The sequence below is a fragment of the Neovison vison genome, chromosome 8 (genome assembly GCF_020171115.1).
Source record: "Neovison vison isolate M4711 chromosome 8, ASM_NN_V1, whole genome shotgun sequence".
Lineage (NCBI taxonomy): Eukaryota > Metazoa > Chordata > Mammalia > Carnivora > Mustelidae > Neogale > Neogale vison.
The window spans coordinates 14,191,416-14,248,462 of NC_058098.1; the positions used below are offsets into that span (position 1 = coordinate 14,191,416).

Consider the following 57,047-nt stretch of genomic DNA (forward strand, 5'->3'; position numbering starts at 1 on the left):
ATGTAGGCATAAGGAATGCATCACTGGAAGAAAAAAAAAAAAAAAACACCAAGGCCAAGTCTCTACACTGAAGGAACTGGCAGTCTCCTGGAACAAGGCAGACAGGAAACAAATGAGAAAGAATTGTAAGGAATCCTGGTATTTGTGTGGAAAATACGTGTGTTTGCACGTGCATGCGTTTATCTGTTTGCACATAGAATCTCTGGAAGGACACGCAGGAAGAGTAGCTACCTCCAGGGAGGACTGAGTGGCCGAGGAACAGGGTAAAAGGAGACTGGTCACCCTAGGTTTCATTGTGCCTCGTGTCCCACGAGCTTGTCTCACCCATTTTTTTAAAGTTAAACGTAAAAATTAATCAGGCACGTGTTGAAGGGTGTTCCAAGCAGGAGAGCTGGAGGCAAGAGAACCAACAACGTGTTGAAGGTTGGGGCCTGTGCGAAGGAGTCTGGGTTTCATCCTAAATGCACAGGGAGCCATGAAGCGTTATACATCGGGAGCGCCAGGATCCGAAATTCACTGCAGAAAGCTCACTATGGCAAGAGGGTGGGCGGGAGAGAGCAGAGGCAGGGAGGCCGGTGGGAAGTAAAGGCACTGTACAGACCACAGCGATGACCGTGAAGGTAAGAAGAAGGAATCCCGAAACAGGACCTGGTGACTGATTTGGGAGGGACCGTGGGACAAGTACCCAGACCCGTGGGAGTATCTTTCCAGAGGATAAAAGGGCAAGCAAGCGAGCCCATTTGGCACCTGTGGGTCACCTGCATGGAGCTGGACCCCCCAGTGATGGCATATGACTGTCTGGAACCCAGGAGACAGATCTGGACAGGAGATATGGTTTGGGAACCATGGACACAGATGAGACGCTCAGGCAAGGCAGGCAAAGTGACTGGGGAGTAGAGCCTAGAACAAAGGCCAAGGAAACCAGGTAGGAGGGGTAGAAGGAAAGCAAGAAAGGTGTCATGGTGCCCCTAAGAAGCGAGTTTCATGAACACTGAGAGATCAGCAGCATCTGCTACCACCGAGACAGCGGGCAAAAAAATGCTGAGAAGTGACCTTTTGGTCAGCCACGAGGATGTTCTAGTATTCTCTAACTGCGAAAGTGTGTGGACATGGGGAGCAGCAGCTGAAGGACAGGTAGTCAGAGAGAATGGATGTGGTCCCACACCCCTCTTAGGGCCGGAAACCCAAGAGATGGATCCTTGTACCTTGTCCAAGGGTGACACTTTTCCAAAGCAGATGACACATTGGAGAAGAAGCCGACGGGGCAGGGATCGCAGATGGTATCAGAAACCTCTGTAGCTGGAAGGGAGGAGGCGGCACTCATCATCACAGTGGACCACCTGTCCAGCTCGCAAAGGAACTGGTGGAATGGCAGGGCAGGACAAACTGCCTGTGTCAAGGGCTGTCCCCCAGCCCAGAGCTTCCCCGGTAGAAGCCTCCTCCCACCGTCCACCCCAGGCAGATGCCCAGGGCTGGAGGCAAGATGAGAAACATTCTGTTTTCTGCTCACCAAGCAGAGATCCCAAGGCAGGGGGATCAAGACTGAGTGCCCAGTGCCCAACCCCTCACCTGGAGCCTCAGCTCCCATCTCCTGCCTGCAGAGCAGACTCCCAGACAGGCCACGTACCGATCTGCTTGACTCCCAGGCCAGGGGGGCACAGGCTGTGCGCGGTGCAGCTTTCACAGGCCTCGCTGGTACAGTGGAGACCTTCATGGCACATGCAAGTGGTGTCTGTTTCTGAGGTGCCCTCTCTCTGGACCCGGAGCCCTAGGTCTGAACAGAGATGGTAGGAGGGATAGAGACACCTTACCAGCCGTGATCGGGCAATCTGCTCCTCACATGTCCCGCTTTTCTTTTCTCTTCTTTTTTAAAAAATATTTTTCTTATTTACTTATTAGACAGAGAAAGCATGAGAGGAGGGTCAGCGAGAGAAGCAGACTCCCTGCTGGGCAGGGATCCCGATGTGGGATTCGATCCCGGGACTCCGGGATCATGACCTGAGCCGAAGGCAGTCACCCAACCAACTGAACCACCCAGGCACCCCCGCCTTTATTTTCTTAAACGATCTTCCAAGTAGGGATAAGTATCAAATTATTTAACAACCCAGATATCCCAGACGGCAGCCAATCAGAGCAGACTCTGGCTATGAAAAAAAGTAAGGGCTCCGTTGTCAGGAATGAGCTAGACTGTCAGCCTAGCTCGGGCACACCCCTTCCCCAGCAGCCCACGCACTGGGGTCGCAGTATTTGTGCTGGTGACAGTGTCTCTCTGAGTTCCAAGTGCCTAGGAATTCGCCTTCTTTGCAACGAGTGCATTCTGTGTTGATGGTCTGCGTGCAGTCGCTCACCAGTTTCTGTCCTGGAAAACATTGGGAGATGAGATGGTTCCAGCCAGCTCAATTAGTCAGACACTTATCCAAAACTGAGCAGGCTAGGGTGTGTGTGGGGGGTGCTTAAAGATGACTGTCTTGGACCCTTCCAGACTTCATAGTCTGGTGGAGGCCATAGGAGAGATAGGAACCCTAGGGCTGGATAGACAGAGAGGGAACCCAGAACATTCTGACAGCAGGGAAGGGATGGGAAGAATCTCCAGGGGTCATTTAAGACTGAAGTGGACAGTGGACACATGGAGTCTGTGTCTGCCAGCGAACCAGGAAGGGTCCGGTCCCACTATAGGGCCAGGGGGTTGGCGGCTCACCTGGAGGACACAAATCACAGCACTGGGTGTTTACTGGGTATTGCTTTTCTCTGCATGCAGTGTATTCTGCGTGAACCTAAAAACAGAATGGGGTGATTGGCGGGGATCTTGCAATCTGCCTCTGCTGGAAGAGAGGTGGAAATCAGCCAGGACAGAGGTTAGAACTGAAGTCTGGAGCAGAAAAATGGAGCCTGCATATTACTTGGTGTGTTTGTTTTTAACTAAACTGCCAACTGATGTGATTATAAAAGGACCCAAGAGGATCGGTCTGGCATTTCACAAAGTGATTGCACTGGAACATCACAATATTCCCTGAACCAAACAGATCTGCCTTTTGGCTCGACTCCTGAGTTGTTCCTCTTCCCAAAGACCCAGAAACACAGGAGGACTCCAGAACCTCCTCTGGAGTCATGAAGCTAGCTGGCTTCAGCTGGTCCTAGTTCTGGCTGGGGCTATATTTAGCACTTGGCCCCTTCCTTCTCTTCATCTGCTCCCCACCCTTTTCTCCTCTCCAAACACTCATCATCTGCTGATCCAACCCCTTCCTCATGAAATGCCAAGACTGTGAAGCTGGAAGGATTCCAATCCAATGCTTTTGCTTTATAGGTGACTAGCCTAAGGACCAGAGAGGTGGGGCACTTGCCCAGGATCACGCAAAGATAGAATCTGCGGGGGCTCAGGTCTCAATACTGCCCCTTCTCCAACAACTTGGGTCTTGCCCGTGCTATTTTTACTCCATCCAGGTACCACCCATGCTATTAATTACTTCTCATTAATTTAAATACATCGGGTTTAAATGTAAACTTTATATCATTGACATGAGAGAAGAGCCAGTATCACTTCTCATAAATAAACGGTAACCCTAAAAATAAATTCAACAGAAATGCAACAATGTTATTAAAAACCCAGCAGAGCCCCTCCTCTCCAGGTCTGCCCTTGGCTTGGGTTTTGTTTTATTTTTTAAAGTATTACAGGGGCGCCTGTGTGGCTCAGTGGGTTAAAGCGAGCCTGCTTCCTTCTCTCTCTCTCTGCCTGCCTCTCTGCTACTTGTGATCTCTGTCTGGCAAATAAATAAATAAAATCTTTAAAAAAAAAAAAAAAGGACAAGTAGCAAGTGCCGCAGAGGTTTTAACTGTATTCAAGCTCCAGAGAGTTCCTCCTTCAAAAAAAAAAAAGAGAGAGAGAGAGAGGATTGTAATAGAAGTATAGAAGTGTAAAGGGAATTTCTGTTGTTTAGTTCTATATCTGTGTGTTCCCTAAAATCATGCCACACTTCAGGAAGAGCCAGTGAAAAGAGCACAGGCTTGAGAGTCAAACCGCTTAAGGCTCCAATCTTGCCTTTGTAACACTTACTAGTTTGGTTTCTCTTAGCCTCAGTTTCCACATCTCTAAAATGGGAGTCGCACCTGCTCCACAGATAAGGTTGTAAAAATCAGAATGAATATCCATAGACAGTCCGGCACAGTAGCTAGCACATAGTAGGGCTCATTTCAATGGCAGTTTTAATTATCACACGTATATGGATATCTGCTGGGGATGACGAACACCCTGGATTCTGCCTAACTGGTGGCTCTCATTCAGCTTGGGTGAGACGATTACTTGCAGAGAAGCTTCTTGTTCCAAATGGGGAAGGAAATATACAGGTCTGTTGATTCCTCTACCACATCCTGTGAATGTTCTTCCTGCAACCCTGTGGACCTTCCCACCAGACTCCCAGAGCAGCGGATATCCTTTGTCATTTTCAAACCCATGGGAAATACAGCTCCTTCTCTGAAAGTTTGTCAATCTCCAGCTCCCACTCCATAGCCCCTGTCCTTCTGACACAAAGCAGCTCAGGACCAAGGCTCGGAGAAGAAGGCTCTGGAATCAGGCAGATGTAGATTTATATCCAGGTTCCACCTAGCTATGAGAACTCTGGCAAGCTATTTTCTCTCTCTGAGCCTCAGTGGGCTTAACTGTGTGATGGGGGAGTTGAAAAAAATCCGACCATGAATGCCTATAAAGGATTTTGCTCAGAGCCTGACACATGGGAAGTGCTTACAAGTAGTCCCTGCTCTTTTTGTCACCACCCAGTCTCTACCTGGAGCCCAGACTGGCAGTATGTTCTTAAGAAGCCTAGATCACCCGACACGCTACCTCGCCTGGCTCTTCCTCCAGTAACCTCCTACAACCTCCTCCTCCTCCTCTCTCCAGCTCCACCTTCTTCCTGCATCTTTTCTCCCTAAGAACCATTGCTTAGAGTGAAAATGAAAGTTCTGGGACCAAAGCAGCTTCCCCACTGACTCTCTTCCCCTGCTGCTGACTCCCCAAACCCTCCATGGGTCTTTCCTACTCAGACTTCATGCCAGAAACTACAGCCCTTGAAAGTAGGGGGAGGCCAGAGGGTTTGGGATGAGAGGGTCAGGTACTTGGGGGATTCCCAGCCTCCAGAATGAGGAACTACCAAAATAGATTTAAACAAAAAGTGAGTCAAGTGTGGGCTTCTGAAAATCCCGGAGACATGCTTGGTTGGGCATAAACTGAGACTTCCTGGTGCCTGGAGAAACCCCTGCTGGTCTCCTAACCCCTTCTTGGGTCCCATGAACTACGCAACGCATCTCCCCCAGCAAAGGTCTTCTGTATCATCTTAAATTCGGGAGGTAGAGACACAACCTTGGGTATGCCTCCTAGGTTGGATCACCCAGGATCGGGGGTGGGCATGGGAGAGTGAAAAGCTCCTTGCCTTCTCAGAGCAGTACCTGGCCCTCTGCACCCACCCTTATTCCCACAAGAAGGCAGGCCCAGGTGGCCAGGATATGATAACCCCGCATAGAGGCTGGCATCTGTCCACAATGGAAAAGGGACAGGAAACCGACCAGACCCGCCTCTTCCCTTGCCCAGCCTCCCTTCTGGCTTCTGAAACCCCTCGCCAGTCTCTGCGCAGCCAGCCTCTGAAGCAACAAAACTAGACTGCAGCCTTTTGACCAAATAAAGGCTTGAGGCTCCCCAAATCCCATCCCCATCTCCGCCATAGGTGCACGTTTTTTGCAGTGCCCCCACTACACGCCCTCTGTGGACTACCTAGGACCCCAACCTGGAAGAAGACAGAGGCAGCCTACCTCGTACGGCCAGGACCCCGGGCTACCTCCCCCGGCTTCTCTACCCACCTGTCTGTCCTCCCAAAATCAGCTAGGAAGGTCCCTTCCCCGAAATACTGCTTTTCTTCCCCTTCCCCCCTCTCCTGTCCCTTGTCGGGTCGGAGCAGAAATTCAACTCACGGCGGTCAACAAGGAGCCCCAGAAGACACAGCGCAAAGGCAGAAGAACCATGGCGAGGTGAATGCCAGGCGACGGAGTAGGGGCGCGGGCACTGGGCCTCTAGTAACTCCCCTAGCCCGTGCCCCTCCACCCCTCCCAGGAAATGGGCGGGGACTCCGGGGACCAATCGCGGTCAGCTTCGTTGGGGGGGCGGAGCTCCTGACAACTACTCGTACCGGGATTTCCCCTGGACATTCCTAGGAGTCTAATTCTCCCCGGAGTTTAGCGACGCGCTTTTGGCGCCGGGAAGGGCGCGTAGTCCCAGGAACAGCACTGCCTCCTCTCCTCGCCCCTGGGGCTCAGAGGCCAAGCTGAAGGGCGCAGGGAGCTAGCAGTCTTCCCCGAGAGCCAAAGGAGAGAAGAGCGATCCCCACGTGCTGCGAAGACGCCCCAGGGACACCACCCCCAAATGTTCTCCCCGGCAGCCTCCGGGAATTCCGGCAGAACCGAAAGTGTCCCCACCGCGGATGGAGAGGCCTGAGGAAGTTCCCCCCATCCCTGAAAGCGGGAAGGCCGCAGCTGGGGCGTGGGGAAGAGGAGGGCTCGGGTGGCGTTTCAAGGAAAAGAGTTTTCCAGTTTAAAGTTTCGCTCTCTTTCAGAGGAAATTCCCTCGAGTGGGCGCAGCGTCCCAGCCTCCCCAGCCATCCATCCGTGCATCCATGCGTCCCCGCGTCCCCACCCGGCGGCTGGAGACAGGCAATTAGAGTTGAACATCAGCCTTTTGGGGGAGCGGGGATCCCCAAGAGTATCTCAGGGGACTGCGCACCCTCTCGTTCTACAGAAACCCCCGCACGCTTGTGCCTACATTTCCCGCATTCTGGCCCTCCAAGCCATTCTTCAACCAACGTTAACGCTCCCTATTCAGCATGGAACCCCTGAATTCTGTTCTAGGCTCCGCCTCTGATGGGTTGCGTTCCGTTGAACCTTGGTTGTCCCAGATGGAACCTGAGGAGCTTGAACTAGACAGCTGTTAGGGTGATGGCCCAACAAGTTTTGCATTTCTGGGCCAGCCCAAAAGGCCAGGCTGCATAGATCAGGGAAGATGGGAGAGGAAGTGACTGCTAACCCCACCTTCCTGGCTTCTGCTAAAAAGGGCATCCTCTTTTCCAACACGTGCCACTAATTCAGAACCCCATCATCTCTCACCTAGGCTGGCCTCAGTCATTCACTAGGCACCTGTTGAGCCCCTACTATGAGCCACGCAACACCCAACAACCTCCTCCCCAATTGTTCATCCTGTTGCAGTTTTCCTTGCAAACCCCAGATCTGATCCGATCAGGACGCTTCCCTGTTGAAAAACCTCTTTGGGCTCCCCATCCTCAGGATGGTCCAAACTCCTTCTCAGGACACAGAAAGCCCTTCTGCACTCTAGCCCACCTGTCTGCCCACGTTCACTCCCTGCCATGCCCTCCCATGCACACTGGCTTCCATAGTACTTTCCTCCCCATTTTCAAACACTCTTTTCTTCTTACTGTGTCTTGCTGTTTCCTTCTTTCCCCTCTCCTTTCCTAACCAGTTTAAATTTCGCTTCCTCTCCAGTTAAGCCTCAGCTTAACTCCCCAAGACAGAGGTAGCTGCTCTACCTTAGCCCCTCCCCCTGTTTTCTTGCAGCATTAGTGTGCTGGACTAGAACTCCACCGGTCTGGCCCCTCTGGACTGGAAGCATCTTGAGGGCAGGACTGCATTCATCCCAGTCCTGGTCATAGGATAGGACACCAATATGCACTGGCTGAAAGAATGAATCAGTAAGTGGGTTCTGTTGCTTCTCATTCCCAGCACACCCTCCATCAAGAAAGATGTGGGGACAGGAGGTGCCAAGCAGGTTAGTCACAACACACCTCGAGCTGGTGGTCAGACACCAATAAGCCAGGAACCCTTGAAATCAGAGTCCAGAGGACTTCACAAAAGCCACCCAAACATGCCTGGGAGGAAGAGAATATTAAACTATCTTTTCCCTTTTTAATCCACCTCATAAAGCAAGTAGAGTTTTAATTCCTTTGGGAGGGGGGAGGGCGTTGCTATAATAACTTCAGCCATTACTTATTTTTTATTTGCTTGATTCCAAAATTGGGCCCTTCACAAAACTGCCTTGGGAAGCCAGTACACAGAATTAAAACATTAATTATATTATATAAAACGTATCATAGCCGCAATTAAAGCAGCTTAAATTAATGTGTGAAAGAATAAATAGTAGCCTTCGGGTTGCCCCATGGGGCGAAGACCAGATAAGATAAAGGGAAGATATTTTAGTATATGCATATCCAAAGCAGACGTGTGCTGGCGGGGATAGGCCAAGAGAAGGCATAGAATCTCCCTGGACTGAACAGAGTACGCTGGAAAAGGAAGGAGAAAAGATCATTTATGGGAAGGGTGGGTTCAATGATAGGAATAGGGCAAGAGTGGGGACCCAGGATCCTGGAAAAACAGGAAATGGCCTTTGCAGGAGAGGGCGGGGGCGTGTCCCAGGGCCACATGGATGGGTAAGAAGCAGGCCTGGAGGTCAAGTCCACAACACAACCAGAATCTGGTGAGCAGATGATTCTAATACACAAACCCCATTGTGTTTGAAACAACTCCCCAAAGAACCTCGTTCCTTAAGCTCATGGAGCCTCAAGGCCATGGGTTCACTGACCTGCATCTCTTACTGTCCTCCTGTCTTCAGATGTCTGCTCCAAGCTGTGCTGTGACCTCTGCCAGAAAGCCCTTCTCGGGTCTCCTTTCTTCAGATCCACCCTTTCTCATCTTTCAACTCAGGTGCCCTTCCCTGGAAACCTTCTGGAACAAGCCACCTGGAATGTGCCCACCTACCTCCCTGTGCCCTCTAAGAATCCTGTGGCTGCTTACCTAAGCAGGACTCCAGCCCTACCACGCTGTATTTCAATTATTCTGTTTACTTACAGAACCAGTGTGCTGAGGCGACTCAACTTGATGGGGCATAATAATGAAGCTTTTCCGTCTAATCTCTACCTTCAGCCATGCTGTGCTGAATTTCCCTTTTCCATCCCTTAATGACATCTTGGGCAGATTGCATTACTTTTGGATCACTTTCTGTTGTTAAACCTCCATCCTTGAAAGCTTTATTCTCAAACTCAATTTAAATCTCATTTTGTCTTCTCCCTTATTCATCCAAGGGTTGACTTGAGCCAGCATCCTTCCTGCTTGAATAAAAGGTGGGGAGATTTGCGGGAGGGAGGGTGGATATAGGTTGGTTGGGAAACATGCATCCTGCATCCTCCCCCTTACTGAAACTGGGAGGAAGGAACGGGAATAGTTCTGCGATAGACCCCTCCCTCTTGGTTGACCCTGCTTCTCTAGCTAACCCAGAACACAAGTGTTCATAAATGGTTCCTCATGGGCCACATGAGTCTATTTCTTGTGGACTTCTCCACTGCACAGTTTTCTGACAGTGGCCATCCAGCTCAGGCTTGAGCTTCCCTACCTTGCCCTACCACCGAGGCTTCTACCTCTGGTGGGATCCTGTTGCTCAGCAACGAGCCCAGCTGGGTGAGAATGTCAGCTTAGGGAACTACTACAGGGTTTACCTGACTCAGAGAAACTCACACGTCCTGGCCAGCTGCTCCACAGTAACTCCTTTCTCCACCTCTCTTTTCCCCTGCTCAGATAGGGACAAGAGAACATCAGCAAGTCCATTGCCAAGTAGACTCCCATTGGGGAACAGCATTCCAGTATTCCCTTCTTACATTCCCCTTTCAATCTCCAGAAGGGACTCCCAATTGAAGAGGGGAAGAGAAGGGAACTACCTTTCACCATAAAAATTATACTCTTCAATAAAGCCTAAGAACTCCTCCCTCCCTGGTATTATGGGGCAAGGAAAAGGAAGTGAGCTTTTAGCTAGGGGATATAGGGCCAGTTCTGCCCCCTTTAGTAAACCTTGCAGGGAATGCATCTGGCTTCATTTAGAATGCAGGGTACACGGGGCCTGTTTGCTTTGGTTGCGGGACATAGTACCAAATCTTAAGTAACTAGGAGTTTCCACTCAATAACCTTTGGATTGAGCCATCCTTCCTACCTAACTTGGTTCTTGGAGAGGAAGATCTTTGTAGCCTGATGCCCACATAGAGCCCAGGCACATGCTGGATGCCGAGCAAGTGTTTGTTGAGTGAATGTGAGACTATAAACTGATGAGACTGTAGGGATCTGTCAGGATCTACTTGCTCATTCTCACACTGTCTGGGGAGTTCTTAGCTCCACCAGATGACCAGGCTCTCTAGCCAGGATTCCCAGGCACAAGTGTAAACAAAAAATCTCTGCTTTCAGCTCAGCAGAATTGGGTCGGGATTTATCAAAGGGAACTAAGAAACTCAGAAAAGAACCCAACTATAGATTAAGAAAACCCAAGAGCTTGCAAAACAGATGAGTGAGTTAACAAAAATATAGACGTTCGTTATCACGATCTGGTGAAATCCATTTACTGACTTGGCTGTTGCTGATTCTTAGACCTCGGGTCTGGTCCTCAAGTCTTCTCGGGCTCTGATGTCTGGAGTACGAGATGCTTTGGTTGGGGGAGGGGATCAGATTTCTTTACCATGGTCTCAAGATCTTGCGTGATCTGGCTTCTGCCAACCACTCCTTCCATTCACCTACTTGCTGGCTACACCCCAGTCATCTAGACCTCTCAGTTCCCACCTTGGAGCGTTTGTCTGTGCTGCTCCTTCTGCCCAAGAGGCCCCTCCCCACACTGTTCCTCTGCTGACTCTTTCTCATCATTTAGGTCTCCGGTCACATGGCACCTCTTCAGTGAGGCCTTCTCTGATAACCTTATCTAAAGTGAGTTCCTCTGCTCCAACCCACCTTCCCCACTGCTGTCCTCTCTCCTGGCACCTGTTCAAGTCGGGGTCGTCAAGAGAAGACAGAGCTGATGAACTTAAGAAGAGAACATCTTTGGAGGGTGTCAGGTGGCTCATAGAACTGATGGGAAGGCTGAAGGACCCAACTCCAGCAGCAGCCACAGGAAGCAGGACATAGTCAAGACTCTGCTACAGAACAGGTCTTACAAACCAGCTCTGTGTTAGCCAACCCCCCAAGACAGCCCCCAGAGACCCCACCTCCTGGCCTATGTACCTTCCGTTGCCCCCACCACCACCACCACCACTCACTGTACCAGGGCTTGTCACATAACCAATAAAATCCTGGAGAAGTGATGGCATGTCACTTCCAAGATCAGGTCATAAAACTGAGATTTCAAGGCCTACATGCGCTGTAGAATAGTCTCTCTCTCCCTCACCTTTCTCCTTTCTTGCTTCCCTCCCCCTTTCTCTCCTCTTCCCCTCTCTCCTTCCTTCTCTTGTCAGGCCCACTGGGGAAGCCAGTTGTCCTTTCAGGAGAACACTTGGGTGTCTATAGAGAAGCCCACCTAGTGAGGATCTGAAGCTTCTGGCCATCAGCCAGGTAAGAGGAGCGGCCCCTCCCGAGTCCCAGTCAAGCCTCAGCTAAGTGAAGCCCAGCCTTGACTGCCTGGACTGCCAGCTTGACTGCAGTCTTGTGAGCTCATAAATGTTTTGTTATTTCAAGTCACTAAGTTTTTTTAAGATTTTATTTATTTGACAGAGAGAGGGAACACAACAGGGGGAGTGGGAGATGGAGAAACAGGCTTCCTATTAAGCAGGGAGCCTGATGCAGGGCTCGATTCCAGAATCCTGGGATCATGACCCGAGCCAAAGGCAGATGGTTAATGACGGAGCGACACAAGTCACTAAGTTTTAAGGGACTCTCTTACACAGCAATAGATAATACAATCAGTAAGTGACCCTGAACTTGAGCATCATCCCCTCTAGGTTCAATGTATTGGGAAGGGACCTCGGAGTGGCTATGCTTAGCTCACACCCCATACCCTGGTTGCCAGGGCGGGTAAGAAGAACTATCTGTGCCTTCCTGGCCCCTGGTGGGTCCTGCCCCCCACCGTTCCCATCAAGTAGGAGGGATGCTCATATGCTAAACAGCCAAAGCAATGTCTATACTGCAATGTTCCATCACAACATTACCACTAGTTATCATTCTCTGCACAGGATAGCCTTTTTCTCCTTTCTCCTCCTCCTCCTAATTTTGGGCACACAGCAAGGCCCCAGAATTAAAGAAAACAGATACTCTCTTGGCCCAATAGTATAGGGGAACTATTCTCAAAAGTCAAAAGTCTGAGTGCCTTAAGAATGCCAAACCCTGGGGAAACCTCAGGGCAACCTCCTCTTGGTGGATTAATGGGGGGAAAGAAGAGAAAATTTGGGAATCTGGATCAAAAGATACAGTTCTGCAACTTTTTGTAGAGCCAAAGGCCAATGAATAATCAAACCTTCCCCACTCAAAATATATGTATGAAACAGATACTTTAAAACAGACCAAAAATTCAGCCATGGTCCCAACCCCAAAATAAATCAATGTTTTATTTGTGCATGTCTCCTTGTTGACCTTGTCAATGTGTACCTTCAGATTTTTCTTTCCTGAGGATACCCTAGATAGATTTCTTGTTTTATGTTATGCTGTAACATTAGATCGTAAGTATTATTTCCACTTCTGTAAATATCCATTTTTTTCTTTCTGCTTACACTCCCCTCCCAATCACAGCTTTGTTGGGATCCTTCTACGTATTTAAGAATATGTTTGTTCAGGGGCACCTGGGTAGCTCATTTGATTCAGCATCTGCCTTTACCTCAGGTCATGATCTCAGGGTCCTTGGATTGAGCCCTATGTCCTGTCAACAGGGAGCCTGCTTCTCCCACTCCCTTTGCCCCTGCCCCTCCTTGCACTATCTTTTTTTTTAAGATTTTATTTATTCATTTGACAGACAGAGATCACAGGTAGGCAGAGAGGCAGGCAGAGAGAGAGAAGGAAGCAGGCTGCCTGCTGAGCAGAGAGCCCGATGTGGGGCTCGATCCCAGGACCCTGGGATCATGACCTGAGCTGAAGGCAGAGGCCTTAACCCACTGAGCCACCCAGGTGCCCCATCCTTGTGCTATCTTTAAAAAAATATATATGTTCCTTCATACCATAAGAAAAGGAATCTTTGCCAATTTTCCACCCTTTTCTCATTTAACTCTATCGTGGAAATCATGCCGGTTAGCAGATACAGATCTAACACATTCCTTTTGTAGCAGCTGCATAATATTCTAGGTTGTGGGCTTGTCACGACTGATTCAGTGGTTCTTCTGTTGATAAACATTCAGGCTACATCCAGGTTTTACCACTGAACAGCATGCTATAACGACACATACTTGTACCCCTTTGCTTGGGCATTTATGTTTCTATTCCTACAGAAGAGACTTCTAGAAGTGGAATTTGCAGATATGTATATTGTAAACGGGAACGGTATTTACAAAACACTTGGGAAATTCACATGTATGAAGGGACCTTTACTTTGCATTCTACCACTAGATGTTATCATCCATTTCAATATCTGACAGTTAATGCGTGAAGAGAGATAGCTCATTGCTTGAATTTATATTTTCCGAATTAATTGAGCATCGTCCCAAATGTTTATTAACCATTTGGATTTCCTCTTTCATGAGCTAACTGTATATATCCCTCGCCCACTATTCTACCAAATGTCTTCTTCCTATCAATTTCACATATCCATGTATTCATTCAACAAATACTCATCAAGGATTTCACTATATGTCACATGTTAGGATTATGGTATTGAACCAGGCAAGTCCCAACCTTAATGAAGAGCCCTTTGTATGGTTTCAGTAGTAACCCTTTACTATGTCACCCACCTTGAAAATCAGCTCAGATGTCTAATTGTATTTTCAAGCTCTTCCCATACCCATGCTCTAGGAGACTGCTAATCTTTATAGTTTCGAGTTTTATGATGTAAAATACCTAATACCAATACCACCAGCTATTAATTTGTTAGAACAGAAAGAGCACCTTGCTGGTACCCCCTTTTATGCCCTCCACATTCACTGTTTCCGTCCCTCCTTCAAGCACCTGTGACCTTCTCCTGAAGGGCCTTTTATGGCCACAAGTTCATATTTAGCCCTGAGGGGAGCAGGACAGAAGTGCCTGGGGGAATGTCCCGGGAGCAGCCTTTTACCAATGACAGACAAAGAGCTGGTGAATGAATACCCCAGTTCCCTCCTCCCTTAGGTGGGATAACTCAGAGGTGTGTGTTCTCCACGATCTCCACCATCAAGAGGAAGCCTCAGTTGTCCGTGATGTAACCAGCATATGAACCCACTCCACAAGGGCTTCCTTCCCTCTCTATTTCACTTCCCCACCGGTGCTTCATGGAGTCATCTTCCAAATTAACTACTTGCCCTCAAATCCTTGTCTCAATTTCTGTTTCTGCAAGACTTCAACTAAGTCCCCTTGTTTTGCAGATGAGAAACTAGCTTGATGGGTAAGAATGTGGCCTCTGAAGTCAGAGGTCTGGGTCCAAAGCCTGGTTCTGCTCCCGATTGCGGCCTTGAGTACATTCTAAATCTCTGGTTCCTCCTCTGTAAAATGGGCCTGAAAGCTCCCATGGTTATGATAAGGATGAAACTAATTTTGTCATTTCCTCATAATATCCAGTGGAAGTGATATTAATCATTAGTATTCGGAATATAAGAAAACTGCATCCTAGAGAGTACAAGTAGCTCACCTAAGGTCACACAGGAACGTGGGACTCATGTGCCATTTCGAAAGACCCTAATCCTCTGTCTTCCCGGGGCCCAGGGATGTTACAGTCATAGGGTACCACTTGCCTTGGACTTTGAATGCCCCTAGACTCACAGGAGGAATTGGGTATTTACCAAAGCTGTCCAACAGAACTTTCTGTGCTGATGGAAACTCTCTATATCTGCATCCAACGTGAGGACCACTAGCCAAACCACAGGGGCCAATTAAGTACTTGGAATATGACCAGTGCAACCAAGGAACTAGGTTTTTTATTTCATTAACTCTTAATACACATAAATAGTCACACACAGCTAATCACACAGCTCAGGTCTAGAGAATGGGGGTTGGGCAACGATGAGAAGAATCTCTTAGGTTCTTTTCTTCTCCCCTCTTCTCCTCCCTTGGCTCCTGTCCTGTCTCCCAGCTAGTCGGCACCAGCTTTCCCTCCTTTGAACATGCTGGGTTCGATGGCAGGAAGCACAGAGACTGTGACAGCGGCTGTATTTTCATACACCCAGCAAGGTGAAACACACTCCTTTGTGGTCCTGGTATTGAAAGACAAGACGAATACCTACTATAAATAAAGTTGAATAGAGATCCTTTTCTAGATGGCTTCCATTGTTCCCCGTTCCCTTCAAGTGTTCACGCTGAGATAATTTCCAGCTTCTCAGACCCTCAATAGTTATAAAACATACCATTACCTCATTTTCATTTCATTAGATTCACAGGTCACAAGACCACGCTGATCCTTACCAACTTCATCTTTAATGGTTTCAAAATAATGGTTCTTTCCGCTTTAGTGTGAGCCTGATACAGAACTTCCTACTCGTGTATTGTTACATCTCCTGCTTCCCCTTTCACTCTCTGTCTAGACAATAGCGGCTAATGGAGTTTTCCAAATGCTGGTGTGCATTTCACATTCACGAAGATGCGCCCCACACTGCTCTGTAACCCCATAGCTGGAGTAGGAAAAGCAGTCATTTCTCTCCAAACCATCTAACGCTGATGGATGGCATGGAAAGGTCTGCCCAAGCCATGTGTCTGATAAACAGTCAGCTCATCCAAGCTACATTTCCATGGCACCTTTAGTTAACTCTGCAGGGCACGGTGGATGCGGTGCCTCTGGAGCCTGACAGATGTGGGTTTGACAGACTGTGTTGCTTAACTGTGAGGAAGAGTAACTTACCCTATTTGAGACACAGTTTCCACACTTGCAAAAGGGAGGGATGGGATAATTACTTTGCAGAATAGTGAAGGACTAGATTTATGTGGAAAGCAGGATGTTGGCCTTAAAAGCACGAACTTTACCACTGGGATACTGCCCTGTGACATTGGGTAACTTCCCAACCTCTCTGAGCTTCAATTTTATTGCCTATATACAGGGGATCATAATAATGCCTACCTTTTTTTTTTTAAGATTTTTTTATTATTTATTTATTTATTTGACAGACGGAGATCACAAGTATGCAGACAGGCAGGCAGAGAGAGAGGAGGAAGCAGGCTCCCTGCCGAGCAGAGAGCTCCATGTGGGGCTTGATCCCAGAATCCTGGGATCATGACCTGAGTCAAAGGCAGAGACTTTAACCCACTGAGTCACCCAGGCGCCCCTAATGCCTACCTTTTAAGGTGTTGGGAGGATTAAATAAGGATGTATATATAAAGTCCTCGGAGAGGGACTGACTCAAAGAAAGCATTCACCTTTTATTTTGTCCTAAGGAGAGCTTCTCATCCCAGACATTAACTTCTTTCTTTAGAGCAGGATTCTTAAGTGTGTGTGTGTGTGTGTGTGTGTGTGTTTTGCAGAATCCTCTGACCATACATAGAAGCCTTTGGACCTTTCTTAGAAAAACATTTGTGAATGCATAAAATATGATAGCGGTACAAAGAAAACCAATTATATTGAAATACAGTCATCAAAATGGTAAAAAGACAAATGTGTCCTGTAGTCCTGTATGAGCTTCTTCGTTAATGGATTACATAATAAGATCTAGCGGCAAGTCTAAGCTTTCCATAATTTCAAAGTAATGATGAGTGCAAACAATAATTTAAGACATCTGCAATAACTGTACTGTGATATGAAATATCTGTGAATTCCACTGGAGACAATGTAGCGGGCTCTGCTAATATCTCTGTTGCTTACATTCATAATGGAAAGAATTGCTTGATTTCAGTTAGAGGTAAATGAGAACAAAGAAGCAGGTTTTTCCCATTCAAGTTCACGAACCCTGGACTAAAGCCTCCTGCTTAAGAAAATACTTAGCGCCCCTTTATTCTCAACTGTGGGTCCAAAGTCACAGATTAGGAGGTACCCCCAGGATTCCCCCTCACATCTCATTAAATGGCTTCTGATTGGAAGAGTAATTTCAAGATGGGAGAGCATAGTCCTACAAGAGCGTGTGTCAGGTTGACAAACCACTACCGGCTAGCTAATGCTTACTGTGCGGTACACGGCAGGCACTAAGTGTTCTAAGTGTTTTACAGATGTTAACTCAGCAACATTCATAATGATCCTTTCAGGGAGGTCCCAGGACTATCCCTGTTTTACAGAGGAGAAAACCGAGGCACAGAGAGGTTAGGTGACATGCCCGAAAGTCACACTGTGACTAAATAGTGGAGCCAGAATTTGTACTCAAGTAGTCTGAATCACTGGTCTATGGTCCTAGCTACCAGGCTACGCTATCTTTCTATTTTGAGTGGGGATTGGGATTCAGATAGAAAAGAACATCTTGTCAACCTTAAACGTAAAATACTCAGGTATTTACCAGCAAAATGACTTTATTTGGAAATTGTGGAAGAATTGCAATCTGAGGGCGCCTGGGTGGCTCAGTGGGTTAAGCCGCTGCCTTCGGCTCAGGTCATGATCTCAGGGTCCTGGGATCGAGTCCCGCATTGGGCTCTCTGCTCAGCAGGGAGCCTGCTTCCTCCTCTCTCTCTCTCTGCCTACCTCTCTGCCTACTTGTGATCTCTCTCTGTCAAATAAATAAATAAAATCTTTTTAAAAAAAAGAATTGCAATCTGAGACATGCAGGCTATGGCAAACCACACAAAACAGAGGAACTTTACTCTATGGAGAAAAAGGAGGAAGCTGGAAGGGGCTGCTCTGAACAAAAGCCCCTTGGAGGAAAGCAGGAGCTCAGGATGATGATGACTCCTCGTTGGCAGAATCATGGGCATTTCTCATGGGCTGGGCTGTTGCTGGGCGAGGAGAAAATCTTCCTTCCTCCTGCTGGATAGTCTTCCTGTCTAGGAATGTGAAACAATCTGCCCTAGTAAGTTTGTGGGTGAGAACTTCCCCTTCGGGGCTTCCCAACTCCACTCTGCATGAGGTTTCCCTTTATTGACTTTCACAACCTTAAGGGTGAATAGGAATTCACTAAAGAGGTGACAGAGAAAGGAGGAGGGAAGATGGAAATGTAGGAAAAGGGTTAGGAGAGTACTTAAGCAGAGGGAACAGGAGGTATAATGGCCCTGAGGCAGAAAGGACGTGGTGAATGTAGGGCCCAAAGTGATACCCGTGGGTTTGCAGGCTGGAAAGCAAGAGGGATAGTGGCAAAATCTTAAGTCTGGATGGCAAAGTTCCAGATCTCACAGGGCCTTGAAGGCAGCTTTATCATTGTCCCAAGGACTGTGGGAAGTGATAATCAGATCTGTTATATAAAAAATCATTCTGTAGAAGAAAAAGAAAGGGAAAGAAGAAAGGGTGAAAGCCAGGAGCCAAGTCTGGAGACAAGGAAAGCAGTATAAGCTAGGGGTGACAACAGCTTGGACTCGGTGGTGGCCTGGGGGGACCAATTTGAGAAACATTAGGGGGAAGGATCTGGTGTACCAACTATAAGGATGAGGGAGAACTCTGTGGCCCACTGTATTCCCCAAAGGTGGCCACAGCTTTGTCTCCCTCCCACAGTCTCTGCTCAGAGTGAGAGCCCTCGCCACTCCTCCCGTTGAGAGGGGTCCGTGAATCTGGCCAGCCCTAGGAGGCATACGACTTCCACGACTATGTCAGAGAGGGCAACACATCTCCTCTCCGGTTCTTTCAGCCACTCTCCCAGGGCACTGAGCTCCACGGAAGCAGCACAACTACGCTGAAGCCACCATGTTGTGAGGAAGCCCAGGCTGGCCCATGCAGAGGCCATGTGAGGAGAGAAAGAGGTCCCGCTGGCCTCCAGCTGCTCCAGCCCCCTGCTGTTCCAGCTGCGGCCACACGGTCTGACGAACCTGGAGCCAGCACTGCCCAACTAAGCCCTTCCCGAATTCCTGGTTCCCAGAAACTATGAACAAGAATGAAACACTTGCTTCAATATCACTAAGCTTTGAATCTGGAATATTCATCCTTCAGACTCTGCCTCTACTCACTTGGCCAGTTATCCGGTTCCAACTCTCATAAAGGAGACTTAACAGTCTCAGTCTGGGTAATTTGTGAGAGACCCTGAAACATGGTAAATGGTTTCTAGGTATGTTATCTCTGTAATCACCAAGCCCAGCGGTTTGTAAACCTGGAAAGAGACTTGGTTTTTTTGTTTGTTTGTTTGTTTGCGTAATATTCTCAAGTTTTACCCTAAACTCACTGAACCAGAATCACCAGGAAACAGTGACCCAGGACTTGGTTCATCTGTCCTACTCTCTGACATCATCCTTCACCATTTTTATGATTATTATACTTATACTCTATTTCTATAACCTAACATATATAGGCCAATTTGGAGAGGGATCCTTTGAGAATTTCAAGGGAAGGGAGGCATTAATCAGATTGCCCTGCGGATCCGAGTAGCACAAAAAAAGATTTACTTACCTGCATCAGAGATAATTCTCTTTAAACATTTCCATAAGTATGTTTCACATGGCTCTGGAAATAAAACAACTAAATATGTGCCATCTAGGGTAATAATAATTAAAACAATGTGAACTGCCCCCAAAAGAAAGGGATATTATAGAATCAATAAAGAGTAGTGCATCTGGCTGGCTCAGGGGCTCGGGGTCATGAGTTCAAGCCCCACGTTGGGTTTTTATTTTCTGAAAAAAAAAAAAAGGAAATGATACAAAAGCAATGAAAACCCCTAAATTTAATCCTCCTATTAAAAAGAATATCATAAACGATACAAAAATGGTTTGGGGGTGTAATTTTGTGTTGAAATAGCTTGGAAGAAGAGGGAATCTAATTGTACCTACCTGTGACATCATACTTCAAAATCAATATTAATTGGATTAAATAATCAGGTATTAAAAGGGGAAAAGTAAATCACGGCAACATTAGAAAAGGAAAATGCTTATTTACCAAGTTTTCAGGAGGATGAAAAGTCAGAAGTTAAAAATGTGTCAGCTGGGGCGCCTGGATGGCTCAGTGGGTTGGGGCCTCTGCCTTCAGCTTGGGTCATGGTCTCAGGGTCATGGTCTCAGGGTCCTGGGATCGAGCCCCGCATCGGGCTTCTCTGTTCAGCGGGGAGCCTGCTTTCCTTCCTCTCTCTCTGCCTACTTGTGATCTCTGTCTGTCAAAAGAATAGATAGAACCTTTAAAAAAAAATGTGTCAGCAAAGCTGTGTTCCTTCTAGAGGCTCTGGGGGGAATCTGTTTTCCCGCTTTTTCCAGCTTCTAGAGGCCTCCTGTGTTCCTTGGCTCATGGCCCCATTCTCCACCTGCAAATCCAGCAGTGTAGTAACATCTCCCACTATCTCCCTCTCCCTCTCCCTGTCTTTCTCCCACCTCCACACCCTCCCCCCAGCCCCCACTTCTATCATCACATCTCCTTCTCTGACTCCCCTTCCCACTCCCCACCCATAAGGACCCTTGTGATTACATTACATTGGGCCCACTTGGACAACCCAAGATTATCTCCCCATCTTGAGATCCTTAACCTAATGACACATCCAAAGCCCCCATTACCATGTAAGGTGATGTATTCACAGGTTCCAGAGACTAGGATATGGATATCTTTAGGAGGTCATTACCTGGATTCCCACAGTTGTACAGAGCTATACTAACATTGATGGGTGTGTCATAGAGGCTGGTCTCCCTGATGGCAGGGAGGGACCTCCGTGTGGCTATTCTGCAGTTCCCTGAGCCACTCCTTTCAACATGCAACAGACCTTGCCAAGTTGGGGCTGTCCCATTCTGACCCACTTTGTTGGCAGAATCTTACTCTGAGGAGCTATTAGTTCATTTGGGGTTCACCAGGAACTCAATATCACAACAAAGTCCCTTCCACCCCCACCCCAACGTCCTGGGGAACCAGGACTCATTCATTCATTCATTCAACTCCCAGTGACATTTATTCTATTTATTCCACTTGTGAACAGAGTAGCCCATGAAAACCCAAGGGCCTTTGTCTTCTAAGGATTTCTCTTTTTTCAAAAAAAAGATTTTATTTATTTATTTATTTGACAGAGAGAGAGAGGGAGGGATCACAAGTAGGCAGAGAGGCAGGCAGAGGGGGAGGAGGAATCAGGCTCCTTGCTGAGCAGAGAGCCTGATGCAGGGCTCGATACCAGGACCCTGAGATCATGACCTGAGCCGAAGGCAGAGGCTTAACCCACCGAGCCACCCAGGCGCCCCGTCTTCTAAGGATTTCTAACAAACTGCAAATACAAATAAATCTATAGAAAGACACAAACCATGGCATCATAAGACATCTATGACCCATTGAGCCTGCACGAATCAGGCATAATTTTAAGAGTTTTATGCGTGGTACATACTACCTCATTTAACATACTTCATATTGACCTTATGAGGCACATACTATCATCATTCCCATTTTAAAGATGAAGAAGAGGAGTCATGGGACATTAAAGAACACGTCCAAGTCTGCCAGCTAGGTAGTAGAAGATTAGAGTTGTGAACATAGGCCAGTCTGATTCTACAGCCTATGTACTAATTTACCGAGACTTCATAAATGGTAAATTCCTTCAATAGGTTTGAGCCAAGAAAGCTGGAGCGTCAGAGGTCTGTGTTCGTGGTAGATGGCTAGGGCCGCACAGGCAGGTCCCAGCTAAGCTGGCAGTCGCCTCCACTCCCAATGCCTCTCTCCTCCACTATCTCCTATTGGCAAGGAATCCCTTCAAGACCAGCATGGAGAAATGAGTTTCTTGGCCTCTGTTAGGTCGTGTGAACCCTTTGGGAATTGGAAAGAAGAGATAGTAATCACTTTGCCTGGAAAATGCATTTTATGCACATAATATCACAGAGGGTTCTACTCAAAAGAAAATTGCTAGCTGAGAAGGACACAGCCTCGCTTCTGTGCCTTCCTGCCAAAAATGTAGAACCTGGATCTCACAATGGAGAAACATCAGACAAGCCTCAGTGAGGGCTGTTCTATAAAATAAGTAGCCTGTACTCTTTAGAAATGTCAAGGTCATGAAGGACACATGGACCGAAGAACTGTCACAGATCAAAGGAAACCCAAGAGATGAAAATAAAAGCAACATGTAACCCAAAACTGGGTCCTGGACCAGAAACAAATTGTTTCTCTTGCTCTCAAGAACATTAGTGGAACAACTGGTGAAATTCAAATTAGGCTGTGGATTAGATGACACAGAGATAACACAGAGGAAGAGAAACAAACAGAGAGACAGCTACAGAGCAAACAAGGTAAAACGTTCAATATTTGGGGAATCTGGGAAAAGGACATTCAGAAACTCTTTGTACTATTTTTTGCAACTTTTCTGTAAATCTGAAATTATTTGAACATTTTAAAACATATTTTTAGAGATTTTGACATCTAGAGCTACAGTGCTTCATTATGTAGTGAATGAGAATTGCCTTAACCGGCAGCACATCTGAGCTCTGCACACCCTATGTGTCTACAGAAAAGGCTGAGAAGTGTTCTCATGAGACAATTAGCAGAGCAAGACGGCAAGAAATTCCTAAACCAGGGAATGTAATGCAGCTCAGAGGTCAGGAGCCCAAGCTGTTCACCTCCAGCATTCTGTGACCTTAGGCAAGCTATATAATATAGAAGCTCTCTGTGCCTCAACTGGCTCACCTGTAAAACTGACATAATAACAGTACTTACCAAGGAGACCATCTATATGACATTAGCAAAGGAAAGGAATTCTTTCGTTTTTTAAGATTTTATTTATTTGACAGGGAGAGAGACAGCAGGAGAGGGAACACAAGCAGGGGGAGTGGGAGAGGGAGAAGCAGGCTTCCCACTGAGCTGGGAGCCCAATGCGGGGCTTGATCCCAGGACCCTGGGATCATGACCTGAGCCAAAGGCAGATGTTTAACTGACTGAGCCACCTGGGTGCCCCAAGGGAAGGAATTCGTAAACAAGACATAGAACACCACAAATTATAAAGGGGAAGGTTGAAACACGTGACTATATTAAACTGTAAAACTTGTGAATGACAAGATACCATTAACAAAGTAAGATGACAAATCACAGAGAGAAGACCTAACCCTAACATGAGATCGGTATCCAGAATAGATGAACAACTCCTATGGATCAATAAGAAAAACAGAAATAAACCCAATGGGAAATGGTCTAGAAATACCGACAGGCAGTTCATAAAGGAAGAAACTCGGGAAAAACTTGGATAAGAAAATACACTAAATTCAGGAGAATTCAAACTAAAACAACAAAAATATTGTTGCATACCTATAGTCATAAGTAAATAAGTAAATAAATAAAAGTAAATAAGTAAATGAATAAAATCCAAAAATATCCAAAGTTGATAAGGGTATCTAGAAATGGTACTTATACATTGCAGGCAGAACCATGCATTAATACACCACACATACTTCTCTGAAGAGCAGTCCTAAATTTCGAGATGTGATATATACTACAGAGTCAGCAAATCTACTCCTAAGTGTGTGTCCTTGATGTACCCAAAGAGATACATACTAATGTGTATAGGGCAGCACACTTTTAGCCGAAAGAAAATCTAACCATTCCTTAGTACAGATACACAAACTGCGGCAGGTTCATACAAAATAATACTACACAGAAAATAAAATGAATACATTACAGCAGTAGTTCTCAGACTTTAGGATGCATCAGAATCACCAAGGAGGGCTTGGGAAAGGACAAATGGCTGGGTCCTACCCTCAGAGTTTCTAATTCAATGAGTCTTGTGTAGGACTGAAATTCTGCATTTCTAACAAGTTCTCAGGTGTTACTGATGCTGCTTGCTGGTCTAAGGACCACAGAAGTAGTTGTAAGTCTCAACACAGTTAAACTTTGTAAACCTAGCAGAGTTAAAAAGATAAAAATTTGAAATGTTGGGGCACCTGGGTGGCTCAGTGGGTTAAAGCCTCTGCCTTCGGCTCAGGTCATGATCTCGGGGTCCTGGGATCGAGCCCTGCATCAGGCTCTCTGCTCCGCAGGGAGCCTGCTTCCTCCTCTCTCTCTGCCTGCCTCTCTGCCTGCTTGTAATCTCTGCCTGTCAAATAAACAAATAAAATCTTTAAAAAAAAATTTGAAATGTTAAGGAATTGTTGAAGTTCAAATTATATAGCATCTATCTTGTGGATGGGCATGAATAACAACTGATATAATGTGAAATGTTCTGGGTGGGAAAAGATAGGAAGATGAAGTTGGGCCACAAAATCTCTGTCCCTGTATATCTCAACAGAAAAATAATAATAATAAAAATAAGTTATAGGATATCAGAAAATTAAAAGAATTAATCAATTCAACCAAAAATTGTTTGAAAAAGCATACAATTTTATGGCATAAACATCAAAAATGGCTGACACAAGAAAGAAACAGAAGATTCTGAACTGAGTCCAGTGTGGTTCTTAACCTACCCACAAAAGGATACCAGGGAAGCAGGTGAATCCACAAAACCTGGGAGACTTCTCACCTAGAGTGAGTGAACAACCTAGGAAAAGTAGAGGAAAAAAAAAAGATATTCCCTGGACGTAGACGTCCCTATCTGCTCTGGGATCTCTCAGCAGAGCAGCTCTCCCAGGTGCCATGATGAATTATGAATTATTAAGGACGGGAAGATGACGTATATCTGTCCAAAGTCATCAAGCACACTCTGCACTCATCACAGGTGAGACTAACGGGACAATACTCTGTGTCTCTGTTTCTTTCCTTCAAATATTTACCTGTTTGTCATTACACACTCAGGTGTGATTATTCCCTAATTCTCTCTCTCCACTAGAAAGTAATCTCGAAGACAGCAGAGATGGGTCTGCATTTGCTCATGACAGTGTTTCAAAAGTAGTTGTCTAATAAATCATAGGGCCACCTAGTAGGTGTGTAATAAACATTCAGTGAGCAAATGAGGGAAGGGGTGAGCAAATGAATGGTTGTCAAAGAAATCTGACTTCCCATAGCATTCCAGTTCCACAGCCACCATTTTTCCTTGGCATGCACTATTCACAAAGAGAAAAACTAGACTCCCGCGGGGTCTGAGACAATTCCTAACTAGTAAAAAAGCCTACCTTATTCATATAACGATAGCTGTGATTAATGAAGTGTATTTACAATTGTGTGAACAAATTCCATCCCCTCTGACAAATTATTCTAGAGAAAAAATGAACAATACAGCATTTTGCATGCTTCATAGTCAACAATTACATTCTGCGGTATTTATTTTTGACACTGAATAAATATTCCAGGAAGAAATAACTCAAAAAGAACCTGTAACTATATCAACAGAAGCCTTTTGCCCCTTGTCAGCAAAACTAATAGGGTACACAGCCTATTTAAATGTAAATTTAAATAAAGCGTTTTTTCTACCTCTCTGCTTTCTTTGTTCCTTGGGATTCGGAGGTTACAGGAATACATATACTATTCTCCAACACACACATCCAAAGGTGTTTTGTGTTTTGTTGTGTTTTATGAAAAACGAAATCAAAGTGTTTTAGGATTTAAATGATCTATTTCCACAGTTAGAATGGAAGAAAAGGCGCTCCGAATATCAGAAGAAAGGCGAAGCGTTTGGGGTCTGGGGACCAAGCCTGGACCCATCCTTAGCCTCGGAGCCGTTACTAGGCAACCCCTAGCGTTCTCAACGGCCGCCGGGAGCCACTTCCCCGCCCTGATTGCTAAGGAGATCGACGCCCAACTCAGCCCTGCCGTAAACCCACGCGTTCTTGCGACATTGCCGCGCCTGCCGCTGCGTGCGCGCCCTCTGCCCCCACTCTCCGCCCCGGCCGCCATTGCCTCGTGCCCGCGCTGGTCGGTTGGTGGCGCCTTTGTCCTACGGCGGGCAGGTGGGCTGAGGTGGAGGCGGCAGGGGCGGGCCTGAGGCGAAGGAGCGGCCGGGAGCCCGCCGCGCTGGTAGCGGTGAGTGCCGGGAAGCGGTGGCCGTCCGCCGAGGCGTGGGGCTCACGGCAGGCGGTTGAGGGGCCCGGGCCGGATGGGGAGGCTGAGGCGGGAGGGCCCGCTCGACGCGCGACCGCGGCCTCGGCTCTTCTCCGGGTGCGCGCGGAGCTGCGCATGCCCGGTGCGGGGCGCGGCCTCTGGCTCCCGTCAAGCCCAGGCCGGGCCGGCCGGGCCGGCCGGTGGTGGGCTCGGGTCCGGGCGGCGCCGCACCGCGGCCGCCTGTTTGTGCGCGAACCGCCGACAGTAGTCCTCCGAGCTTGTCTGTAGGATAGGCCTGCACACCCCGCGTCCCTTTCTCGAAATTGTGAAGTCGCTCGCCTGCGGGTCCTCAGCGAGTCGGCGGCGCAGGCGGGATTCGAACTCGGACCGAGGTGGCCCGCCTCTCCGGGCGTTCTACCGGGCGTGCAGCGCCGTGCGCGAACCGAACGCTGGCCCCCGTCGCCGCCGCCTCGCGGCCCCTTGACAGCATCTTCGGGGCGTCTGTCTCCTTGTCGCGTGATACCTCCACTCAGTTTATAACGCGGACCCCGGGCCCCGAGGATGGGGAAAGAAACTGTGCCCGAGGTTACCGTGGAAACTAGCGACAGAGCCAACGCCCCAACCTGCTGGCTCTTCTGTCTCCTGACCCAGGTCACTCTCCGCTCCCCACGACCCGCCGGGGGCTTTTTTGAGGACGGCGTTTCCCAAATTTCAGTCTCTCGCGTGACACCTTTCTGTCGTGTACCTTCTGTACTGTTATTTATTTACCAAATGTTAATTTTTTTCTTTAAACTGACTCCTTTTTCCTCCTGCTTAAATACATTTGTTCAAGGTGGAAACGTAAATCACAAACCGTATAATGGAAAGCCAGTTATTTTCCTAATGCTCATAAAAAATAAATACCTATCTATTAAACAGTGCGTCCTTGTTCCTCCTGAAGTTATTCTGCGTTCCACGCTTTGGGAAACGCTGCCCTAGGAGTACGGGGTTAATTGTCGTCCTGACTTTCGCTCTGTGCGTAGATTTTTTTCCCTGAGGCATAGCGGATTCCGTGAAATGCTCCAATATCTTGGGGATGATGATACTACAAGGCTTTTTCGTTGTAAACTGTTCTCATTATTGACTTACAAGCGCTAGTCCCAGGGAACTGCAGGAACTGTCAGCTCCAGTGCGCCGGTGTGCCTCCTCAGTTTTCTTGTAGCATTGTGGCATGGTAACCACCTGACTGTTTCTGCGTATGACCATGGAGCAGTTTTGGTTTTTGACAACTCTAGATTTAATGTTTTCTGTATGAGTCAGTCCGGGTGTGAAAACTTACTTTCATGTTGCCTTTTTCCAACCAGTAAAGCCCAAGCTTTTGCATTGTGGGTATTGGAGATCACTTAGCTATTTAACATCTGTTTCTTCCTATATTCTAGTTTCTTTGCCTTTCTTTTAGCTCGTGTCATGACACGTGTCATCGTGTCATCTTCATTTGAAACCTCTGACATGATTTTTTAACTTAAAACATAGAAATTGTAGTTTCCCTTGTAGAATGTGCTGGAAAAACTGTATTCCAGGGCCCAGTGGAAGGAATTTTTCTAGCTGCAGGTGGTTCAGACTCACATGCCAGTAAACACCACATATTTCAAGAAGGCATTAGGAGCTCCTTTCTCCTGGCTAGATCAGATGCTGCCAATTGATGCATTGTTGAAAAAAGCTAATTAGGTTTTTCAAACAAAGGGAGGCATTGACAGATTAACTTATTTATGTAAACAGTCTGTTCTATTTGTAGTCCGTTCATAAACATTGTGTGTGTGAGAGAGCAGATTTACTTTAATTCATGGAAAGGAAACTCAGAAAAGTCTGCTCAGACCATTCAGGCGTTGTTTCTTCAAAGTCTATGAAAAAAAAAAATCCACATGCCTTGGAGTTACCTTGGTAAGAGCAAAATGTAGAACTTATATAAGGCTAAGGTGATCAGTCCTGTTTGGAGAAGAAATGAGAATTTTTTACTCAGGTCTGTTTCCGAACTTCAGCACATGGAGGTTCTAGCTACCAGTGCTCAAAAGCTAAGTCCTTTGAAGAAAGGTTTTAGAAGTAAGATATTTAAATAAATAAAAAAAAAAGTCTCATGATTTGAAACTTCATTCTTAAGAACCATTGCAAGCATTCTATCCCTGTGGCCTGCAGATGGCAGTGCCTTTGTATGGCTTGTTACTACTGTGAGAAGTATTGGAATTCATTTGTACTTGTAAGAGAATGAGAAACCTGTGGAGGAAATGCATTTAATATTTGAATGAGATACCTGTGGAGGAAATGTGTTTAAATTTTTATTCCCTTCAACTATCTTTGTTTCTTTGTTTTTGACTCCCCACATAAAGAATGAAACGTCTATTCCTAAACTATTACTCTTAATGGTAATGATCACATACAACCCTCAGAACATATGATTTAAAAGCAGGTTTACAGTACCAATTCATTTGCTCCCACTAATCATCTTGTGAGATAGGTAGGCTGATACTATTAAATTTTTTTTGCTTATGAGGAAGTAATGGCTCAGAGAATTTAGATTTTTTTGCCCAAATCATATACTTAGTAGAACATATTCAGGATGCTATTGAAGATAAGATTTTGTGGTCAAGCAAAATTGGGAAATAATGAGATAAAGAGGTGTCCTTATTCCAGAACTTTAATATACTAAACATATGCACTGTAGATGTCCAAGAGAGGAAGATATCATTGGTACTGTTGTCTTGCTATCCTCCTATGTACATGTTTAGGTCCTAGTGTTTTCCCAAACTGACTTCTTTCTGCCACGCTCTGTTTCCTCTCTTTACCTTGTGGTTTACTAATGATTACCATGTGTTTTGAGACAGGTGGTTTTAAAGCTCAGTCAGCTTTTTTTTTGTGCCAAAAGATTTGTCCTGTGAACAGCATACACATTTGTCTAGACTATTTGGCTTAAGCAGAATTGAACTATCAAGAAGTTAAAAGGGCAGTGACCAACAGAATATTACCCTCTATGCTACTTTCATTAATGAGAAGCGTTAATGAAAGGATCAGGGTAAGGCCACTGTCTGAAGCCATAGCACATTAGAGAAGTATGAAGTATACTGACAGCTAAATATATAATACCAGCATGCCTGCTGCTTTTTAAATGGTGGTTTTATTACCACCAGATATGAATATTTATAGGGATGGTCATTTTCATTCTTTAGCCTATCACTAAAAAAAAAAAAAAAACACCCAGAAACAAACAAAAGAAATAATAGGTCAACTGGACCAAGTGCTTTTTTCTTTTTTTTTTTTATTTAAATTCAATTAATTAACATATAGTATACTATTCGTTTCAGAGGTAGAGTTCAGTGATTCATCAGTTGTGTAAAACACCCAGTGCTCATTATCAATTATTTTTATGTTAAGAAAATTCCCCTCAAAAAAATCAGAACTTTTGCACACCATAATACTCTTTTCCTTTTATTTCCTATTCAAAACAACATTATTGTTGACCTACATAAAGACTGACAACTTTAGGCAAGGATGAGGGCAACTTAAGTTGCATTGGAAAACATTTAGAAAGCAAAATATCTTATAACTTGAGCTCTATGAAATATCCTGAGTGGTCCCCTGGTTTGGATCTAGAGTGATTGAATTATAGAAGATTAGGTTGATCCTGCAGTTAGTGAGCAAGCTTTGGAGAACTTTGAATTATGAGTAATTTGGCTTTAAGTGAGTATACTTAATTATCCAGTTGGAGACTGAGATAGTAATAACATGTATTTACCACCAGAGATGATACAGGAAATTTATTTTTAAATGTCTCTTCAGAAATTATTCTTGATATCCAAAAGAAAAAAATAAGAAAAATATTATTTCGTTCAGTACAGAAATTTAAGATTATAAACTTATTTCAAAACAGCATCAGTCACTAGAACAGCTTGTTGAAAATACAAATCTGTATTCAGCTTCCCATCCCCCCAACTCTGGAGTTGGGGGCTGGAGAATCTACCTTTCAGAAGCAAACCCTGCAATTTTTATGTACATTATGGTTTTGAGAACCCCAGATTTAGGCTTTAGAAAATGAGTTTTCACTAGAAATAGAAGATTGAAGCAGATTCTAGTACTAATCTATTCATATCCCAGATTACTAATAGGAATTGGCAACTCTGGTTTATGGTTGGTATACATTTTAAGCAAAACTGTAATTTAACTGTAAAATGTTCTTTGGCTTCATGGTTTGAACTAGAGGTAATAGCAATAATTAGAATATCTGTAGAGTTTTTAGTATTTTAATTCCTTCCATTTGCATCAGTAGGATGCTTTTACCTCTTGAAAACAAAGAAAGCAGACCTACCAAGATTCCATGGTCTGCTTATTAAATTTAGATTTCCTCCACTTTGCTTTTAGTGGTGTGGATGTGAAATCATATGTGTGACCATTTTTCTCTTCTTGCAGAGAGATGCATTTAGATATGAAAACCAGATGCCTAAGAAGAAGCAGGAATTTTAGCCCCTGCCAGCAAAACAGTATCAACAAGTCTAGTTTGCAGAATTTAGAGAGAACTTTAGTTGAAATTTTGCCATTTATTAGCCAAGGAACTGGATAATATGCTATCAAAAAGTGGCAAGCTCAGTGGATAATATTTTTCTTGCTCTTTTATAACTAGGTAATTGGGGGAAAAAAGCTTAAGTTTTCAGGATACTTTTTAAATAATCAGATAAAATCGAAGAGAAGTTGTTGGTATACACTCCTCCTTGGGGGGCAGGAACACTGACCTTACAATTGGATGTTATTACTAACTTTAGTACAGTGGAAATGTGGGTTCATGATTCCATTTCCTTTGGAGGTAGCTATATGGTTATGTTTTCTATATGTTTTCAAGGGTTATACTTTGACAGATTTTAGCCATTGTCATGACGTTTTCTTTGTAGCATTATGTTTATGGGTTATTACTCCTTGAATACAGGAGTTTAAAGAGGTTTCTAAATGGAGGATCTAAGTATATGTTATACATAAGCTAAGGGATAAATAGATAATACAGTTCCCAAATACTTGCCAAGGATCACCTGAGAAGCTTGTTAAAATACGGGTTCCCAGGCTTCATCCTCAGATTCTCAAAGTTTGTGATGAGGTCTGAGAATGTTGTTTAGCCATCTTCTCGGGTGGTACTGATATTTCTTCATGAAAGGAATGCGACGTGAAGAATGAAAAAATGTGTGTGTGTGTGTGTGTGTGTGTGTGTATATAAATGAGAGGGGTCATGGGAAACTGTTTAATGGGTATAAAGAATTTTTGTTTTGCCAGATGAAAAAGTTCTGAAGATCTGTTGTACAACAGTGTGAATATATGCAATGTACTAAACCATGCACTTAAAAATAAATAGTTCGTATGAGGGGCACCTGGCTGTTTCAGCTGGTAAAGTATGCTACTCTTAATCTCTGAGTCGTGAGTTCAAGCCCCACATTAGGTATAGAGCTTACTTTAAAAAAATAATAGTTAATATGATAAATTGTGTGTTACGTGGTTTTTTTTTTTTTAATCACACTAAGTTGTTTTTTTGTTCGTTTGTTTGTTTGTTTTTAAGTATTAGGAAAAACTAAGAAAGGGTGCTTGGTTGTCTGTTTCTTCCAGAACAGTGGGTTAAACTAATATTGTTGGCTATTAATTCCTGATTTGGGCCCCAAGTTTATTTTATATTCCTTTACTGAAGGTAGAATCATAACCTTTTAAATACTTTTCTCATTCCTGTACCCTTCATTGTCAAACCAATGATCCTTGAAAATCATTAATATAGTTAATATTTTGAATATCTTAGGTTTAAATACTCCTGCCCCCTTTTTTGGATAATAAACATATAGGAATCCTTTATTAATTTAGCTTCACTGAGACTCTATTATGGTAGCTCAGTGTACACAGACCCTCTTGCCACCAATTTTTTCCTTTTCAGCAGCAAAGTTTTTTGTGACATTTTTCTAACTCTGGCTTGCATCTGTAATTCTCTCTTTTCTTCCTCCTGTCCCCCTATTCCCTACACTAAACTTCCTACACTAAACTTACTAATTATGTTCTTCACGCCATTCCTTCACCTTTACATGGGCTGGAATGACTCTTCTCTTTCTGAACTAATCGTCCTTCAGGACTCTTCTTTTAGGCCATCCCTGCCTCCTCTATGTCCCTCCTACCCCTTATTCTTTTCAGTCTCTTCTCCCCTGCCACACTAGCCTTCATTGTCTCTGCAGTAAACCTACTTCAGGTTATGATTATCCATTTGTATGTTCCACTGTCCTTTATTAAACAGTGAACTCCTTTAAAGCAGAGACTTTAGCCTTACTATTTCTATATGTGTAAGGCATAGTACAGAGTGGAACACATAGTAGGCCTGGAGGCATCTGATTGAGCTGATTAGAAACTGTTTTCAAGTGTGTTCATTCAGTTGTGTAAGGATTTCTATTTGTACAGTTCAGCGGAAATTTAACCTGTGTTAAATAAGCCTGTATTTTACATTTTTTGTAGCTCAGATTGTTTTACCAGTTTAGATTCGCTCCATCTTTGTGAGTCTAAATTAGTGATGCTGATGCTGTCCTTGAATCAGCATAACCAACACAGGTAGAGTATCCATTTCATCAGGTTTAGAGAAATCAAATGACTTGACTAACTATCCACCACTCCCATTAGGACTAGAACTCAGATATTCTGATCAGGCGAGTGCTCATTCCTCGAAAGAAGTAAAAAGGGCAGAAAATTAAATGATGTAGAATTTTTTTCTGAAGTGTTGAAGTGAGTAGAATATCGGTACCAAAGTCAGAAACATTGTACAGTTGACCCTTGAAAACATGGGTTTGAACTGCACAAGTCCACTTATATGTGAATTTTTTTAAAAGATTTTATTTATTTATTTGACAGAGAGAGATCACAAGTAGGCAGAGAGGCAGGCAGAGAGAGAGGAGGAAGCAGGCTCCCTGCTGAGCAGAGAGCCCGATGCGGGACTCGATCCCAGGACCCCGGGATCATGACCTGAGCCGAAGGCAGCGGCTTAACCCACTGAGCCACCCAGGCGCCCCGTGAATTTTTTTTATAGTACTGTAGATGTGTTTTCCTTACGGTTTCCATAATAACATTTTCTTTTCTCTACCTTACTTTATTGTAAGAATACAGTGTATAATACACATAGCATACAAAAATACATGTTAATTAACTGTTCATGTTATCAGTAAGTCTTCCGGTCCACAGTAGCCTGCCGTTAAGTTTTTAGGTAGTCGAGTTTTTCTGCTGCATGGGAAGAGCACTTCTAACCCCTGCGTTGTTCAAGGATCAACTGTAGTTTGAGGTGATAGAAACCGAAGTGGAATTTAATAAGTAGGCTCTGCCCTGCTGGGTATCTGGGGCACTTAAACATTGGTGTGACTGGCATAGACTAGGCCTCTCCCAGGTTCTGTCATTTTGATCAGGGAGTCTTAGCAAGTGTTCATAATGGAAACCATGTTTTTCTGTTCCCTGTTGGGGCAGTATAGCATAATAGTTAAGCACTTTGGTGTCAGACAAATCTGGATTTGAATCTTAGCTCTGCCTCCTGACCATCATGAGATCTAAGAAAAGTCAGTTAATTTCTCTAAATCTCAAATTTCCTCATTCGCAAAATAGAGATCATAGCACTTAACCTCCAAGCATTGTAGAAAGGATTAAATGAGATAATGCACATGATGTTCTTAGTACAGGCTCTGGGACAGAGTAAGCATTCTGTAAATATAAGTTATCATTGTTTCCCCCATTCCTGTACCTAGGAATAATAATCTAATATAGCTAAAGATATAATCACTATTTTTTTTAAAGATTTTATTTATTTGTCAGAGAGAGCCAGAGCGAGCACATGCAGACAGAGTGGCAGGCAGAGACAGAGAGAGAAGCAGGCTCCCTGCCGAGCAAAGAGCCCGATGTGGGACTCGATCCCAGGATGCTGGGATCATGACCTGAGCCGAAGGCTCAGGTTGTTATCACGCTTAACCAACTGAGTCACCCAGGTGTCCCTATAATCACTATTTTAATTAGAGGATGAAAGAAAGAATCCAATATGAGGGAATGCATAGTGGGTTTTTTTGTGGGTTTTTTTTTTAATTTTTTAATTTTTTATAAACATATATTTTTATCCCCAGGGGTACAGGTTTGTGAATCGCCAGGTTTACACACTTCACAGCACTCACCAAAGCACATGCCCTCCCGTGTCCATAACCCCACCCCCCTTCTCCCAACCCCCCTCCCCCCAGCAACCCTCAGTTTGTTTTGTGAGATTAAGAGTCACTGGGAATGCATAGTTTTTAAAGTAAGCTTAAAGGATTGAGAAACAAGTAGGGCATTCTCTTATCCCTGACTCATTGCATTATAACTTGTTACATATCCCTGATGTTATAGTATACCATCAAGGCCATCTTCATAAATGTAGTTTAACTGAGAAGTCCAATCCTTTCCCCTCCCAATTTGGGGAATTTAATGTGTGATAACCTCTTTCTTGTCAGTATGGTTTTTCAAGTAGCGTTATCCTTATCATTACATAGTTCCAATTTAGTAATTACTGATTATTAGTTGGTTTTCAACTAATTCTTTGGGGAATTTTATTTCATTTATAATCACATCAAAATTATATGGGCTTCTGGGTTCCTTCAGCATGCAACAGTCCAACAGTGATACTGTCACTAAGTGCAGCAATTCGTGCTAGAATAGTCCTTATGGTTTTCCATTATGATAGCTTGTGATAAAAATTGATTTTAAGGTGAAAAGAGTTGTTTTTATGATGGTACAATTAGAAAAAATAGAGCAAAGCCATTCTTGGTACTATGAATGAAACATGCATTTTTATTTATAGCATTGTACAAAGACCATTGTGTGAACCCTGTCTAGCATATTAGTCTAAACTAAAATTGTACAGTAGGCATTGTGTCATTCTTTGAAAGTTCTTTACCCCAATCTTTTGTGACTTAAAACAGTTTTGCCACTTCCTGTGTGACATCGTGTTTTCTAGATTATTTTCTGGTTTGTTTCCTTTTATGTAGATCCCTTCAGTTGGTGTTATTTTTCTTGCCTAAAAATCCTTAACTGAAAAGTGCTTTTAACTATTTTCAGAAGAAACCTTAGAAGATATTCAGGCCAAGGTACCTTGTGATGGTGATTTTGAATGGCATTCACATAGCTAATATAGCTAACAAAGTATGGAGGTACCAACCAAGCTGAGGTGAAAGAGACAATGAGAGACTGACTTCGGGTCTTAAGGGCATTTGGCCAGGATGAGATAGAGCAGGAGTGGAAAGAAACATCAAAGTTGCCACTACCCTTTTGTTGATTAAATTCTCTCCAATTATGGTTCCCTACCTAATGTCCAGAAAGGTGGCCAGATTGTCTTTCCATCTTTTTTTTCTTTTCCTTTATATTAACATTATTTCTGTTTCCTTGGTGTAGATTATATATCTCTGTAAAGAGTTAAGAAGGAAAAAATCTAACCAATTAATACAAAAGCCCCCTTTACCAGTCCCAATATTTGCATTTTCAAACAAACCTCCAACCTCCCAGTTGGTGGGTTATTAAATTATGTGACCGACAAAAGGGGGAGGGGGGTTGGGACAAGGGTTTTTTCCTTGACTCTTTACATCTTAATTATGCTTTGTGACCAGTTCCCTGAAGTTATTTTACTTTTGGCAGCTTCTCTATTCTTCCTATTTCTGAACTCATAGGTTTTCCAAAAGTTCTGTGTGACCTTGTGTTAGGATTTTTTTGTGTATCGGTCTTGGTGGTGATAACAGTTTTGCTTTCATAACTCTAACTGAAACCCTCCCACCCCCAACCCTCCTCTAACCTGAGCAGCTCTCTTGGGTGGCAGTGAAACTATCAAAAACTTCAGGTCTCATTTTCTCCATATCTCACCCAAGATGGAGGTATAAGGAACTCTTAAATAGAGGTGAATAATAAACAAATACTTGGCTTTAAGAAGAAATTTAAAATGGTCTGAGAGTTCTCTTTTTTACAGAAGAAACCTAAGCCACACCATCCAGATATAATGCTTTAGACTATTTAGTGAAAATAGGTAGTAGGAGGGGCGCCTGGGTGGCTCAGTGGGTTAAGCCGCTGCCTTCGGCTCAGGTCATGATCTCAGGGTCCTGGGATCGAGTCCCGCATCGGACTCTCTGCTCAGCAGGGAGCCTGCTTCCCTCTCTCTCTCTCTGCCTGCCTCTCCATCTACTTGTGATTTCTCTCTGTCAAATAAATAAATAAAATCTTTAAAAAAAAAAAAAGAAAAGAAAATAGGTAGTAGGAGGCAAATTATAATCAAAATGGGTTAAAGATAAAATAATCTTGAACTTTAAATAATCTTTCAAATAATTGCAAAAAAATTTCACTAACTTCAAAGTAAAATATTTACCTCCTTCATTCTAACTGGAGCCAGCTTTGCCCCAAAAGTGTATATAATACATGACTACTTTGGTCTCCCCAGTACTAATATGTAGGTGCTCACAGAAATGAATATAATTTGATAGTGTAATAGTCCTTTTCATACCATGTAAGCAAATTATATCACATTAATAGAAACGTGCCCGCTAAAATGGTACCATATGTTCTGCACTCTAACCTAAATGTTCAGGTCAAGTCAATGTTGAGTAGAGAAATTTTCTTTATTCACAAGACCATCCAATAATATCTGGAATCCTGCTGGGAGATCCTGTACTTATTTAAAAGAAATCTTCACACCCCTAATACCCTCAGTATATTCCGCAGATACTTTGAAAACTACTTAAACAAAACTACTTAAACAATTCTTTCTGAATCATAATCACCCCATATTAGAGAGCAGTATAAGTAAGTAGACTGGGTCAGTAGGCCCTTCGAAACCTAAACCAATATTCTTCACAAAAACACATAAAAGAACTAATCATTATATAATGTGCAGTTCAGCTATTGCTGAGCTTTTGGGGTTGTAAGTGAAAGTGCTGCTTGGCATACCAAAGCAATGGTCAGATATTACTATTGGCCAAGTCCTGTATAGATGTTATTTTTTTAGTTTTATTTTTTTTAATAGAAGGATGATAGCATTGTGTCTACTTAATTGAAAATGTGAGAGGCAACTTAGGGTGAAATATGCTTCTCTTATTGTTTAAATTTATGTTACCTTCAGTTTATCAAAAGTCATTCTTCTCCTAGATACAATAGAAACTCTGACTTAAAATGGAACTGAAGATTATTCTCACTTAAATAGGAACTCAAAGTTGACAGCATAGCGGGGTAAGGTCTGTACCAGACCTCTTCAGTTCTGTGTTATTACTGTGATCTCTCACACCATAGGACTCTGGTTGGAATTTTTTAAATACACAATTACTCTTTTAAAGTACTCTAATTATGTGAGTGCTTAATACCATTTAATGTCATTAGATACACTGCCAGTTGCTTAATATGGAACATGGAGAACAAAACTACACTGCAGCAGGACAGTTTCATTTCTTCACGCAACCAAAGATTGAAATTTTTAATACATTTATTAATCTGTAAGTACATAAAAATTGTCCTGTGTTGTCTTTCGACATAGATTGGTACATTTCTTTAGATAATTCATCAGTTATTACTCATACATGGTGTTTTTATTATTCATTTCAGTTTTTGCAAAGCAGATTTGTTTTGTTTTTAGCAAATAGGCCTTAACTGCACAAACTGGCTTTTCTGTAAGTTTGTATGATTCCACTGTTCTCCCTTACCTGGTTGTAAATGCCACACTTCTCTAATGAAAACTTCCTGTGTGGAGTGTTTTACTACCTAACCAAATGCCAATTTTTATTCTGAAGTACTTACCTGTTGAGGTTTGTAGTTGCTAACATGTAATATACTTCATTTAGGAAAAAAATATTATTTTCTACATCTCATTCTGGAACATTCTATACAACAGAATGCAACACAAGGCACATTACAAGTAGGCCCTGCTTCATGGCATATTGGCAGTTTCAAGCAATAGAGTCCGGCTGTTTCTTCTTTGTAACATAAAATGGAATTATTTTCCTTTGCTGCTTTTTTTTTCTTTTTTTTTTTTTTTAAACTCTGTCTTTCCTGTCTTTCTCCCACTCTCCTGCCCTCAAAAAAGAATCTTGGAGCTGGCACTCGAAGGGTTTAGAAGGCAACTTTTTCTGCTTTTGGAGGAGGCAGTTAGGTTTAGAACTTGATAGCGTGTTAAAGCATAAACTGAGGGACATTCCTTACCAAACCTGCTGTAACTTAATAAAAATTGCCCAAGTGACAGTGTGTCTGCTGAGTGGATTTTCTTACACCATCTGGTTGTCATTGTAGTTTTTTTGTTGTTGCTTTCATTTGAAATGTGCTGATGATTTTGTTTTTATTCCATAGCATTGAACAGATGGGTTGATTATTCTTTTCAGATATTAATAAGGCAGCGGAAAGAAGAAATATGAATACGGCTCCATCAAGACCCAGCCCCACACGAAGGTAAAGTACCCTGAAGCAGTGAGTTACCTTGGGAGAGTTGGGCTCTGGGGAGTTAAGCCCAACTTCGTACGTCAAGGGTCTTTTCTTCCCCCCCAACAAATCAGAAACGCTCAAGCAAACAATAAGAACATGAACGTTGTGTGAAGGGCCTTGCTGCTTTTTTTAAACATACATCAGGAGATGCAGAGAAGCTTTGCGTTTTCGGTGACAAACCCAGCAAGTTCAGCTTGCAACATGAGTTGCAGGCGATCGGAAGAGGATAAACCTCTGTCTGTCCCCAGCTCACGTGTCGTTGGGAGCCTCCACAGCAGGAGGAGTGCCCCAGGGTCGTTGGTGTGTGCCATGCTGCGCTGCAGTGGGCAGCAGAGATTCGACTCTTCATTCCAAATGGCTGCCGGTCCAGATGTTAACCAGGTTTATGGAAAGTGCTGCTTGAGAGATTGCTGCCGTGCCTGTGCTGCAGACCCCCTGTTTGCTCGCATGCTTGGGTTACCGTTTGAGGGGAAATAAAAAGGGCAAAAACACTCCAGCTCTCAACGGTCTCCCTTTTTCTTAGCTTTCCTGGAAACAAAAGGCATTTCCCTAATACATTCTTTCTTCCAATATCTACAGAAGAGATAGTCCTGATGTATACCCACGAGATATGCATTAAATTGGCCCCTTCTCTCAAAGAAGAGCCTGGTTATGTTACCATATGCACCAAAGAGGCGTTATCCAAACTAGCACCCTAACCGTACACGAGTGGATGCAGTGTGTGCACTTCTGTGTGGAATGCAGACAGATATGATGTGGTTTCATATCTGGTGTCTCTTCGTGGCCAAATGGATACTCAGTAAGGATTTTGCTTTTACCTCTAAGTAAAAATATCGGTTTTCCACAGTAAACTACATACCTAAACCACGTACCATGATAGACTACATTTCTTATATTGAACTGAACACTGCTGAGTACGATGAATCTGGTCTGTACTGCTAGCGCCGCAGATCACCTGGTATATACCCAGCTACTTACACATGACATACAGCTGTCTTTCGAGACAAAAACACCTCTGTTTTGTTCCCCGCTCATAGGAAGGAATGGCTGCTGTATGTTTGGTGTATGTTGCCCCCTCTTGGATGCGAAGGGTGGGTATTTTCTAAGGTACAGGAGTAGATTATACGTGACTGCTCTGCAGAGTTCAGGCAGACGGTAGCAGCAAGGTGGTGATTTCATTTGGCTTCTCTGAGCACTCTGCCAGTGCAGAGGAGTTCAGTCTGACACCACAGCCACAGCTGCACTACAGCCGCCGGGTGGATGCCCTGGCTGGCCGTTGTTCTCACTGCAGAAGTGAACATGTACATTGGTATTCTGTCTGTCCGCTCTCACACTGGAAGGAATGCCTGTAGCTTACAGGTAAATACTGTGCTGATTGATTTTGTGGACATGCGTGAGTATCCTGAAGAACTTAAATGAATCTGTAGAACTTCAGTGGTTCCATATAATGTGTGCTTCTATTATGCTGCATCAAACCATGCTGTAGATGTTGGGAAGTCCCATCTGTGTTGCTTCTCATGCCCCAATAAACACGGAATACAGAGGGTGAAGAGTTTACATCTAATGGTCAGAAATAGAGGGCGCCCATTGGAAGCTGTGGTTGCCAAGAGGCTTGAAAGGAGATAGAGTGTGTATCCAGTTTCCAAGGAGCAATGATGCATGTGTTCCCGAACTAGGTAACTTACCGGAAGGAGTATGGAATTGATATCTATAAAGACACTGGCTCCACTAGTAAAATCCTCTCCCCTCTTTTGTCTCCATGATGCTTATAATCTCTGGATCATGTCTATGTGTTTTTGCAGGCAACATGCCTGCCCCCCCAAAACAAGGCACATCACAGAGTAGTTCCTATTTGTGCTCTTGATTTATGCCATCTTATTAATAATACTTAGCTAAATCTTTTTAACATTTCCAAATGATTATAGGTATTCAACAGACATTGGCAGTGTTGAGGAAATTCCTGCTTGGAATCCAATATAGCTATTGCCAGAACATTAAATTAAAAAGATTAATTTCATCCCCTCTTAAAATGCAGCTCTATAACTTCTTGTGCAATGGAAGAAATAGCTATATGCTTTTCTTCTTTTTTTTAGTAGTAGATCCCCCAAAAAACCCCATACAAACAACATCGGAAGGGACTTTTAAAATGTTCTCCCTACCAGAGACATAAATACAAATACGTCACTTCTTTATACCCTTTTAAAATATCACCTTCCTGAGGGCACCTGGGTGGCTCAGTTGGTTAAGCACCTGCCTTCGGCTCAGGTCATTGACCCCTGTGTTGGGCTTCTTGCTCAGCAGGGAGTCTTTTTCACCCTCTCCCTCTGCCCCTCCACCCCACTCATGCTTGCTCACATGCACGCTTTCTCTCTCTCAAATAAAATCTTTAAAAAATAAAATAAAATACCATGTTCCTCAAATAATTGCTAAAATGAGGTTGTTTGGGATATGAATAGGGCAGTAGCCTCCTGCTTCTTTTTGCAATCATGGGAGGCACAGTTGGGCTAATTTAATTGCCATCAAGAATCAGTCTTCCCCCTTGGTGCTATGACCCTAACTGGGTTCCTCAGCGTGTTATTTAACATGACGAAGTGTCATACAGTTGTGCTTAATAAGGTTCAGGGAAGGAGGATATTCACATTTCGTAAATCTGTTCTGAGCCCTGTCTAAAACCTGAGCAGAGAGTCCCAGTTTTTTATTTCTAAGAATAAAAATTTTAAAGCCAGACAAACTTGATATTGTATTCAAAACAGAACACTAACATTTTGATCACACTGATCATGTATTTTCTCTTAAGGTATACCAATAAGGCAGAAATAAAATGGAATAAGTAGGCAAGATGGACGACTGGTTAGCCTGGAAGAGGCTAATCATTTCTCTAAGGATGAACACTGGCTATCACTCTTGGGGTACATACTCCCAGTCAGAGCCTTGAAGTAATTCAAAATATACCAGTCTGTTGACAACTGCCAAACTGCCTTCATTTGGCAACCCTAATCAGTTACGTGTCCCCCAGCCAGACGGAATGCATTGTTCACGGGCAGGGTGGGGGGAGTATATTTGTGGCAGATAGTTCCCTGGAGTTGTATTTTAATGTGTTCAGTGTTGCTCCTTTTAATAAAATGGTTTCTGAACATGCTGGCAAGACCTTTGTAACACCTTGTTTTGCTGGACGTTAACCTTGACTGTCAAAACACCTAAGTATCTTTGGGAGTTTTCACAGGATTATCACCTCTTCAAATGTCTCTGTAAGCCACAGTTCCGCTGGCATTGCTCTCTGTTCGGTAATGTGCCTCCCCAGTGACTCCAGCTGGCAGTGTGTAATTCTGACAATATTGGTCCAGCCAAGCACAAAACTCTGCATCAGGGATCCCTGCTCTGGATCAAATTTCGGCCTGAATTCTCATCATTTAACCCTTGGACCACTTCTTTGGACTCTTGAGCACATCGCTTAGTTACCATGTAAGCTGTCTAGCACTGGTGGTAGGCACTGGCCCGCCCTTTCTTCAGAGACTGGACCGTGATTCTGGTTGTACCTCAGATGTTCTCAGTTTCTATCTTCAGCTCAGCACCCTGGCAGTCCAGGTCTTGGAACATATCCCTACACAGATGTGGCCTCCAAGTGAGACTCTATTTCCTAAACCTTCCTGTCTGACATTAAAAAGAGCAAATAGAACTAATTTGTCTACACCAAAAGCTCTGCAGAGATTTTTCCCCGTGTGTTTGTTAAGGATGTTAGGCTTGGTGCATCTCCATGAAAGTCATCGAGGATCCACTCATCAGAAATATCCTAGCTGTGGACGAGTTTATTATGTGGCTCAAGATGACTTCTATCTCCAGTGCTAGTTCTTTTGATAACTACTTGCTCTTACGCTAGTTCTAGGTGGGCCTCACAAGTTAAGATTCCAGGCTATGATTACCTCTGCACTAACACTTAAAGAACAGCCATCGGTTCTCAGGAAGTGCCGCCTCTACCGACATAAAAGTCGTGTTTGTGCTTGAGAAAATCATCAGCGTTCTTCCTAGGGAGAAGCATGGACACTTAAAAAATTTGGATCTGTGAGGTGCGATAACTCATTGCACCCCATATCCTACCAGCACCTATCGGCAAAATTCTGCACGAGTCTGTTGTGTCCGTTTCTCACAGTAACATGGAGCCAGCATGGTGGGGGATCAACATCACACAGCAGCCAGCCGTTTTAGATAATGATATTTGTGGACAATATCTGCAACAGAGGTACCAGCAACTACTGAAGTTGGTTGTTTTTCAGGAACGGAAAAAGAAAAAAAAAGCTCGCCCTCCAAGGGAAAATATTCCAGTGAACAGAAAGGAGATGCTGACAAAAAAGGACAGAGGCCTTTCTCCCTGACATTCTGTAGAGCCAAGGCCAAAGAACACCACCCTGGGCTTGAGGTTTCGGTCTGTGGAAGAAGAAAAGCTTAAAGTCCATCACAGACTTCCAAGATGATCATCTGTCCATTCTTATTCTGTAGGCTCTCAAATGCCTAGCGCTCTGCACGCCTCTTGGTAGTCCCCGGAAGAGAAGCTGTTCTACCAGAAGCACATCACTTTACCATCTGAGCCACGGCTTTTCCTGTCACCCTCCCTTCTCTTCCCTCTCAGATTTTTCCAAATGATACGACTATATTTCTCTCAAGGCAAAGAGCATTTGGCTTTTTCCCCAGCTGAATAGATGAGAAATGTATAGCAATTTTAGTCGTGTTTGTCATCTGCCTTCAGTTTGTGGACTCCAGTGCTGAAATTTGTTTAACTGGTTCTGTTTAAAAGGTTCAGTTCTTTTTAGCTTCTAGTGACCTGGTACCTGAGGGTACACTGCGGTGGTTCTCCAGTAAAATACCTCTGGGATGAGATTGTGAACCCTATTGTGCTCCAGAAACTTGGTTTTAACCCACTTGTTATCTAAGGTCAAGCATCTCATTCAGAGGCTTCCTTCTTGTGCACTCTGAATCCTGCACGCTGTACCTCCCTTTTGTTAGCTGGTTCTTGTTTTGAGAAAGTTGTTGGGGCCAGCAGCAGGAGCCCTTTTGTTCTGGGGAGATCTTTGTTTGGGTCCTAAAGTGACCCTAAAGATTTTTTGTTTTTGTCTTTAGAAGAACTGCTTCTGCCACACTGCTCGTCTTTTGGAGAAAGGAGAAAAGCTTTGCCTTTTCATATTATTATCTTCTCTGTTCCTATTTCCACTGTTCTTTGGTTCTTTCCCCCTTTTCCATCTTTTCTCCATTTTACCCAGAAAAGCAATGAGGGAATTAGTAGTTTTGTTGCATATGGACTTTAGATTCATTGAGGGAAGGGGAGTGCTTGCCTTCTCACACTGGAAGCATGAACTGAGACTTTGGCAATCTAGGGTTATGGTCAGCCTCCAGGGATGGAGGTAAGTAAGGTAAGTTTAAGATATTTCAGTGGGTTCAAAACCATGAGGACAATATGGCATTTTTAATTATCCTTAGGCTATGAATAATGTGCTGTGACTCGGTGTTCTTAGCCATATCCCTACCCCTCGTTGCCACCACCTGAAGGCTTTGTGTGTGGTCTGTGGTCTGTCAGGTTCATGGTATCTCTCATCCCTGATTGCCAAGAACACTTGAAATCTGATTCTATCTCTAATGACTGCTTCTGACTGCTCCCCAAGGCAAGTTTATCTGTTGATCATTAATCCAAAAATACTTACTTGTCTCTTTCCATAGGATGCTGAGTTTTTGCCCACATTATATACTCTTATCAGATGTTATACACGTGAGGAAGATTCTAGGACATAATAGAAAAAAAAACAAAGAATCTTGGTTAGTCTGCACTTTAGTAGGAAAAATGTTTAGCGCCTCCTCATTTAAACTCCCTGGTCTCCCATGTTTACGCCCATAAATCAAGAGTGCGTGTGAGCCTTAAAATATATGACAAGGACTTTTCATAGATGCAGAATTGGCATTTAAATTCTTTTTACTGTGCCCACATGAAGTAAAATTGAGGCTTTCTACCAGACTTGATGGCATTGTGATGGCTGCCTAGTGTGTGTAATCATGGTAGATGACAAAAGTTTAGACAAAATATGACACCTGCTCGTAAGAAGCTTACAGTTGAGTTGAATAATTCAATTTATTAAACATTACTGAACTCCATGCTGATGTCCTAGGGATCCAAAGACTTCAGGAGAACTTACTCTTCAGTAGAGAAGCGGTGTAAACAGGTAAAAACTAGAGAACCATGTGATAAGTCCAGTGATAGAAATACATACAATATAAGTTATGGGGCATCTGCTGCATGTCAGACATAAACTGACCTAATGGGTTAACAGTGGAGAGTCAGATGGACAGCCCTTGTCCTCATGGACTCACAGTCTAGTAGAGCAGACGGATGTTACACAAGTAAATAGATATGTCAAATTGTGATAAATGACAAGTAAAAACCGTGCTATGAGAAAATGTGGCCAGGATTTAAGGGCAGAAAATAAACTTTTAGACTATTAGAATCGAAGGTAAGAGACACATATTACGCTGAGACCTAGAGAATGAGTATGTTCTGTTCTTGCTGCTCAAGCAGAGGCATCAGGAAAAGCCTTGCTAGTTACAGCTGAAAGGCCAGTGTGGCAAGATAGTGTTGAACTTTGGAGGGGAGGGAGTGAAGTTGGCGAAGACAGCCAAGACTGTGCAGCACCTGACTTAACCTTACTGGAGATTTTGGATTGAATTCTGAATACTGTGGGAAACCAGTGAGAGGTTTTTACACATTTGAAAAAATCACTCTAGGATAATAACAGAGAAAGATTAGAAAAGAGGCAAGAGCAGAAATGAGGAAGTCTTATCCCACGGTAGAAGTCTCTTGCTGTGGTTTTAGGGAAAGTTCATTATGGGTTGGCCTTCAGCAGTACTAACGGACATAATCATGAACAGAACTGATACAGATTTTACAGAATGAACAGAATTTGCAAATGGAATTGGAAGAGTGGATGGGGCTTTGGAAAAGATGACATTCAGCTTCCTGGCTTAATGAACTGAGTAGGTAGGTGTGCTGTTTAGTGAGATGGAAAGGACTGAAGGAGGAGCATTTTTGTTGGGGAAGTTCGAGAGTTCGGGGCAGATTTTATGGAGGTGGTAATCCTTAAAGTAGGTCAAACAAGGAGACGCCGTTGTGAAAAGGTAACTATCAGATAGAGATGAGTAGTAGAAATAGTAAGTGTTCTAAGAGTTGAGCTGCAGGAGAGATCAACAGTTCTTACGGAGATTAGAGAAGATCTCTTGGAAGATTTGGAACATGAACTTTCCTGTGAGGGTTGGGTGATACTGGCATTAGTGCAGGAAAAATATTCCAAGTTGAAAAACCATGTGAACCGAAATCCTGAAGCAGATAGGATCATTCTAGTTAAGTCCTAAGAACGGAACAGATGAGATTGAATCAGGAAATGGGGGGAGCAGGAATAGTTGGGAAGGGTCCGGACTTGTTAGGGAGGGGTACCTAAAAGTGTGATTGTCAAGCTGTGATTAGTAATAGGTAGGAATCTGATAGTTAATCTGATGTTTATGTGTTGAATGAATTGAAATCTGGAAGATTGGTTTTTGGTTTGGTTTGGGTTTTTTGTTTTGTTTTGTAAACTTGTGAATCCAGTAGGAATGAAAAAGAAAAGTGAACAGGATTCAAGTGACTTAATGGAGAAAGGAAAGGAAGAATCAACATTAACTTTCAAGAACTTAAACCTTGGTAACCAGGGAGATAATTTCCAGCAAAAGTGAAAAAGTCGGGAATGGGACTAAGAAGTGGGTTGAATAAGAAGTTTAATTTCAGATATGTTGAGGTTTAGTTTCCAGTGGGGTAGAATGTCTCATGAAGCACAAATATATCTGTGACCTCAGATACTGTTCAAAGACAAAAAAAAAAAAGAAAAGGAACCAGATTCTGCATTAAACTCCGATTGAGAGAGACCACTACTCAGTAACTGTTGAGAAGACAGAGAAGCTGAGTGTTCTTATACTTTACTGTGTGTCACATTGTACTTTTTCTTTTTTTCCCTTAATTTGACTACCCTACTAGATATTTTAAGTGAGATTTTGAGTGAGTACTCAAGTGAGTACTTGAGGAACAACTACTTTGATCACTGTTACTATATATGAAATTGTGCATTTGCTCTTTTTTTTCTTCATGAGTCTTGCTCCTTACTATGTCCCTCCCCAACTTTTCCCCCTTTTAAAATCTTTCAAACATGTCTAGTGGGAGAAAACAGGTTCTGGGGGAAAGATGCTTGAACTTTGAAAACCTGTGGAGATTTAAATGATAGCGTGGCATGCGTAAGGAATACCGAACTACTCTGGGACAAATACGTGACCCCAGTCAAAACCTTTGGCTTTGGGTCTACATTCTTCTTTTGATGTCCTAATCTTTTGGGATCCTGGAACCTACTAGTCTTTATTTGCTAACCAGATGGGTGACTGTCTTTAAAATTTTAGTCATGTTCTCACTGTTTGGCTGCTGTGTTTTAGAGAAAAATGCTTGGAGAGGGTGGGGACTACCTCCAATAAAGAGCTGAAGGGTTGGCTACCTTCAATTTCTTTGTCTTAGCTCCTCCTTGCTACCTCCCACAGAGATCCATATGGCTTTGGAGATGGTCGAGATACAAGACGTGATAGATCCCCAATCCGAGGAAGTCCAAGGAGAGAGCCCAGGGATGGCAGAAATGGCCGGGATGCCCGTGATAGCAGAGCCATGCGAGACCCCCGAGACTTGCGGGACCACAGAGATACCAGAGACATTCGGGATCACAGAGACAGCCGAAGTATGCGCGATGCTCGGGACATGAGAGACCTTAGAGACTTTCGTGATCTAAGAGACTCTAGGGATTTTCGAGATCACCGGGACCCCATGTACGACAGATACAGAGATATGAGAGACTCCCGAGAGCCCATGTACAGGTACATATGCAGCCATCTGCTTGGATTTTTGTTGGGTTTTTTGGTAACAGTCTTTTCTGTGGGTGTTCTGTTGAACAAATTGAAAGCTTTGTAAGGGCAGTGACTTTATCAGCCTTGTATTTCCAGTGTCTAGCAAGTGGCAGATGTGCTACTCAATAAATATTTGCTGAATATGTGAATGTTTGATGAATTATGCTTAGTGAATGAATCTGGATCTCTCCATGTGACCTGTGAAAGGCAGCATTGTGCAAATGGGGAAAAAAAATGGATCGCAAATTATTTTGGCAGTGCAGAAACACAGGGAAAATGTACGCGTGGCCAGTAGATCCAGGAAAAAACACTCAGCATCATTCGTCAGAAGGGAAATGGAGATCAAAGCCACAATGGGCCACCCCTTCATACCTGCTAGACTGGCTGTAATCACTGAATCGTTTATCGAGGCAAACAACAAAAGAAAGTAGCAAGTATTGGCAAGGTGGGGAGAGAGAGAACCCTTGTGCATTGTTGGTGGGCATGTAAAATAGTGTGGCTGCTGCAGAGAACAGTTGGCAGGAGGTTCCTCAGAACATTAAATACAGCAGAATTACTCGGACCCGTCAGTTCCACTCCCGGAACTGAAAAGAGGGACTCAAAACAGATCCCTGTATGTGAGTATGCATAACAACCTCTCCACGGTAGCTGAAAGGTGGGTCTAGCAAAAGATGAATGAACAAAAAAAGTAATCTATCCATACAGTGGACTTGTGTTCCAGCCATAAAATGGAAGGTGATTCTGACATCTGCTACAATAAGGATGGACTTTGAAAACATAATGCTAAAGGATGTAATCCAGACGACACAAAAGAACATATACTGTATGATCCCACCAACATGAAATACCCAGAGAGAGCAAATTCATGGAGACAGAAAATAGATTAGTGGTTACAGGGATGGGAAGTGAAGAGTTTCTGCTTAGTGGGTACAGAGTTTCTGTTCTGAGTGTTCTGCTCAAGGTGATGAGAAATTTATCTGTGTATTTACATGAAATACATGTCTGTATGTATTATAAAATTAATATCAGTAGTTACTATCAGTTATTTTGCCTTTACTTTAAGCCAGGGACTATTCTGAGAGTTTCTGTACATACTCCCAGTCGTTTGCAAAGCAGGTTAACACAGTCACAGCCACAGAGCTCATGAGCAGTGAGTCTCAGACACAGACCTCATTTGTCTAATCCCAAAGTGCTGCCTTACTATGCCTTTCCTCACAGAGGAGTGGGTGTTGAAGAATTCTCTCTATCTGAGTTTTGCAGCATAGGTGAATTTTAACTTTGTGCAAATTTGTTCCGCTTTTCAGGAGAGAGAGCTCTTATGACCGATACCTGCGAATGGACGACTATTGCAGGAGGAAGGACGACGCTTACTTTGACCGCTACAGAGATAGCTTTGATGGACGAGGCCCTCCGGGCCCAGAAAGTCAGTCTCGTGCAAAAGGTAAAGCAGCAGTTTATTTCTGTTACTGGTGAGACACTGGACAAATGGAACAGGAAACGAATAACTGACTGGAAAGGGACTGATGTCTTGGCGAAGCAGTCCACAGAAAAGAGAAATGCAAATATCCTGCTAATATGTAGGGAACGTACAGCTGAAAATAATTTATAAAATGCAAATCAGTACCGCCATCCGGTTTAGTCATGTAACAAGAAGAAGTGAATATGGGATTCCAGCAGGAAGAAATGAACAAAAGATTAGAGCTAAAGAGGGTTAAGTGTTTGCTTTTTGCCAATTAGCAAAATAACTACAACTGTTTGCACTGCCTGTGCATCCTGTGGGGTTTTTTGTTTATTTATAATTTTTATCTAACAGCATCTCTTTTTTAGGTAAAGACAAATATGGTTTTTCTTTTTCTTTTTTTTAAGATTTTATTTATTTATTTGACAGAGGGAGATCACAAGTAGGCAGAATAGCAGGCAGAGAGGGGGGAAGCAGGCTCCCTGCTGAGCAGAGAGCCCGCTGTGGGGCTCCATTCCAGGACCCTGAGATCATGACCTGGGCTGAAGGCAGAGGCTTAACCCACTGAGCCACCCAGGCGCCCCCAAACATGTTTTTTCAAAGCCTCATGTTTCATAATACATCTTCAAAGGTTTTTTAATTATTTCATAGTTGAATTAAAAAGCTCTTTTAATTTATAATAAAACTTTACTGCATGATTTTTTTTTTACAGAAAAAATTACAAATACCTGTCACTAAGGGTCTTAAATAATTGTCCCCAAAATGCAAATCAAAATAATAACAGAATACCATCTTTTATCTGTTAAGTTGGCAAGAATTTTCAGAAGTGGCAATTCCCAGTGTTGACTAAGATGTGAAGAAGTAGCACTTGGGTGATCCACCCCTCTGAGGGGATAAGTTAGTAACAGCCTCTCTAGAGTAACAGCCTTGGTGTAGTGTGTATCAGATGACACATTAAAAATGACCATGCCCTCTAATCGAGCACTTCCATTTCAGTGAATTTATAATAGTAAGGAACAATTACACTGGCTATTTTTAGGAGGTAGACCAGAGTGTGTTTATGTTACGACCTTGTCCTACAAGTAGTTTGGGATTCACAGTAAGCCTTGTGACTTATTTTTATAGAAAATCACAGTTCATATTTCAGTTTTCCTTGTTGGTGTCTTACAGAGCGTTTGAAACGTGAGGAAAGGCGTAGAGAAGAACTTTATCGTCAATATTTTGAGGAAATCCAGAGACGTTTCGATGCCGAGAGGCCTGTTGATTGTTCTGTGATTGTGGTCAACAAGCAGACTAAGTAAGAATCCTTTGGTTCTTTCTCCTGAGTAAGGAGAAACGTCAGAAGAGAAATTAAGACTTCCTTTGACAGCTGTACCCACTGGATTTGGGCTGTATATTCCATCATTGCTCTCCTATGTTTAGCCAGAGTTTGGTCTGTCAGTTGTAGCTTGACCAAAAAGCCATTGCAAACGGTCTTAGGCCCCAAAGGGAAATTTTTAGTTCGCTTGCCAGGGACCTTTGGGTATGGCCGCATCCAGGGTCAAACCATGTCATCAGAACTTAGTCTCTGTGTTGCCTTCATTCTCAGACATGCTTTCTACTTGAAAATGCAGAAGGGCGCTGACCCTAGACATTTATCTTTGTAGCAGAAGCTTCTTTCCCAGTGCTTCCACCTAAAAGCCTGGAACTATTTCTCGCTGGATTGACCTAGCTTACTCTCCCATCCTTGAGCTAGCAGCGCTGGGATACCTTGATTGACCAGGGCTAGATTATGTGCCCATTCCTAGAGCCGAAGGTAGAATTAGGTCTGTGGAATCATGTGGACTCAGTAGAAGGGTGCATTCCCAAAAGGAAATTGGAGAGGGAGGGAATATATGTTGGTCATGCAAAGCAGCAGATGCCCCCTTCATGGAAAAACCCTGAATCCCAAGTGCTTTGAGAGGTGCATGTCTCTGCCTTTGTCAGCCAAACCTTCTTTGTGAAGGTCCGTGATCTTGCAGAACTCTTAAGAGACCATTCCGGCCAATCCAGAGTTCATGGTACCTTTTCACGCGCCTCTTTTTCACATTCTTTCCTGAAGAGGCTGAGCAGAGAGGCAGAAGGGAGCATAGCAGCTTGCAGGCTTTGGCACTAGCTTTGTTCCCTTTCCCCAGGTGGTTAGTAAATAACTTCATGTGTTTTCTAGCAGTTTGGGGTTAAAGAGCTAATTTCAAGGCAGAGACTAGGGAAATAGGTGTTGAGACACCAAGCAGCAGGCAGAGTTCCCAGGCTCTGGGCTGCCTTTGTTTAGAGGTAGATGCTGCTTTGACTGTAGATAGCTTTTTTTTTTTTTTTTTTCCTCAACACATGGTAATAGCTGTCATTTTCCGAGTACCTACGCTACCACCCCTTGCTAGGCGCTTTACTTAAATTATTTTTAATCTTCACACTCGTCATATTACATGTATATTCATTCAGCTCCTCTCTTAAATACATGGTGAGGCTCGCTACTGGGTCTGTAATGGTCCGCTCACACACAGGGCCCCTTCCTATTGTCGAGCTTTACGACCTAGTCAGGCAGATGACAAAAAATGGATGTATTGGGCGATGAGCCCAATTTCTAGGAGAAGAAATACATCAAGGATCTAATTTAGATTGGAAGGAAAGTCAGGGGAGTGACATGAACCGAGCCATATTGTTCCTGTTTAATTGGTAAAGAAACAAGTTTGTAAGAGGTTAAGGGATTTGCTTAAATCTTAACAACCCTATAAGTAAATTAAGGCTGGGATTCAGATTTATCTTTGTAACATTAAAGCCCATTTTTCCCCCATTATATTATGTAGCCACCCCAAAGACAGACACCTGCCTCAAGTCTTGGGCAGCAGGATGGTGTTTAAGGAAGGACCACTGGACTACAGGGACCCAGAGAAGGACCTGCGTACTAAGTACTGCACTAATGGCAACTTGTGTATGACCATTCTGAGCTAGTTCACAACTGTTCTGAACTAGTGTAAGGGAAGGAATTGGTCCAGATTCTTGAAGAGGGTTCTGGGGAGGCACTGGATACACTAAGATTTGAACTCCCCTTCGGAGCACACACTGCTGACAGGTGCAGCAGCCACACACCGGGAGTGCTCAGGCAGGCCTCACCTGGATCCCGTTTGTTTCTGCAGAGATTATGCTGAATCTGTGGGCCGGAAGGTACGAGACCTGGGCATGGTAGTGGACTTGATCTTCCTCAACACAGAGGTGTCACTGTCCCAAGCCTTGGAGGATGTTAGCAGGGGTGGGTCTCCTTTTGCGATCGTCATCACCCAGCAACACCAGATTCACCGCTCCTGCACAGTCAACATCATGTTTGGAACCCCTCAAGGTACGGAAGCCGCAGTGGGTTGGATTTCCAGAGGTAGTCCCTAGTCATTCATTCTTTCATGTCTCACGCACAAGAAGCAGGTTTTGACCACATGACTGGTAGGTCAGCTCAAATATGGCAGGGCCCTTTTATAAGTCCACTCGAGGAGACCTGCACGGCCACATTCTCGTCTGATACTCTTTCAGTGGATACAGTTCTCCGTGGATACAGTTCGGGGCCTGCTATAGAGAAGACATATTTAGCCCATAGGTAGAGACAGTGGGATCCCAGCAAATGTTTAACAGCTAGTTCTGGGGAGCGGGCAGGAGGCAGTGTGATGTACAGTATTTGCTGATCTCCATGATGTAAATGCTCCCACTGTGTCCTGTTTCAAGCCACCAACATGAAGTCACTTCAGAAGAGCGGCGCACCGTCAGCTCTCGTCCGTGAGAGCAGGCCCCGCTGCGTCTCTGGGGCGGGTTGCTCTGAGTGCAGCAGAACCCTTCCTTGCTTTCACCAGGCCTCTCCGTAAGGGGCAGAGGACAGAACAGGTGATGAGGATGCTACCTGCGAGTGTGCTGGAGAAGCAGAAGGGGCAGGAGAGCAGGGAGGAGGCCGCAGAAGTCCTCGAAGCCCTTCCCTGAAGTTGCTTTTATTTAGTACTTCGCACTCAGAATGTTGGGACTCAGCCAACTGATGTCCTTGTCTTTGCTCCTCCAGTGGGGACTTTTCCCTTTTCCTACCACACGCGGAATCTCTTTGCCTGACAGGTTATACGCATAACCGTGAAGTACATAAGGCGCTCTGCTAGGTCATTCGGTCGTTTGTCTCTCTGAGGACTAGTTCTCAAGATGCGGGAGGACATTTATGTAAAGTTCTGAGGCTTCTCGCCACCCTGTCAGTCACGTTGCCCACGGGTGAGGAGAGGAGGTTGTTCAGGGTTACATTTGATCTTAATCTATGACCTTTGAACTGATGAATTCAAAAACAGTAGGCTGGCTACATCCCGAGCATCACAGGGGAGAGCCAGGCTTTACAGAAGCCCTTTTTTTGGCCCCCCACAGCCGGTCTCCCGTGCTTATTCCCTATGTGGTCTTTTTGAATCTGTGGGAGACTGTCGTGTTTCTTTGATTTTTGCTACCAGTCTGTGTGATCTAGGAATTCCCCCGAAGAACCAGCTCTGCGGAAGGTGTGTGTTCCCCACCAAAGAAATCTATTCACTTTTCTTCCCAGCCTTCATTTCCTTTACCCCCTGCTCCCCATCCCAAGACTTTTTGTCACCAAAATGGTTTTCTTGCTGGTTTGAGGTTAGGAAAGGCCTGGTCGACTCCAGCAGGTAGACACTCAGGTGCATTAGGGGAGAAAATAACTCCTGCCGTTGTCTCCTACAGAGCATCGCAACATGCCCCAGGCAGACGCCATGGTGCTGGTGGCCAGAAATTATGAGCGCTACAAGAACGAGTGTCGGGAGAAAGAACGTGAGGAGATTGCCAGACAGGCAGCCAAGATGGCCGATGAGGCCATTCTGCAAGAAAGGGAGCGTGGAGGTCCCGAGGAAGGAGTGCGCGGGGGGCACCCTCCGGCCATCCAGAGCCTCCTCAACCTGCTGGCAGATAATCGGTACCTCACTGCGGAGGAGACCGACAAGATCATCAACTACCTGCGAGAGCGGAAGGAGCGCCTTATGAGGAGCAGCACCGACTCTCTGCCTGGTGAGCTACGTGGCAGGGCCGAGGTGAAGTTCTGACTCTGCATTTCTCTAACCCCCAGGCTCTGTTGGGAGGGTGGCAGGCCCCACTCTTTGGGGAGGGTAAGGGGAGTGAGCCCATGCCCTGGGTTCTCCCACGGGCTGTCCTTACTGATGTAATGATAACTTAAGATTTGGGTACTGAATTTCAGTCCCTGTAGTGAATGTGGTGACCGGTGGGCTAGGATTACTGGCCACCTGGTAACCGAGTGGGATGCCCTTTTGTCCTTAAGTCCTCTGGGGCACCTGAGCTGTTTGCTGGAGACAGCACATACCATGAAGTAGCCCCCTGGGGAAAGTGATGTTATAGTCTGTGTGTTACGTGATTGATGTGATCAGTGATTATTGTTCTTCCCTGGCTGCTAAGCCGCCTGCCCAGGGAGGGTACTTTCAACTGGATACCTCCTCCTTCTGTCTTTTAGGCCCGATTTCCCGCCAACCACTCGGGGCGACCTCGGGTCCCTCGCTGAAGACACAGCCAAGCTCCCAACCGCTCCAGAGCGGCCAAGTGCTCCCCTCTGCTACACCCAGTCCAGCTGTACCCCCCACCTCCCAGCAGGAGCTTCAGGCCAAAATTCTCAGCCTCTTCAATAGTGGCACGGTTGTGGCCAATAGCGGCTCTGCATCCCCCTCAGTCGTTGCCGGAAACACCCAGAACCAGAATTTTTCCACAGGAGTGAACAGCCAGCCTCAGCAAAGATCACAGGCCTCTGGCAATCAGCCTCCAAACATTTTGGGACAGGCAGGATCTGCTCGGAACATGGGCCCCAGGCCTGGGGCTCCTTCCCAAGGGCTCTTTGGCCAACCTTCCAGTCGCCTGGCACCTGCCAGCAACATGGCTAGCCAGAGGCCCGTGTCTTCCACAGGTATCAACTTTGACAATCCAAGTGTACAGAAGGCTCTGGACACCCTGATCCAGAGTGGCCCTGCTCTCTCCCACCTGGTTAGCCAAACCACAGCACAGGTGGGGCGACCCCCGGCCCCGATGGGATCTTACCAGAGGCATTACTGAGGCTCAATCTCTCAACTACCCCCAGTCCCTTCATCCCCTGGCCTCCCACCTACTGCGTTCAAATAGAGTTATTTGGAGGATGTTTTCTGCGCCTCTCCAGGTCTACATCGAATGTTTCTACCACCTGCTCTCACTTCTGCCCGAGGCTGTGTTGCTTATTCCTTCCAGAGTCAGAGTTTATACTGCATTTGGGGGTGTATCTTTTTTTGTTGTTTTTGTTTTTTGTTTTGTAGAAAATAAATATCTCTGGGGTCACTTGGGCAGTATAGGTGTCTGGGCTCAGTTTATATGCCATGGGTTTCTCTGGTCTCTCTGTCCACTGATTCGAAGGTTGCGGCGGGAGGGAGGTGGCAGGAGGAAGCCGAGCCCGATCGGCTGAGTTCGGAATGGCGCTTTCATGTCATTCGCCACCGCCTTTGTTCATTTGAATCTGCCAGGGTTTTCCAGCTTTGCGCAGGCCGACCAGCTGTCAAGCTCCTGTCTGCAGCTCCTGCCTAAGGTTGCAGAGGACCAGCCTGGGCTTGGCCAGCACAGCACCGTTGTTGTGCCCCCCATCCCATGTGTATGGGGTCTGCTTGAGGACTCACTGACCAGCTGCCCTGGAGTTGCTGAGAAGTGTCCGTGGCAGCCACAGAAGCAGGCGCTTTTCTACATCATCCGGGGTTGTGGGTTTAGGGTTTTCTCTTTTTTCTTTTTTTTTTTTTTCTTCACTTCATTGGAGGATCTCCAATGAGCTGAACAACTCCGATCACCAGCAGTTCAACAAGAACTGTGAATCTGGACCCTGACCACTCTCACCCCCCTTAAAATTTCTGTCCGCCTCTCCCTCTCCAGTGCTAGTTTCATGGAGGTTCTGAGAAGGCAGCTCTAGACTCTGGCAGGGAACACCCTTTTTTTTTCCCCCCACAGTGATTGTTTTGAGCTTTTGGCTCAGAAATCAGGTTCTTATTTTCATCTGGATTCTTGTTCTGTTTTCTGAGCAGCAGGAAGTAGGGACCATTTTGATGTCAGACTTGGTAGCTGGACATGTCCTTAATACAGGTGGCTGTTCCTAACTTTTGAGCCAGAGTGAAACTATTAGGAGGGAGGACTTCTGGCTGCTGCTCTAACTGGAGCCCAAGCAAGCTGCCCTCTCCCTAGGGATGGTGCTCATTAGAGCCCTGTGGATCACAGCCTCGAGGGGCCCCTGGCGGGATGAGGGAGAGCAGTGACTTCAGCTGAGTCCCTGCCAGTGGCTGAGTAAACAAATGATTTCAAAAATTCAAGGTCCCCAGGTGGCAGCGTTTTATGTTCTGACATGTTTGTGTTATAGAGTGTTTTTTTTCCTCTTTGGAATTCTGTGTTGTTAATAAGATGAGATGATTACTTTTTAATTAAAATGAAAAAGTAAAACCTGTGTTGTCTTTCTGGGGCGTTCTGTCTGCAGGGGCATTCCCTCCCAAGGTCAGAAGGTGAAGGTCCCCGATAGAGCCCTGGCTGCTTTCGGTCTGGCGTGAGGTCTGCCCCTCTCGTCCTCCTCCCGTGATCAGGCCTGAAGACCTCCTAAGCCTGGGCTGTCCTCGGGCATCCCACCTACTTAGAAGCTTTAATAACATTCCAGAGCTACAGCCTATTGGCTAATGATGATGTGGTGTTAAACATCCGTGTTTGTGTGGCAGCAGGCTTGTCCTCAACTCTAGGAAAGGAAAACAGGCCCCTGAGGAGGCCCTTGCTGGCCAGTGGAGCAGGGCACCCTCCTGTTTTGATTCCGTTCAGTGGCCACCCTCTGTTCTGTCCATTATATGTGGGGAGTTGGCAGAACCATAGAGTCCTAGAGGCCGTGGGAGCCCAGAAGGGCATTCAGTAGCCCCACCGGGAGACCCAGGGGCAGGTGTGGTGAAGTGACTGGCACTAGGCCTCCGTGGCCTGGGGATAGCACTGAGCCTGACCTGCCTAGTGCTTGCCTTCAGGGGATGTTGGCAGTGCTCTCCAGGACAGGGCCCCACAGCCATCAGAACACAGATCATGCCACCAGACCTGGAAGACCAGCCCAGCCCCCTTCTGCTAGTAACAGGGTTTGATGACGCCGGGCTCCCAAAGAGCCACCTTGAGTGCCCCCCTTCCCACTTACTCTTCCCCCTTGGGTGTCCAAACAGCACGCCTCAGGCTGTGAAGGGTATAATAAAATTATTTTTATTGCATTTTGTGCAGACGGGAGTCTAAAAAATACAGTAA

General features: G+C 44.6%; 2 protein-coding genes across 6 annotated transcripts in view; one reads left to right on the top strand and one right to left on the bottom strand.

The window, feature by feature from the left end:
* The window catches only part of CD40 (CD40 molecule), an 11,091-nt gene extending 5,011 nt beyond the window's left edge, over nt 1–6,080 (bottom strand). For both annotated transcript variants that reach the window (XM_044262303.1, XM_044262302.1), the window contains exons 1-5: nt 5,956–6,080; nt 2,699–2,774; nt 2,234–2,359; nt 1,628–1,774; nt 1,206–1,299 (exon numbers count right to left, since the gene is read on the bottom strand). In XM_044262303.1, coding sequence (XP_044118238.1) covers nt 1,206–1,299; nt 1,628–1,774; nt 2,234–2,359; nt 2,699–2,774; nt 5,956–6,006 — 494 coding nt within the window. In that variant the 5' untranslated portion in view covers nt 6,007–6,080. The remainder of the gene's footprint in view (nt 1–1,205; nt 1,300–1,627; nt 1,775–2,233; nt 2,360–2,698; nt 2,775–5,955) is intronic.
* Nucleotides 6,081–25,710: 19,630 nt separating this feature from the next.
* On the top strand, nt 25,711–56,229 carry NCOA5 (nuclear receptor coactivator 5). Of its 4 annotated transcripts, none has more exons than XM_044262919.1 (8): nt 25,711–25,837; nt 38,239–38,305; nt 46,928–47,254; nt 48,589–48,725; nt 49,914–50,040; nt 51,896–52,095; nt 53,466–53,786; nt 54,244–56,229. In XM_044262919.1, exons 2-8 carry the CDS (start codon nt 38,268–38,270, stop codon nt 54,831–54,833), a joined length of 1,740 nt encoding a protein of 579 aa, XP_044118854.1. In that variant the 5' UTR covers nt 25,711–25,837; nt 38,239–38,267; the 3' UTR covers nt 54,834–56,229. The 4 variants fall into 4 exon arrangements, with proteins under 4 accessions (XP_044118854.1, XP_044118857.1, XP_044118856.1 ...); XM_044262922.1 differs by having other exon boundaries at nt 53,466–53,809; nt 54,244–54,382; XM_044262920.1 differs by lacking the exon at nt 25,711–25,837 and adding an exon at nt 38,587–39,137 and having other exon boundaries at nt 38,243–38,305.
* Nucleotides 56,230–57,047: the final 818 nt, after the last annotated feature.

Bases quoted from the DNA above. Each gene is read 5' to 3' on its own strand.
- NCOA5 (XM_044262919.1), top strand. From the start codon at position 38,268: ATGAATACGGCTCCATCAAGACCCAGCCCCACACGAAG. The intron at 47,255-48,588 runs GTACATATGCAG...TCCGCTTTTCAG, and splicing joins TCCCGAGAGCCCATGTACAG to GAGAGAGAGCTCTTATGACC. The intron at 48,726-49,913 runs GTAAAGCAGCAG...GGTGTCTTACAG, and splicing joins AAGTCAGTCTCGTGCAAAAG to AGCGTTTGAAACGTGAGGAA.